Source organism: Cantharellus anzutake, assembly GCF_015039405.1.
Source record: "Cantharellus anzutake strain C23 chromosome Unknown EI90scaffold_39, whole genome shotgun sequence".
Lineage (NCBI taxonomy): Eukaryota > Fungi > Basidiomycota > Agaricomycetes > Cantharellales > Hydnaceae > Cantharellus > Cantharellus anzutake.
Window position 1 is genome coordinate 90190 of NW_024066989.1, and position 71072 is coordinate 161261.

The window sequence follows — 71072 nt, forward strand, 5'->3', positions numbered from 1 at the left end:
CTCATAAGATAACTCGCTATCGTCACCAGAGTCACAGTCAACTGGATACCCATCTGGAAGGTGCGAATGGCATGTGGTAGATGTAGTGCAGCTTGGAGCGAAATCTGCTCCAGTGAAGACATTGTGTGAGGGTGGCCACAACCCAGTTTTTCAAAATGCATTCTTGATTATATCAGGCTGCATTGTGGATGATCATGCTTGAAGGTATATCGGAATGAAAGACTTCTTTGTCATACCTTGAAGTGTCAGTCCAACATGCTCATCTACAAGATTAGCAAAACTTTTTTGAAGCACGCCAAAGACTCCAACATCTAGGGGCTGGAGTTTGTGTGTTGTATGAGCTGGAAGCCAAAAAACCAATACACCAGCCCTGTTGGCCTCAATGACAAGGGTTTCCTGACAGTGCGAGCCATGTCCATCACAGATAAGTTCCCTGAGATGTTTCGTGCCTGAGCTTGGGGGATGAATGTATTTTTGAGCCAAACCTTACAATGCTCATTATTGATCCACCCATTCTCAGAACATGCCAACCTACAAAAATATTAACAATCTCCTAGATTTGAACTAACTGGATGAGAAACTCACGTATGTGCACCCTCAACATTGCATGCTGTGAACCAGCTCTTCATTATCCTCTTCCCTTTAAAAATAATGTATGGCTTCATGGCAAAACCATCAGCTGTGACACATTCAACAATTGTTACACTTTCAAGGTTGGCATCCCATATTTTGTACTGAATTTTCGAGTTCTTGTCAAAAAAAATTTGCGCTGAAGGAGAGAACGAAGGGAGGTCAGTTGGGAGGTTCAAACGAGACCACCACCAAGCTGTTCCCTGGTTCTTTAGTTAAGATGGGGAAGTGTACTAGTAATATTTGTTGTAATTATAGTACCAATCCGAGCGTTTTGGCTAATTCTATTTTATGGGTTAGTCTAAAAGTTTCTGAGAATTGACTTACAGATAATTAAAAGCCCTGCGGAGCTGTTCCTTTATTGTAATTTCTCAATTTGTCTGGGTGTAATTCTGTGTAGGATTGTTTAATTTGGATTTTAACTTGAATTAAATCTTCTACTTGGTGCAGTTTCAAAGATTCTACTCAGTTAATGATTTAGATTGTGTCTGGAGTGTCCCTTGAGTTTGTTTTATTTTTGTCTTATTTTATTGCTTGTTTTAACAATAGCAAAATAACTGTTTTGTGTTTACACTTTGAAATCTGGAGTGTTAACCAACTCTCCTGTTGAAATATCTACTTAATATTTCTCTCCTTAATTGCTGCCTTTTACTACAGTGGCAATCTTAACTGTATATCACTTTTTCACACTGGAGTGACAACCAGAAATGCTTGAGAAAAATAATACTCTATTTTCTTACTTCTCTGAGGGGGCGAAAGGTCGCAGAAAGGGTCTCCCTTTTATACTCCTTGGGTCACCTTCCTTTTTCACGCTCTACCTTGTATTTACAGGATTTATTTACAGTGTATTCTCCTCAAACTGAATAAAAAATGAGATTTTCATGCTATAGTTCTACTGTGCTCTGCTGCGCTGAACTGCAGCTCTACTGCGGTCAGACTGCGCCTAGAACCCTTATTGTCCTTCCTCACCTAAGCTATTTTAATAGTTAATTAGAACTTGACTGCGCTGCATTTATCGCAGTTTTCTATTTCAAATTCCTCTTAAGTTTGCTATGACTCGGTCATTCTGAATTCAAACTTCGCATTACTATGCGTACGGCTGCGCTGAGATTATTCCATTTTTATCCAGTAACATTTAGTTGAAATGAGACTTGAAATGATAAATGAGTGAATTATTCAGGTTTAAAACCGAAAGAAAAAGTTGCTAGTAGTCAAGAATTGCTCAAACGAATGTATTATAGCTCTCCACTTCATTGGTATATCGTTCCCTAAAATTCCCACCATGGTCTGTCATAGTTTAGTGGTTTTCATGGATTTCATCCATCTACCCTGATTCCCCTTTGTATTATTGCATCCTAGTCCTCCATATGTATTGTTCGTTGCTATAGTAGGTCGTCCTCGTAGATATCATATTTTTATGTATTTTATTTGGGGCTCTGGACCTCTAGAAGCTGTCTTCCCACACACTTTCAGGTTTCTAACTTCATGTCCTTGTATCTCATTCATTTCTGAATGGTTTTTCACGTTCTCGGTATCATAAATTTCCATTTATTCCCACCTTTTCAATGGTACTAAAGTTGTGCTTTATTTCTTGGTATTTGTCGAGTTAGCAAAAGTTCGCATGCACATTCGGTAATCATGTGCATTGTTCCCATAGTCGTTCGTATGCGGGTGCCGTTTCTGTTTAATTGTTTGGGATTTATGGTATGCGCGGGTGTTTGTATCCTTTATACAGGCTTCTGTGATTTATTTCAGATTTTTCCCTCATGATCTAAAGTTGTTTTGTACTTTCCATGCTTTGTTTTGACCGGAGTCTTCCTTATTTGGATGGAAATTGGTCTTCGCGATCTGCCGAAGTGCGGATCTCGGTTCCGACGGCCAGTTCCCTTCGCATCACCACCCTCACATGTCTTTAAACATGATGCGGATTTCTTTGTTCCTGTTGTTGGTATAACTTCACAACGGCTGGAGCGTTTGGGCTGAAAATTTGCATAACTATAGTTTCCTATTTATCATAATTTCCGTGTAAATTTCGTTGTGTGTTTTAAATATGGATCCTTTGTAAACGTCGTCTTTTCCCTGAGCCCAGACTTTTGATGTCACTCTTCCCATTATTGGGTATCTCATTGATGCGTGATCCTTTTATTATGAAAATTTGGGTGGATTAAGATTAGATCCCTTCCTTTCTAATGGGCTATCAAGCTTGTCTCAGTCGTTACTTCTTGTTCTTCGCGCTTGGCTTTTAAACGTTGTCCTTGTTTCCCGAGAGTTTTGGTCATATCTCCGTTGTTTATGGGTAGTTTTCCCTGTAATTACTTTCATCAGGTCCATTTGGGAGACATCTATATTTCTTATCATAAACACGACTTTGAATTTTGCATTAGTTCCTAAGGAATCCTTGTTCTGTGGTACTTCCATCCTCGACTACGTGTGCAGGTGTGGGAAAGTAGTTTCTGTGGAGGTTCTCTGGTTGTTTTTATAGTCAAATCTTGGTCGATTGTCCTAATTCTTTGTTTAATATTTGCTATAAATTCCCCCGAGAATTCCGTCTTGTTGATGCTAAGCTTGAAGTATTTTTGCTAATTTCCTTTCTTCCAATTTATCATATGTAGTCGTAATAATTTGTAAAAATTTGTAAAAATTCAGGTTCTTCTATTTTCTCATATCAACTTGTCGTATGGGGTTTTGTGATTTATCTGGCATATTTCTATCATGGGTTTCCATAGTGTGACCGTTATTTCTCCTACAGCACTGCCTTCCTTTTCGGCCAGCACCAAGCTGGATGCCCTTTTCATCGCAGTTCCAAATATTCTCTGGAGGTATTTCCCATTTTGAAAGGAGGGCCTCCCACTGATCTTGGTGGTTGCTGACTGTAGTTGGATTGAATGCACGTGCACGCTTCATATCAAGAGATGAGGGTCGGCAATAGTGAATTTCGTGTCGATGTCGGTGGACAAATCGATGGAACCAGTTCTTCCCAGGATTGTGACCACAGATGGTCTTGACATAAGCAAGTACAGCATGGCGGTCCAGGGGTTGTGCCAGGCTGCTGAGGTGTTTCATTCAGTCTACAACGACTTGCTCCTATTTCAATTTTAATGAGCCATGATTGGGACAAAAAATATTATTTTCCACACACCTCAGATGGGGCAAGAAGTTGTAGGTGTGCATGAGAGGCACTTCTGGAGTGCATACCTTGAGATTGCCGGTTGTGCAAAGTGCTTTTTGGAATGTCATAGGTGCGTGCTGCCTCTCATAGACTCTGAATCTTCTTACTCTGCAAATCAGCTAGGGCACATGATATTCGCTCTTCAATGTCAGAGGAAGGTCCCATAGTGTCAAAGAAAGAAATGGACGGAAATTTTGGGGGAATCTGGCAAGGTTTATAACATCGCATTTTCAGGGTCACTCACTGTTGGTAATTCTGGTCCTGACAGCATTGGCAAGCGATAGAACTTTCCGAAAATGCGAAGAAAGATTTCTTGAGAGTTCTTAGAATCGACTCCAATCATTTTACAGAAGGGTGTAAGGTAGACTCGTGAGCTACAGGGGCAGGAGCATAGCAGAATGATGGTTTCAGAGACAATGGCCCGATAGTTATATGTCAAACACCACAACACTCATATAAAACTCCGGGATTTTTTTGGACAATTACATACATGTGATTCCTCTGCACATAATGGCAAAGAATGATCGGTGAAGAAGGAGATATGAGGCAGTTATGGGCATTTGTCCCATTTCTAGGTGTGTCCAATCCCGTGATATATTATAGTAGGTTCAGCTTATCCATGGATAAGTATGCAAGCTCGCCTTTTCTCAAAGGCGGGTCCGGGTGTCTTTTCTTATTCACCTGGATTGTTTGAGAGGCGCAATTGTGTATTATCACGTTGTGTGCTGCCATGAGGTTTTCCTTTGCCTTTTGGGTGAAGTTGTTTACTCCCGGGTAGTCCGAGGGTGGTTCTGTTAGGCACATCTTTGGCATGTGGCCATAGATTAATTCGAATGGGGCAAATCCTGTCGATGTGTTCAAGCTCGCATTGAACGCAAATTCCGCCATCGACAGCTTTGCTGCCCAGTTGCATTGATCTGGTCTGACCATCACACGTAGTATCTGTACTACTTTTTGTATCATTCTTTCCGCTTGGCCATTGCCTTGTGGGTGGAATGCAGTTGTGAATTTGTCAGGGACTCGTCCGGGGTCAAGGGGGCCCGGGTGTAGCGTCCGGGACTGAGAGCCTGGCGGGGGGCAGATCGGGCATGCATACTGACAGGCCCGATGTGGGACAGTGGTCCCTGGCCACTTGGACTGAAGTGGAAAGTTGAGAAGAAGGCTACTTCTTCGGTTCCCACTTCAGGTTCGTTTATATACATGCGGCTTAGATCACATGACGGGTGCCACGTCACCCTCGCATACAGCCGTAACCACCCAGGTATCTCCATGGGAGATCCCAAGGGCATCCGGTGCAGGTGCGCGTACTGGGCACAGTGGGAAGTCACCCAAGGTGCCTGGGCCAGGTACATGGTGGGCGCGCTGCAGATGGGTCAATGGTACATTGATAGAAAGTCGTCCATGTAGAATAAAGAGAGAATAAAGAAGAAGTAAGATAGGGAGAAAGTGAGGAGGGGAGAATGAGGGGGGAAGAAGGGAAAGGGGGAGGAGGTAAGGAAGGGTGGACCAGTGGGGTACCAGGTCAGGTTGGGCCGGGTGGAGCCGGGTCAGGTGGGTGTGCCCTGACAGAATTTCAACTGCACACCGAGTATTCGGTGTAGTTCACGCCAAAATTTTGATGTGAATTTTGAGTCTCAATCTGATATGATCAAGTGTGGTAGACTGTGAAGTCTTTGTCAGGGCACACCCCACCTGACCCCGCGCCGCACCGCCCTACTCCGCTCCCCCACTATTACTCCCTGTTTCTTCTTTTCCCTTTCCTTCTTTCTTTCTATTTCCGTTCCACGGTCGACTTTCCCTTCTCTATGTATCACTACACACCTAACCCTGCTCCCCAATCGCTGCGCCCGCCACACGCATTCCCGCTCACAGAGCGGGACACCTCCGGGATCTCCCATGGAGATACCCAGGGAAGTGCGGCTGTGTGCAGAGATGACATGGCTCCTCCCACGTGACCCCAACCGCATGTATATAATAGTGCCTGGGGTGGGAACAGAAGAAGCAGCCTTCTTCTCAACTTCCCACTTCAGGTAAGTACTGTAGCTTCTCCCCTTTAATGATAATTCAACTTCCCACTTCAGACTAAGTGGTTGGGGATGCTCACCCCGCAACGGGACTGCTGCTACGCATAGCCAACATCTGTCCCATCAAGTCCCTCGCACTGGGACCTCACCGCTTTCGGAGCTGTCCCTGACAGTCTTACAACTTTGTGAAGGAATACGAACGCTAGTTCTAATACATTTTGTTGTTGTTTTTATTGGAATTAGGTGGACATTGGACGTCAACCTGCAGATGATTACCCAGAGGTAATCATATCCCAAGCTTGTTGGGAATGGACCTGTGAAGTCCATGGCTATTGACGACCACGGTGTCTCTGGGGTCGGGAGTGGGTGAAGCAGTCTGGGATTTCTCCTGGTGCTTTTCTTTGTTGTTTGACAAGTTCCGCAAGACCTACAGAACTTGTGGGTATCCTTCCTCATCGACTTCCACCAGAAGTATCGACAGAGGGTTTCCACTGTTTTCTTGGATCCTAAGTGTCCAAGTGTTTCATGGATGTTCTTGAGGATTATTCCTCAAATGGACTTTTTTGAAATTCCCCGGGTTCTCTATGATTTCCTGGTGGATCTGGCTTTGCAAGTATCCAGATTTTATTGCCTCAATGAGGTCTTTTCCTTTGAATTGTTTTCAAAGGTTCTCTTCTGGAATTATGACTTCTTCCAGGTTTTGGGCGCTCCCCCCTAGAGCTTCCTCTAGGGTATTTCTCATGTGTATTGCTGCGAGTCTCTTTTTCTCTGAGTTTTTACTCAGGGTACTGCTTAGCAGCAGTTCTTCATATTCCTCGATTCTGTCGGGGATAGTATCTTCTGCATTTTTGTCCAGATGGATGTCCGTGTCATATCTGTGCATACCCGACCCCGACCCGACTTCCAGACCTCCACCCTCTTCACCTCCGGAGTCATAACCTACCGCTGCCTTTCCGATACTCACCTTCGGTCTTGGCAACACACCCCTCCTCTTACCTCTCCGACCCCTTCTCCGTCCGTTCCGATACTCATCTCGGACCGAACATCGCCCTACTCGCCACCCTTCCTACAACTCCGCTCCCCCCTCACCACACCTCCACCCTCCCGTCATCCCCTACGCTTTCTCCGTCCGTTCCGATATCCACCTTCGGACCTGACTACTCTTCCTTACCTGTCCCCTCTCTCCTTCCTCCGTCACTCCTCCGCCACCCTTCCGCCAAGTTACGACCATCCACCGCTGTTCCGTACTTCACACTCGGACACCGTTCGTACCTTACTCCGAGCCTCGGTCTTAGTCCATTGCATTGGTGACCTCATACTACGTAAACACCATTGCCAATATTCCTTGGACTTCCAACCCCGCCTCCATAACCTCCGTAAGCTCCGCAACCCCCGAGCTTCGCGGACCGCCTCCGGCACTCTCGCCGTTTGTAATGTATTTCTCACAATTCCCCCTCATCCCTATTTGGACTACTGCTTCCTTCTATTCTAGCCAGTTAGTCATCACCCCCACTTCCCCTCATCCTCCTGCCCCTCTGGGCCTCGCCCACTCTACCTCCTTTCGGATGTATCACAGGTCTTGCCCTATGACCTTCGGTACCGCTCCGCTCCCTCTAACCCTTTGTTCCCGTTCGGACGTCTTCGTTCCGATTCGGTCGCCCTTTGTTTCTCCTTGTGCTTTTGCCCCTTCCTTATATATATATCGGCGCTTGTACATACTCGTCTGGTTTCAGTCCGAAATCGACCTGAAATGCCCCCAAGAGACTTCCTGCTCACCTACTGTGAAATTAAGGACCAAATGGACAAACAGCAATGGCACAGCGCTCCGCTTGAGTCGCTGAGGCCAAGGTCCCTCCACGCTAAGTCTCCGATTCCACTCCGGAGTCGTCCGTTTCCGCCCATCTCTAACAGTCCGCCAACACGTAGTCGTCGAAATGCAGATCCTCGTCAGTTGATGAGTCGTAGTACCATGAAAGTGCATCTGCCACTTTGTTCTTGTGGCCTTCCATGTATTTTATTTCGCAATTAAAGCTTGCGAAGAAGGCTTGCCATCTCAGGTGTCTACCTGAGTTGTGGTTTTTCGCTTTGAAATATTCCAAAGCTTTGTGGTCCGTGATTACTGTGAATTCACAGCCTCCCATGAGATCGTCTTGCCATCTCATGAGTGCTTCGAGGACGCCCAGTGCCTCAAGCTCATAGGCGAAGTAGGCGAAGTACCTACATTGTGTGTTGGTGAACTTTTTGGACATGAATGTGGCCGGGCGGCAAGTCTGCCACTTTTCGCCTTGTCCAATTAGTGCACCCATGCCCGCTGGGCATGCGTCTGTTATGACCCAGACATGGAGTTTGCTCCTCTCTTCTTCTGAGAGGCTTTCCAGTGGATTCCACTGGACAAGCTTCAGGATCGGAGCCCTGCATGCTAGACGTTTGATCTCGTCAAAGCATTTCTGGTGGAGTGGTGTCCACCTGAATGTCTGCTTGTTTGAGCAGATTGTTTGCAGTGGGCCTGTGTAGCCACTGATGTTTGGCATGAATATTGATAGATATTCTACCATTCCCAGGAATCTTAGGACTCCTGTGTGGTCTACTGGCTCTCGCCAGTTGCGGATTTTTTCCATTTTATCCGCTTGAGCGTGGATGCCTTGTTCATCCACATGGCTTCCTAGAACATCTAGGATTGGGGCAAATGGCTGGAATTTTTTCCAGCTTATGTAGAACTTCGCCCCCTTGAGGCGAGTGAACAACCACAATAATGCTTTATTGTGGTTCTCCACCGAGCTTGTGCTGGTGAATATATCGTTGAACCAGATGTGTAGGTGTCTGCTTACTTCTCCTCGTAGTTCCCAGGTCAGCATGCACTGGAAAGTACAGGGAGCATTGCAGTCTCCTTGCTGCATCGTGTTCGAGTTGTACGTCCTGTGGGGCGTAGAGAATGTCATCCTATGGACATCGTCTGGATCCACATTGTTCATACATGTCCGACATATCGATGTTGGATCGGTATGTTGCTCTGGCAACTGATTCTTGGATCAGTCGCATGTCTGGCATTGGTGTGACGTCGAGGATCATGTTTGAGTTACAATTCCTGACGTCTATTACCGTGCGCAAAGATCCATCTGCTTTGCGGATACACAATAGCAGGCATGCTCGCTTGCTGTTCGTGGGATACCACCATCCTGCTTTTACATAGCGATCTATTTTGGCTGCTAGTGCTTCCTGCAGTACTGCAGGACATCTTGGGGTGTTTTCCCGAAATTTTTTGTTCGGATCCTTTAACGGGATTCGATGGTTCACCTCCCTCAAGGGAGGCATTTCTAATGGTGCTGGTGCCATTACAGTTTCGAATTTCTCTCTCCACCACTCCCTGAGTATTTCGAACTCGGGGTTGTTCATGGAGAGACCTTCCAGATGTGGTACATCTGGAAGTTCTAGTCCTTCTGGACTAGGATTGGGCCAACCTTCAGGGTACTTTCTTTCGATTACCCTGAGGTGTGTTTCAATCCCGCCTCCCTGTCAGGGGGGCTTCTTTTTTGGTTGTTCTCGAGCTCTTGCTCGAGTTTTCCGTCCATGTGATCTCATCACATGGTCTTCGCTGACTCCAAGGGTATCTATGTTGCCCTTGTTCACTGCTCTCACCTTGTGGGACCGGAAGTCTAAGCTTACCTGGTTTTTGTTTAACCAGGGGGTGCCGAATATGGTGTTGTATCTATCGATGTTAATTACATCGAAGTAGTGTTTTTCTACATGGCCGTTGATTTCAATGTCCACATTTGTTCCAAACAGGATCTGTGATCTTGTTCCTTTCATCCCCATTTGGAGGACGACTGGGTTCTCCAATTGGAGAATTGGGATATGGACTGTGCAGACGAAGTCCAGTGATATAGCGTCCGTTTTGGCTCCACTGTCAAATAGCATGTAGGCTTTTATGCCTGCTATTTTTGTGTGGGCCATCAGCGTTCTCTTTGTTGAGAGTGGTCTGTTTGTGGGGTATTTTCCTGTGTCTTTCGAGATGCGGAATTTCGCATCAAACAAGGGGGTCCGGGTTTTGATGGACTTTTGGTCCTTCTTCCCTTTCTCCTTGTTTTCCTTGGGTACTTTGGTGTATTTCCCCAAGGCATCTTTTCTTGGTGCTTCCACCAAGGCTTTGGCAACTTTCTCGTCTGCTGTGTTTTCTAACTGGCACGCTACAGCCAGTTTGATTTTATAATTTATGTCGTCGTAATCAACAACTGACATTGGGCCCATCCTTATGGTCCTGACGTTGACTTCCTCACCCTCTGAGTCGGGTGAGTATTGAGGTCCTTCGTATGGGTCCTCTACTTCAAAGCTTGATGCTCCGGAGTTACCAGAGTTGTTCTCTGGTTTTCCATCTGATGAGTCTTCCGACTCTTCTTCTGATGTGTTCACGATCTCCATGGCAGCTATGCGCCTTGGTTTTTCATTGCTCATTGCATTGTGTCTTGGGCAATCTTTTGTTTGCCCTGCATTTGCCGCAAATTAGAACTGACTTTTGGTCAGTTTTCCTCGAGTTTTTCGAGGATGTATCATCTTTCCATCTGGATTTCACCTCTTCAGCCTTCTTTCCTGATAGGAGGGCTCTACCGCAGCTCATGGTTGCCGTGGTAGTTGTTCGGGTATAATATCCCAATTTGTAGGCTGAAGACATCTTCAGCCCGTCAATTATCTTGTCTACATGAGATATTGCTTTTAACATCTCCTCATTTGAGGAGAAGTCCGCTCTGATTCTGTCATGAGCGATCATTTCCCTCTTCCATTCAAGGGGAATGTAGTTTAAGAACCTGGCATTGAAGGATGCCTGGTCTGGCGGCATCACCATCTGGGATGCTGCTTTAGACAGTTCTAAGTAGAACTGTTTTAGGCTTTTTTCCACTTCGTATTTAATGTTGTGGTACTGTCAGGGCACACACCCTGACTAGCCCAGACCCGGACCCGCGTCCAGACCTGCTTCCACCCACCATGCTTCCTGCATGCGTGCACACTCTGCACGCCGCATGCTCCGGGCCCGGTTCCTACCCCTTCATGTGACTTCCGGGATACCCGGAAGTTTTCCTGATATGGTGGCCACTGTGGGAAGATGAGAAGTTAGCTTCCTTCTCATCTTCTTACCCACAGTAGGATTGTGCCCTGGATAGGGCTGGCCAGACCTGAGGCTGTGGGCCATAGGGAGGGTCATGGGGACCCAGGAGTCGTCCCCTGACAGGTACTTCTTGGTCGCATTCAATGCGGCAGAGGCTTTAATGAAGGTTCTCATCAATATGTTGAGGACTTTGAGGAACATGCCCTCGTCTCCTCTGAGGAGAGTTTCGTCTCGGAGTCTTATTCCGAGGTCGAATGCAGGTCCCCCTAATCCACGAATCAAGCAGTCCAGATGGACTTTGTTGAATTGGGGACCTTTGCATCCTTGCGAGGCGAGGAATCCCAGTAGTTCTGTGAACCACTGCCAGAATGATTCCATGTTGTTCTCTCCTGACCATTTCTTGTCAGGAAAAGCCGGCCCATTTTTTAGAGCTTCAGGCTTCACTCCCTTGGGTAGGGAGTGAGTATTCTCACTTCGGCCATTCTTATGGCCTTTTCATACCATTTCTCTAGGTACTCCTCTTGCTCCCCTGCCTTTGTGGGGTCGCTATCCAATGGAGATCTCTCCTTTGGGGGGGTTTTCGCTGGGGGGAATCTTCCTCGCAGCGTTTCTTTGGTTTCAGGTGAATTCGCCTGAAGTTGTATTTGGATTCTCTCATTGTTTTGAGAGAGTGTGGTTGAGTTACCTCTCTGTTCGAGAGGTTCATTGAAGGTGGATGTTTGGCCAAACCTTTGGTACGTGCCGATTCTCCTCCTAATTTCTGAACGATGCCTTCTTTCGGCATTGTCTTCTCCTATCCTTGGAGAAGGATCTCCTTAGCATCTCTGTTGAGTCACTGATGATACTCCAGTGTGCTTTCACTGGTGGTCCTTTTCGTGAATTTTTCACGAGTTCTGTTTTTGTCCTGGCCTGTGGCCCAGGGGTATTTTTTTGTTTCCTCACTATTTTGGGAGAAGTTTATCTCCTTCAGCAAGTCCGTCTGCTCTCTGATTTTTTCAGTCAACATGTTGTAGGCAGGATAACCTACTATACCCTACACCGCCAGTATTTTTGCAGTTTTACATTCCTTAAGGATTTCCCATATGCGATGATCACCTACCAATGCCAATGGTGCATAAGAACATTTTATTTCATTTAATATGGGGTACAATTGTGCATAATGCACTGGTACTGAATTGGTTCAGCCCAAAAACTACGCTTGGCGCTACTGGCCGCCAGAAGACGATCAAGGGCTCAGAAAATAGAGAAAAATCATAACTATGGATTCCCCGAATTTCGTCCAGATCGACCCAGCCATTGTGGAACAATGGTGGTGACGATTTCTCATCTTACCGCGAGGTTCCGCACTGTCATATCCATCCCTGGCCATCGACTTCCGATCCCTCCGATCCCTCCGTTCCACTTCCGCTCCTTCCTCACTAACCTCAGAGCTCCCATATTCCGCAATCCCCTCAGTACCCCTCGATGGTCACCACCCCCTCCTTTCAATTTATTACCTACGCCTCCCTAAGTACGGAGCCCCGAAGGCTTCCAGACAGCTCCGACGTCCGCTAGCACACTCCCGCCTCCGCTGGGCAATACACTGCTTGCCCTGCAAGCTCACCTTCAGGCCTATCCCTCCTTTCCGTTTCTGGGTTATTGCCTGCCTTTCCGCTAACCCCGTAACCTGACTCGTCGGTAATATTCAATTGGCTAATGTCTAAACCCCGTTAGCTCCGCTCCACTCGGCTCTGCCATTTGCGGACCCACCCTCGCTGTAACTATATATACTACACTTGTACATAGGTTACACTCCAGTAATAAAATCGACTAGAGTTTACCCTCTTCAGTTCTGGTGGCCAGTTAGTAAGTTAGGGCACGGACGTGTTTACTAGGCACAGCGCTCCTGGCATAAGTCGCTGAGGCCAAAGCCCTCCATCATGGAGACACTCCTTCGTCTTGACCCGGTCTCTGACAGTATTTTATTACTCCCTGACTAGTACACGTCTTGTATGGCACCAAAAGCCCCTCGCACTCGTTCGCAACTACGCACATTAGTTCCCAACTCTGCCTCACCGTCCCCAGAACCCTCACAGCCTGGTCCTAGTCGATTGGCAAGAAACCCAGTTGAGTTTCGAAGCTTTTCTAATCTTGAAACCCCTCTCCCATCGACCCCGATCATGCGCCCCATGAGGAATCGATCACCAGTTGCAGATTCCGACTTCGGAGACACCACGGAACAACCCATAGACCCCGTCCACTTCTTTGGACTCGGTTCCGAGGTCCCCAACTTCGTCGACCCTCCTCCTGCTGATCCTCCCATCCCCACTGTCCCAACCACCAATGATGCCGAACCCATCCCCAACGTGGCTATTGCACAATTAGCCCAAGCCATTGCCAGCTTGGCTCGTCACACCCACCATCCTCTGCTCTCCGGACCAAGGTCCGTGAGCCCGAACAGTTCGACGGGAAAGATCCCCGAGAACTCCGAGTATTTCTGGTCCAATGCGAACTCAATTTCCAGGACCATCCCCTCGCTTTTGCTAGCGACCGCACTAAGGTCATCTTTGCACAGTCCTACCTCAAGGGAATGGCCCTCGATTGGTTTGAGCCGGATCTATTATTCGATCAGAATTCTACGCTTCATCCGCGATGGATGAATGATTATCAAGAGTTCATTAATGAACTTCAAACTAACTTCGGCCCTCACGATCCTGTGGGCGACGCCGAGGTTCAACTGATGACCCTGGACATGAAAGACGGGCACCACATCAATAAATACGTCGTCGAGTTCAACCGACATGCCTCTCAACTTCACGGTTACGGAGAAGCCGTGCTTCGTCGTTTCTTCTATAACGGATTGCCGGAACGTATCAAGGACGATATTGCCAGAGTAGGTAAACCTTCTACTCTTTCGGAACTTTGCACCTTGTCACAAACCCTCGATGCGCGCTATTGGAGCGTAAATCTGAAGTTACATGTCATGCGAAACCTTCCTCCTCTAACGTTTTCGACAAGTCCAATGCCACTTCTTGTTCCGACCCCATCCCTTCTTCCTCCTCTTTCAACTCCGCTTCTGGTAGCAAGCCTCCGAAGGACAACAAGAAGTCCGAGGCCAGCTCCGCTAAACCGGACCTTTCGTCTAAACTCGGAGACAACAGCAAGCTCACACTACAAGAGCATAAGCGTCGTCTTGACGAGAAACTTTGTATGTTCTGCAGTCAGTCTGGCCATATGGTCAAGGATTGCCCCAAGTCTTCTTCTCGCGCGTCTAAGGCCCATTCAGCCCAGACCAAGGAGCAAGGATCCGCTTCCACAGAAGCAAAAAATTAGTCCACACCCCGTGGACTCCGCACAGACCGGGGGTTGCAATCCTTCCTTCCGTGCGCTCAAAGAAGTGCGTTTAAACACATCTTCCATCTCCGACTTATCCTCCCTCCATATTCCCATTTCTTTTTCTCTTTCAAATGGTCTATTTTCCCCTCTCAATGTTGACCCTCCGGTTAATGTTCTACCCATTGTAGATAGTGTTGCTGATGTACCACTCTCTCCTCTGCCTCCTCCAACTACTTCCGTAGATCGATCCACCTCTCTCCGTTTCTCCTCTTTCTCTTCTCCTGTTCCTTCTCCTCTGTCCAATAATAGGACACAAAATAAAATTTTTCGCTCCTATGAGAACGTACCCACACTCATAGACTCTGGGTCTTCAGACTGCTTCATCGACGACACATTCATAAAGAAGTTGGCCTTGAAGACATACCAGATTAAACCCCTACAACTATGCCTATTTGACGGTAGCACCAACTCAATCATAACCCACACCGTTGATATTCCCCTCCACTTCGCTTCCGGAAACATCACCCCCACGACTTTCTTTGTCACATCGCTGGATGGATCTTGTTCCTTAGTCCTAGGACACAACTGGCTTACCCGCTACAATCCGTTGATTGACTGGGTCTCAAGCAGTATTACGTTCTGAACTTCCGAACCTACCAAGACAGTTACTCCGAGCTCTCCCCCGTCGTCTCCAGTACTATTGCCATTGCCCGACATCCAACCATCTGACGTTTCGCCAGCACCTCAGTCACAGGCTCCCACTCCTCCGTTACCATCTATCGAGTTCATCAGCCATTCCGCATTCACGAAAGCTTGTCAACTTGAAGGATCGGTATCCTTCAGCCTAACCATCCCTTCCGAGGAAAGCCGCTTGAGGGCTGCCTCATCCCACACCGATTCCATCGACCTCTCGGCCATTCCGAAGGAGTATCACGAGTTTGCAGATGTGTTCAGTAAGAGCAAAGCCTCGACGCTGGCACCGCACCATGAGTACAACCTGAAGATCGACCTTGAGGAAGGCACTTCACCACCCTTGGGTACTATGTACTCTCTCTACTTCGGAACTCGAGGCCCTCTGGGCGTTCTTAGATGAACACCTGGCCTCCGGGTTCATTTGTCCTGCCACTTCAGCTCATGCGGCACCGGTCCTCTTCGTCCGCAAGAAGGACGGATCCCTCCGTCTTTGCGTTGACTTCTGAGGGCTGAACAAGATCACCAAAAAGGATCGCTACCCACTCCCCCGCATCTCCGACCTCCTTGACGCACCTAGCCGTGCCACGGTCTACCCCAGACTCGACCTCCGGCATGCTTACCACCTGGTTCACATTGCAGCAGGCGACGAATGGAAGACCTCCTTCTGCACATGCTATGGTTCCTATGAGTGGCTTGTCATGCCATTCGGTCTCACAAATGCACCCACGGCCTTCCAGCGATTCGTCAACACGATCTTTGCCGACCTCTTGGACGTTTCTGTGGTAGTCTACCTAGACGACATCCTTACCTACTCAGAAGACATGGCTTCACATCAGGAGCATGTCCGAGAAGTTCTTAGGAGACTCCGCAAACATGGCCTATACGCCAATCCGAAGAAATGCGAGTTTCATACGGACACTACGGAATATCTCGGATACTGCCTCTCTCCCTCCGGACTCACCATGTCCATCGAGAAGGTCAAAGCCATCCAAGATTGGCCCGAGCCCCATAAAGTCAAGGATGTCCAATCCTTCCTTGGCTTCGCTAACTTCTATCGGTGTTTTATCCACCAATACTCCGACATTGTGGTCCCCTTGACGCACCTCATGCGTAAAGGAGCCCCCTGGTTATTCTCTGACGATTGTCGCTCTGCTTTCAACACCTTGAAAGAAGCCTTCACTTCTGCTCCTATCCTCACACATTGGCTACCCGACACCCCCCTCATTGTGGAAACCGATGCTTCCGACTATGCAATCTCTGGAATCCTGTCCATCCGCTGTGATGACGGAGAGATTCGCCCCATCGCTTCCACTCTAGAACACTCTCGGCGCCGGAGCTCAATTATGACACCCATGATAAGGAACTGCTCGCCATTCATGATGCATTCTGATCGTGGCGTCATTACCTTGAAGGTTCAGGAACCCCAATCAACATTGTCACCGACCACAGGAACCTCGAGTATTTTTCCACCACCAAACTCTTGACCCAGCGGCAATCCCGCTGGTCGGAGTTCCTCTCCCAGTTCCACATGACTGTCCGATTCCGCCCCAGAAGACTCGGAGTAAAACCGGATGCGTTGACTAGACACTGGGACGTCTATCCCAAAGAAGGGGATATGGACTACGCTCGCGTCAATCTGCAGAACTTCCAACCGGTCTTCACTTCGGAGCAGCTCACTGTGTCCTTACGAGCTACGTTCCTAGCTGCCACAGTAATCCGAGCAGCCGTACTCGTCGACACAGAGGCTCTTCATCGAGACATTCTAGCCTCCCTCTCCTCCGACACCACAATCTCTTCTCATCTCGCTTCCCCCAACCTCCCCAATTCCCGCTGGTCCGTTGATGCCGAAGGCCTGTTGAGGCTGGACAACCGCATTTACGTTCCGGATTCTAACGACCTCCGTCTCCGCGTTTTGCGAGACAAACACGACCACCAACTTTCCGGACACTTTGGTCAAAACCGGACTCTGGATCTAGTGCATCGTGAGTATACCTGGCCGGGCATCCGTAACTTCGTCAAGAGTTACGTATCCTCCTGCACCTCTTGTGCCCGTGCCAAAGTCCCCTGTCATAAGCCTTTATGGCTTGCTCAAACAACTCCCCATCCCAAACGTCCTTGGAACTCCATCTCCATGGATTTCATCGAACAGCTACCCTCCTCTTCCGGATTCACTTCCATCTTGGTTGTCGTGGACTGCCTGTCCAAACAGTGCATTTTCATTCCTACCCACGACACCATCACCTCTCCAGAACTGGCCAAGCTCTTCCTCCATGTGTTCTCCAAGCATGGAGTTCCTTCCCACATTACCTCCGACAGGGGTCTGGAGTTTGTCTCTCATTTTTTCCGTTCACTTGGTAAGGCCCTCAACATCCGCCTCCACTTCACCTCTGGTTATCATCCGGAAGGAGACGGTCAGACCGAACGGATGAACCAGACGCTCGAGCAGTACCTGCGTATCTACAGTAACTACCAGCAGGACAATTGGTCCGAACTCCTGCCTCTTGCGGAGTTCGCATACAACAACGCTCCGAATGCCACCACAGGCATCTCCCCGTTCTTCGCCAACAAAGGCTACCATCCGAACATCACCGTTCACCCGGAGTGAGACCTGACGTCAGTACATGCCCAAGAGTACTCCGTAGATCTCGACTCCCTCCATCACTTCCTTCGCGAGGAAATGCATCTCGCTCAGATCTGTTATCAGGGCCCCACAGACTCCGTCGGAGTCCTGCCCCAGCTTTCGAAGTAGGAACCTTGGTCTACGTAAAGGCCAAGTATTTCCGCTCTACCCGACCTTCCAAAAAGCTCTCCAAGAAGAACCTCGGCCCATTCAAGATCATTGCCCGCGTTGGAACTCGCTCCCTCACCCTCCGCCTGCCGGAAAACATGCGAGCCATTCACCCGGTTTCCATGTCTCGCAGATCAAACCCTCCGTCCCGAACACCATTCCGAACCGCCACCAGCCACCTCCACCTCCCATAGAAATCGAAGGCAAAATGGAGTACGAGATCGAGGAGATACTCGACTCCAAGATTGACCGACGTAGACGCAACAAGTTGCTCTACCTGGTCAAGTGGCTAGGTTATGAAGGGACCGATGAGGAGACACAATGGCTCCTTGCCGGGGAACTCGATCACGCCTCCAACCTCGTCGAAGCGTTCCACTCTCGGTACCCAGATAAGCCTGGACCCGAAGCCCCTTAGGAACCCCAACTCCTCTCCCATCTCTCCTTTCTCTCCACTCCTCACTTCCGTTTTTCTTTTTTTTCTTTTCTGTAAGTACAGCTCCCCTCACCTTACTAATTCTGGGCCTTCAAGGGTTCAGGCCTAAGAAGGGGATACTGTCATATCCATCCCTGGCCATCAACTTCCGATCCCTCCGATCCCTCCGTTCCACTTCCGCTCCTTCCTCACTAACCTCGGAGCTCCCATATTCCGCAATCCCCTCGGTACCCCTCGATGGTCACCACCCCCTCCTTTCAATTTATTACCTACGCCTCCCTAAGTACGGAGCCCCGAAGGCTTCCAGACAGCTCCGACGTCCGCTAGCGCACTCCCGCCTCCGCTGGGCAATACACTTGCTTGCCCTGCAAGCTCACCTTCGGGCCTATCCCTCCTTTCCGTTTCTGGGTTATTGCCTGCCTTTCCGCTAACCCCGTAACCCGACTCGTCGGTAATATTCAATCAGCTAATGTCTAAACCCTGTTAGCTCTGCTCTGCTCGGCTCCACCATTTGCGGACCCGCCCTCACTGTAACTATATATACTACACTTGTACATAGGTTACACTCCAGTAATAAAATCGACTAGAGTTTACCCTCTTCAGTTCTGGTGGCCAGTTAGTAAGTTAGGGCACAGATGTGTTTACTAGGCACAGCGCTCCTGGCATAAGTCGCTGAGGCCAAAGCCCTCTGTCACGGAGACACTCCTTCGTCTCGACCCGGTCTCTGACATGCACAATTCGAAAGGCACGTGAGGGTGGTGGTGTTGAAAGTCCCATACAGCGGAGCCGAGATCCATACTTTGAGAGATCGCGAAAACTGGTTTTCAGCCCAATATGGAAATCACAAGCCGTACCGAAGCAAACAAACAGCCAAAATGCACTCCGGAGTGCTCATAAAACTCAGAAAAATCACAAAGGATGTGTATGAAGATCCAATTGACATGGGGACTCTCGCAAACACTTTTCGGGACGTCTAACCCTGTGCACAGGCCAATTTTACGATTCTCATGCCCACCACTCAGTCAAATCTCAACCATTTGGGACAAATTTAGTATCAAGAGAAAGTGTCATATCCATCCCCGGCCATCGACTTCCACTCCCTCCGATCCCTCCGGTCTACCTCTGCTCCTTCTTCACTAACCTCGGAGCTCCCGTATTCCGTAAATCACCTCGGTACCTCTCGATGGTCACCACCCCCTCTTTTCAATTTATTACCTACGCCTCCCTAAGTACAGAGCCCTGAAGGCTTCCGGACAGCTCCGATGTTCGCTAGCGCACTCCCGCCTCCGCTGGGCAATACACTCACTTGCCCTGCAAGCCTACCTTTGGGCCTATCCCTCCTTTCCGTTTCTGGGTTATCGCCTACCATTCCGCTAACCCCGTAACCCGACTCGTCGGTAATATTCAATCGGCTAATGTCTAACCCCGTTAGCTCCGCTCCGCTCGGCTCCGCCATTTGCGGGCCCGCTCTCGTTGTAACCATATATATACTCCACTTGTACATAGGTCACACCTCAGTAATAAAATCGACTAGAGTTTACCCCTTTCAGTTCTGGTTGCCAGTTTAGTAAGTTAGGGCATGGACATGTACCTGGTCTCTGACAGAAAGCTGCAAACCCGGGGAATCGAATGGAGAGGTCAGGAAAGGATGCTATGGGTAGGAAGAGATGGATGAGTGTAGTGTGATGGTGGAAATTGGTGGAGAATGGCAATTATTAGTGGATATGGCCCACTTATCACTCCTGTTTCTTTTTATTGAACTTCCATGTCAGCCGTTGGACTTATCAGCCATACTTAACGGTCCACATGGTGCCCGTAACAACAATCCTTCATTTTATATTTTTCCTTTCATTTGTTTTTCCACATGATTGCCGTTCCATGTGTTTAAAAGCTTGTACATGTAGGAATGGAAAAGAGACCTCCCTTTTTGACTACAAGAGACTGTAGTGCTGAGAGATCCAAGAAAAAGAGAGAAATTCTAAGCTTGACTCTTTGAGTATTATAAGGAAATCCCTGACGATTGTCCAAGATGGACCAGGGGTATGTAATTCTCAGCGAGTTTTGTGATTGTTTTTGTTTTGTTAGGACCCGGACCAAACCTAGGACGAGCTTAGGATAATCCCAGACTTCCTCCCCACGAATTTGCTCGCATTTAGGGGGGTTAGATCTCTAGCCCGCTTGCAGTGTCCTAGTGCCACTTGGCCCGTCCTGCCCGCTATCATCATCATCCGTCCACCCATCACCCTCATCTGCACTTCCTCCCCTGCGCACGTACCTTCCAACCCAGGTTGCCCGCTTCATTGTTGTCCACCAGCCAGCCGGATGGCTTGCTAGATGGCCGGATGGCCTTTTCTCTTTTGTTCACTTGCGGACTATTGTTCCTCCTTTTGTTTCTTGCTTGCCTTTTGTTGACCAAGTTTGCCGATATTAACTAGTTGTCTCTTTCTTCATTCATTAATATCGCGCTATTTAGTTACTTGTGTTTATAATGCATGTAGGTTACACCGGATGTACCTCAGTTCGTATATCGACTTGGATTCCCCCTCTAGTCTCTTCTCCTCATTGTAAGGCTCCTGTCTGAAATTGGGACAACAACATAAGAACGAAGCACAGCGCTCCACCCAAGTCGCTGAAGCTGAAGTCCCACCCCTCCGACCTTACAAGCCCAGACGACTTCGCGCACCCTGCAGATCATCCGGATATGCGTCCGACATGTTCCTGACAGCACAGCGCTCCTCTCCAAGTCGCTGAGGCCATGGTCCTTCCACCCATTCTCTACCTCCAGCCTCCCTTCTGGGGAAAGGTCCAGGGACACTGCCCCTCCTCACCATGTCTCTGACAGGTCATGGGGACCCAGGAGTTGTCCCCTGGCACCTCCCAGGTCAGGGGGAGGGGATACAGTGCTGGGCCTCATGAGGCATGACCCCATGTGGGGACTAGCACACCAAGGGGTGGGGCACTGACTATCCCACCACCCTGTGGGCAGGCGACCCTGTCCAGGTTGCATAAGGGCCCACCCTCAGGAGGGCAAACCCATGTCGAGAGGAAGAGGGAGAGCAGTAGGCAACTGATGGCAGACCCCCAAGCGGGGGCCACTGCCAGAGGTGGCAGGCCGCTGAGTACCTCAGCACCCTATGGGCAAGCTACCCTGCAGGGAAGTGTCCACATGTTATATGAGACCACCGAACTTAATGAGTTCAGCAAAGTTGAAGCTCCTGTCGACGTAACAATCAACCCCAACTTCCCCATGAGGAGAACAGCAGGGTCAGAAGTGGTGCATGATGCTGCATATGCTTGGTGGACAAGTGTGAGTGGAAAAGCATTCATACAATGGTATGAACAGGCCGAAGCTGCCTTTAAAAGTGGCAAGGTACACAAAGTCCTTCACAAAAAAGCGAAGGAAACCAAGAAATATTCCTTGGAACTCCCGAGTATCACAAAACTTGCGGAGGATTACAACTCCCCAGAGAACAGGGGGAAAATCTCCTGGGAAAGTCTAGGCAAAGCTGCCTATGTGAAGTCCCAGTTCAAACGACTCAGGACTCCTGAGGAACGCACCGCAAAAGCCATGGGTGTTAGACACTGGTCCAGGGTCGGCACTGAAGGTCGCCGTTGCAGGCTGCTATAGGCCGCGATGGCCGTGATGCCGTGAACAAGGCCCGAGGGTAGGGCATTTGGCCTCAGCAACTCTAAAGGAGCGCTGTGCCCCCTAGCTGTCTCTTGGCCCTCATTTCAGACTTACTGGGGTTGCCTTGCTGGGGTCAGGACTTGAGAGGTCATGGTCATATCGATATTAGAGGTAAGGTACAATAAAGTATCATACAGGATATATATAGGAGGAAAGAATGAATGGAAGCAGACCCGGGCCGAAGGCCGAAGCAAACATGAATAAGGAGCGGGGTTGGCCGCATAGCAGCCGGCAATGACCGAGGGTCAAAACAAACAATAACAGATAAATAAAGGAAGGAGCGTAGGGCCGCGATAGCAGCAATGGTATTGTAGCGGTGCTGGACTCAGAGTTGGGCCGGAGTTGGGCGTGGGAATGGTAGTGGCCCTGTAGGGGCCAAGTGGGCAGGGTAGAGGAGTCACGCTCGGTGCGGTGCCGGAGGCGGACTCAGGGCAGGAAGGTTGGTGTGGCTGTGGGGGAGTCGGCCAGGTGCAGGGGAGCCTAGGGGCAAGCAGGGAAGTGAGCAGGGAGTCCTCATGGAGGATAGGGCTGAGGTCAGGGCTTGCGCTCATGCTCGCATAGCGGGAATGGGCTCAGGCAGCATCAGGATGGGCGGCTAACAGGCCAGAATGCATGGCCATGACAATGGGGCAGGAAGCGAAAGCTTCCAAATACTGGGAGAGAGACACAAGTCTCCATGCTGGACAGACAAGCCAGCGACCATCCTTCCCCATGGGAAGAATGGTAAACTTACCATACTCTACACCTGAGCCAAGTGGCTCAGGAACACAACAACCTGCTCCCACCCAGGAAGCGCCCATTTCATCAAGTCTACAGCTCAACAATGTAGCCCAGGCTACGTTGCAAGTGGGGAGAATGGCTAGACCACAGTCAAGGGTTGTGTCGCCACTCTCACAGCTGCTCCCTCACCAAAGGGAAAGAAGAAGGGGGGGGTGGAAAGGGCACCTAGGGTTTCGGACTCACTGTGACCCTGGTCCCGACTAACTCAGCCACAAAATCAACACACTAGGTGGACCTCCCTGGAAGACAAGCTAGCAGTACTGCCTGCAAAGCACCATCCCCAAGACTACAAGCACTCAGACACCACCCCAGGCACACGGACCTAGTACTTAGCAGAGCAGAGAATCTCTGTATCATACTAGATACATGTTGTATATAAACCATGGTCATCCGAACTAAAGTCCGAGCAATCCAACGGTGTTAGGGATGGACAGAAGCGGATGGAACAACACAGAACAAAGAAAACAACAGAAAACATGAAAAATATATAGGAACGGCCACACAATCGATAAATTCCGACGATCTCCACAACGGCGGCACCAAATCTCCCGATACTGGACTCGTTCTACTCGTCTTGATGATAGCTTTCCAACGATACCAAGTGCGTCCGGATCGGAGAAGAACCGGGGGAGATATGGCGAAATTACTGGGAAAGCGGCCCAGTAACATGTCCGGGTGGGCCATAACCTGGTCTGAAAAAATATCAAAAAATACAACAATGATAGGGGAGGTTCAACGAGCTTTGGGGGACTGGGGTACTGTGTGTCAGGCACTAGGTAATGTCTGTAGGCCATGATATAGCGGTGTCAGGGTACTACCGGCTTTTCCCTCCTTCAACATCATTGCATCCAATGCAGCAATTGGATGTCCAGATGAACAACCCAGAGGAAAACCCTCCTCCAGGGCAATAACTCTACCCTCAAAGAAAGGGAAAGTGACATGGTAATATGCCATTGAGGTGCCCATGAAAACACCCTCCCCCAACTCGAGGCCCTGCACACAATATTGTATGCAAGTAACAATTGTGGAAACTTCTACTCCATATAACCCACATCCACCACCACCCATGTGTAAACACCACTTACACATGACTGCTCACAGAACAAGTGAGGAGGAATACCAGAGATATAATCTTTGGGTTGAAATCTATTTTCAAAACTTCCATTTTTTTCCTCTCTTTCCCGTGATATCTGTGTATTGCTGTTTACTTTAAAGTAACAGCCCCACACCCCTTCAATTTTTTCCTTCTTCCTCCTCATTTCCCATCCTTCCTAAATGTACACATCACCTGTAAGGAGTGGTAACCCCACCCTTTACTTTCTTATCTTATTGTTCATTTGTCTTGCATTAAACATGTACAAACAATGTAATTACAATAATGTGGGAATTTGGGAAAAGGCAACTAAGCTTTTTTCCTCCCCATCGTTGAATAATCATAGCTCTATACAGCTTAATATTCGACGAACTGAGGACTGAGGCTAACTGGGGTTGGAACCTACACCAACCCCTTACATCACCCACTTTAAAGTGGCAATAATAAACTTTCTTTAAAAACAATATTTTTCACTTTGAATTCATTTATTCCTTCTTTAAAAAAACCCATGTATGTGTCACATATGCAATGCAAAGGGGGAGAATGTCAGGGCAATAGCCCTGAACCCCAAGTCTGATATAACAATGGTGTACATAGAGTCACATGGCTAAGCAGCAACTTCCGGTCATCGCTTAACACCATCGTAATATTACACACCATTGTATCACTTACAGTCTGGTGTGCTGAGCAACCCCCCTGAGACCTCACAGCTTGGTAGTTCCAAATGGGCAAAGGCCATTACTTCAACCCCCTTATTCTTGGGTGTGGCACCTGTGCTCTGCAATTATGTCAAAGCTGTAAGTCTTCATGAAGCATGCCCAGTGTAAGGGATTAACCTTACTTCACTATAATTCCAATTATAGTGACACTGTTACTTCTTTATTTATTTGTGCTGAGATATGTAATTTACATATATATACCTCGGAGTAGTTGTAAAGGCCCAGTAGCCTTTTACCTCTACCCCTGTCATATCCATCCCCAGCCATCGACTTCCGGTTCCTCCGATCCCTCCGTTCCAACTCCACTCCTCCCTCACTAACCTCGGAGCCCCCGTATTCCGCAATCCTCTCGGTACCCCTCGATGGTCACCACCCCCTCATTTCAATTTATTACCTACGCCTCCCTAAGTACGGAGCCCCGAAGACTTCCGGACAGCTCCGACATCCGCTAGCGCACCTCCGCCTCCGCTGGGCAATACACTCACCTGCCCTGCAGAGCCCACCTTCAGGCCTATCCCTCCTTTCTGTTTCTGGGTTAACGCCTGCCTTTCCGCTAACCCCGCGAACCGACTCGTTGGTAATATTCAGTCGGCTAATGGTTAAACCCCGTTAGCTCCGCTCCGTTTGGCTCCGCCAATTGCGGACCCGTCCCCGCTGTAACCATATATATATCCCACTTGTACATAGGTTACACCCGAGTAGTAAAATCAACCAGAGTTACCCCCCCCTAGGTTCTAATTGCCAGTCAGTAAGTTAGGGCACGGACGTGTCACTAGGCACAGCGCTCTTGGCAGAAGTCGCTGAGGCCGAAGCCCTCCGTTACAGAGACACTCCTTCATCTCGACCCTGGTCTCTGACAACCCCGTTGAATATACAGCACATTAAAGCTTATATTTAGACAGAATATCTGAGGCCTGAGGCGAACAGGGGAACAGAACGTTACCATCCCCAAACAAGTAAGCAAAACCTTTCACCCAGGAAGGACATGGCCAAAGACTACACAAGAAAAATGACAATCTCAGTACACACTTTACCACCAAACTTAATATCAACCTCTCAGCTGTCATACCACCCCCAATGTCTGCCATATTTACTGCTACCATTTGTACATTGCTCAGGCTCTGCACTTATCAACATATCAATATTCAGATTTATCACTCCTTCAACACACTTGACACCCTCAATGTTCTTGGCCTTCCCACCAACCTTCCCTGCTTAGCACTGATGGCTGAATGTGTCCACTATTTATTGATGCCCATCAACATACTCATCACCACTGACATTCTTGACCAATTCCTCCTTCCCACTGATCTTCCCTCAGCATCCACTCACCTCCAATGTTCTCCTCTTTTCCTTGGTTCATCACTGAGCGATGGCCATGTATAAATCCCTCTCCCTCCAAACTGTGAGGCAAGAATTCATGCACTCATCAGTGTCAACATTCATGTAATTGTAGCTAATTTGTATTTGGGTGGGACATGTACATAGGATGCACTTGGGTGTGATCTGGGTCTGTCACAGTGCAGATCGACTCTGTTATTTTGATCAAAACCGCGCGCTTGATTTCAGAATTTAACTTGGAAAAATCCCCCCCCCCCGCATCAATTCATGAAATAACTTTAAAAATTTCACTGCTCCTGGTACCTTCAGCTGGTTTTGAAACAAATTTCTCATTCTCCAAATCTTTTTTTTCTAGCACATGACCTCCTGCTTCAACCACTGGGTGGTGTAGTTAGGTTTACTGTGTGTGAATTTCGGAGGCAAATGACTGTATAGCAAGAGATTCAGTTGGTGTGACACACAACACTCATACAGTGATACCCTCCAACACAAACATCAAAACATCTACATTCGACCCATCTTCTGCCAACACTCTCATTCCATCCAAATCCCTAAAGCATCTGTCAATGTGCTCAGCTGCTCCAGAGAGATGGGCGACCTTACAGCATGCAGCATGCAATGCAAGATATTTAGGTGAAGGGAGGGGAAGACACTGTGGGTCAGGCGTTGTCAAGGTAACTATTGTATCCTTGTCGACCATCAGCCTGGACCACAGGGTCCTCAGGCGATACTCATTTGCATTGGCATTCTAACAAGTGTGATCATATTCTAACACAACTAGATGAACATCAAGTGCACTGACCGTGGCTTCGAACCAAAACTTGAGCTGATCAAATGCAGAATGGATGTCATGAGAAAGCGTGAGCACATTCTCCAATCGATGTATATTATCCCCATTCAGTTCGTCTAAAACTCGAACATTACCAAAATGCTCCATGACTGCCCAAACAGACGCTGCCCAATCATTCTAAAAACCAGTGGGTTCGGGAGTCGAATTGTGGGTTGTTGGTTGGACCCACCTTTGCGGCACCCTCATTCCCTCCTGCAATATTTCGATTGATCGACGATGGAAATATGAGAGCAGCCTCCGTCATACAGCATGGCGCATCAGGTGGGATTTTGAACTCCAGAGAAGATGCGTCAGATTGAGCCGTTAGAAGATCATATTTGCCCGTTGCAACACAACGACCACCATCTCTCCGTATAGCCTGAAACCATATACATCTACCGTCGGATGAGTAATGTCATAGTAATGCCACACCTTATGCTTTGCCATCTGATGGGAAGAAGGCGGCTCCATAAGTTTGTAGGAAAGTTCAACAACATTGCCTTCGAAAGAGATGTGACTAGGATGAAGCGAGGGGTCCGGCGTTGGCCCTTTTGCGGACCTGACTTGTTATCAGACTCATCATTCGAGTGAAGCCGAATGAATGAGAGATGGAGAACATACAACAACGGATGAAGGCAGCAATATAAAGTTTTGCCAACAAACAAAGGGTCTCATCGCCACGAACAACACTGTCATCTGTTTTATTGCCAGAATCATCCACTGGATCAGGATTGATCTCAGATGCCAGGTATCGCCGACCCTCTTCTTCAGGAGCAAGCAAAAGAAGATATCCCAGCACCCTGGCCTCCATGGCTAAGGTCTTTTCCAGCTCCCGGCATCTGCTGTACGCTCTAGCAACTGACTCGTCTTGGAATGATGGGTGGGGAGGCAATGGGCTTGCATCCATCAGGTTACAACTGCTCGTTGTTGTTGTTGTTTATTCTGGATATTTATCCTGCAAACTTTATTGGAATAAATACACGAAAATAAAGTGAGAAAATAATAATCTAAGTCCGATTCGAGTGCTCTCATGCGTTCTGACGAGGTTAACTCCGAATGCTGCTCCGCTTTTGAGTTGTCGCGTTGTGCTGGCCGATTTTGGGTGACGGTGTCGAAAAATGGGATGGGTTTCGCCGTACAGCGGTGTCATAACTCGGTTCGTGTCGGTTTCTCCTATTATGTCTCTCTTTGTTTCTCATATGCTCCGCTCGCCGCCAGAAATCCTGCAATTCTTCCATTCTTTTCTCTCCCCCCCCCCCCAGGAGGTCGTCCAGGATCAGTTGTCTGGTAGCAGGCTTCGGTAGTGGTCGCATATTTCGGGCACTCGAGGAGTATGTGTTTTCTCGTTTCTTCCCCGCAGGTGCAACTGGGGTCCTCTGTCGGGCGGAAGCGGTTGTAATATTGTCCGATGAATGCGTGGCCTGTGCGTAGGCGGCTAAAGGCCTTGCGAGAGCGAGCTTTGAAGCGCTTCGTTGGTCGGAGGTGCGGTTCTATGCAGTTGCAGCTGCGGTATTCTGACGCTTTCTGCTGTATAGGATCTGTGTTCCAGCGGAAGATCCAGTCGCCCCCGTATTGTCTTTTGTATTGATTGCGCATGAATGCTGCTGAGGTGTGTAGAGGGATGGCAGGCTGGATCCTTCTTTGGCCAATGTGTCTGCGCGTTCGTTCCCTTTGATGTCTTCATGGCCTGGCACTCAACTGATTATTATGTTGCAGAGGGGCCGTTCCGCTAGGAGGTTGGATATGTTTTTGCGGAAGCGTAACGATTGTTCGATGTCCAGTCCCGGGGATGTGGCCATGATGCGTTGGAGGGGCCAGGGTGGCAGTTATCGGTGCATCAAGCGGTGTCTTCATGCGTCTCGTTGCAGAACTTGATCCTTACCGCGTGCGCTGGTGGAACGCTTGACTGAGGATTCCGTCATTGTCGCTCGAGGTAATATCAGTGGGGCCCATCATCGGGAGACTTTACGTACAGCATTGCTCTGCGTCTCAAATCGTAATGGCAGATGAAGTGATTATGCACCGGTCTGACATCGCCGTGAATGATGTCCTTCGAGTGAAGGTAGGCTAGTCCTGCAACATCAACTCAAGCAAGAAATGGGGCTCCTCCATCCAATTCAGCGACAGCTTCAACCCCACCAATCCATGTCCATCCGCAGTTAGATAGCGGTGAAGGTACATCACACCACTCTGAAATCAAGCCCGCACGAATGACATCGCCAACATCCACTCATGAACTCGACAATGTCCAGATGACTTGAATTGCAACAAAGAGTCATTTCGTGCTTGATTCGCAAAAATACTGCAGACGATTCATATACACAGGATATCCTATACTCGGAGGCCCTGACGCAGACGTCCTTATGTGAGGCTACGACACCGCAAATCACGTCAGAGTTCTATTGGGCGGTTGTCAATGCAGCCAACACGATAATTAAATGCCCATGAATAGATAGATAAGAAGTAGGGCTCGTCCATTTGTCTTGTCGAGTGGGCATGTTTGAACCTGCGGGAAAAGGTAGCTTGATCTTTAGGTTCTCAAGAATGAGTCTGGGGGAAATTGCTCACATCTTGGAAGCGCCTGCTAGACAACTGCTAGCCGCTCCAGCACTACTGAGATGAAACACGAACGCGTCGAGCGCTTCGATTGACGCGGCTTCCGGATGCCGATGACCTAGGCGGGCTCAGTGCATTCGCACACGCAGTAATTTTTGCTAGGGTCACAACGTGCCGACTCCACCAGATCCTGAGACCAACTTAGTTGCACAAGCTCGACGCGCACCACACCCAATCGGAATATAGGCAATTTTCATAGGGTTTATTCGAGCACGCCGTGATGGCCGCGACCGGATAACAAAGCCCGGTTGCCCCATCCGAGCTGCGCCATGTTTGGTTGTTGAGAACCGTGATCTTAGCACCGCAAACCGAGGTGGTCATTCCAGGTCCAAGTTGTACGCCCTGACCCCAGTACGAGCTCGTTGCACCAACGCAACCATCTATTGGGAATGAATCGGTTAAGCAGGAGCAAATTTGATTATAGGCCTCGGCTCACCCTGGTTCGACGGGATGATGACCCCAAACTCGGCTTCCTGAGCCGCGGTATTTGGGAGGGACAGGGTGCAACGGGCTGAGCCAACGTGAAAATCAGCTGCAGCTCTGGGAAGCACATGGATTGTGAAGGCGAGGACGTTCCAGAATCGCATTGCGACTTTTGGAGAACTGCTGCTATTGGCAAGTAGTTATAACTAGCTATGAACATAGCATGAGGCGATGAACACCGACCTTGGTCTCGAGTGCACGCGCTTGGAGGACTGGGGAGAAACGGAAGGGAAGGGAAACCCAGCCCTCAGAAATTACATGAACATAAAAAACCTGTGTCTTCTTGATCTGATTGCGGCCTTAGTTACAGAAGTGAGCGTCGGGAAGAAGACCCCGATCACCGCACTGCTAACGGTGTGTGCAGCCGGCCCAAGAATCTTCAACCGTCAAATGGTCATCAAGTAGCAGACTCGAACCCAGCCGTCTCCGCTTCGTGAACGCGCAACTGCACAATGTTAGAAGTCCCCTTTGTATTACAATTCAAAAATCACGTTCTCCGAACAAATCCGCAATCAAACCGACTTGCTCTTGGGCTGTTCAAGTGCGGAGTTTACCCTGCGTATAGCCTTGGTGCACTATTTCTCCGACACTCGCAATGACAAGCGCCAGTGTATGCATGTATTGCTATATAGTACCATGCCACATGAATATATTATGATTCACTATTAAAACAGGCGGGGTACCTGTCAGACTGCGCATATCTGATAGGAAGTCCCGGCACTCGAAATCTGATGGTTGGCCCCGTCAAATAGTAATGGGGCTACCTAGCAGGGCCGGTACCGGGGCAACCCTATACCATCTACCGACTGTGATTTGCTGCGTCATACATATCTTCCTAGGATCTTGGTCATCAATACCATGTACGTACATACAATTCATCATTTTCTTCACTTCACTGGTTCTTGAAGGCCATCAAAAAACGGCTTTAAATTTTCAAACGCCTGCAAACACTCCTCGTCTCCTGCCCGAGGAAAGTCCTCAACAATAGTCTGAGCCGAGAGGATAGACTGGTACTGTGACTCAACAGCCGATGGAATCGCCGCAAAAGTCTCCGATATGCAACCGTGAGCGACAATTTCATAGTGATGGTCCAGACTCGAACCCAGCCGTCTCCGCTCCGTGGACGCGCAAAATGTTAGAAAATAATGAAGTCTCCTTTGTATTACGATTCAAAAGTCACGTTCTAAGTCATGTTCTCTGGACAAATCCGCACCGCATTAATCAATAAATAATATTGTCAATACAAATAACAAGTCACATGTAACGGGGTTAAAGCATTCATCTCCGATCATCTACTCCGAAAACCAGCACCGCGACACTTCGCTACGACGACTGGCACACTATGGCAGTGGCGATGCTCTCCGGCAAAACCCGAAACAACTCTTGGATCTCAAAAAGGAATCTCTTAGAAGCGCCGAACCCCCCCCCCCTACTCCTTCACCATCTTCCACACCATGGACTCGCCCGCAATGAATGCTGGGACACCATCCGCTGAACATATAAGGATTAAAAGTGAAGTAGCTTGGAACCGACGTGCTTGCTGGTTCCAAGCTGAGATCACAGAGTTTCTGCTTCGCAAGCCAAAGCAGAATTTAGTATCAACAGCAGCAACAGGGACAGGGAAAACCTACACCTTTTTCCTCCCAGCCCTCTTTGAAAAACATAATCGGGGAGTTTCTTTCATCATTGTACCACTGAGAAAACTGGCGGATCAGCATGTACAATGTGCCAAGGACTTAGGGCTCACTGCAATAGCACTGGAAGCAATGACGATAAACAAAGAAACCATTAAGGCATGTACTTACCAATAAGTGCTTGATGATGTTTATGTTATTTATCAAGCAGGAGATCGGAAAAGGAGAATATCGGTTTGTCATTCTAGGACCTGACTTGCTGCGAGGGAATCTGCTCAGACCCCTGTGGATAAATGATGAGTTCATAGAGAAAATTAACCGGATTATCGTGGATGAGGCACACTGTGCAGTCCAGTGGCTCTCATTCCGAGCAGCATATAAAAACTTAGCTTGGCTTTATTCCTACCTCCGGAACAGATGCCAATGGTATCTAACTTCTGCCACATTGGACGCTTGCATGTGCAGGAGATTATTGTCAGAAATTGGCTTGGACCCTTTTTACAGCACTTACGGCGGCAACACAACCAAATGGATGCGTCGCTCCAACGACCGTCCAAACCTCCATTACTGTGTCCACCAAATGAAATACAGCAAAGACTCATGTAATGACCTCGGATTCCTTATCCCACTTGGCCTAAAAGAATCCGATCCCCCTCCGATCCCATTTCTGGTGTACTGTGAATCCCGGGGCGACGCGGAGCGCAGTGCCAACTTCCTGAGGTCACGAGTTTGTGCATCCCTCCAACAGAAAGTTGTGTGGGTTCATTCTGGGATGTCTGATGGACATAAGTTGAAGGTAGTCAACTTGTTTAAAGAAGGGAAACTCATTGGACTTACGAGCACAGAATCATTGGGACTGGTTTGAATTATTGTTGCATCTCTCGTGTTGTATATCTAATTGAGATCAAACAGGGCCATGATCTAGCGAATGTGACCCGTTTGGTTCAGTTTGGTCCACCAGATAACTTGAACACGTTGACTCAGCGCTTTGGGAGAGCCGCTCGGAACCCGGACATTTCAGCCATCGTGGTTCTTCTCGTGCCAAAAGACTATTTTGAGCCAACACGTCGCCAGCGAGAGGAGAGGGCTCTGAGGTCAGCAGAGAGCCGGAAGCGGAAGAGCAATCCTGCAGCGGCTGAGCAGAGACAAAGGGACAAGCGCCACAAGAAGCTCCCGACAGAAAGCCAAGTTGATGTTGCCGCTCCCACCGAAAACCAAGAGTTTGATGATCAGTTACTTAAACTGCATCATCCAGATCCAGCATTGCCACCGAGGATTGACGTATGGCCTACTAGTGACATTGGCCCTGATGAAATCGGCGTCAATGACAAGGAGGAAGAACTTCCCAACCCTGGGAGGGAGCGGGAAGAGTGGGGTGACTTGATGTTGGCTGATCTTGAAGCACTAATTGATGACGCTGAGAAAGATGTTGATGGGTTGGGGTGGATGTGGGAGGGTGACGATAGTTTCGAAGCCGTGGCAAGTGGACAAGTGAGTAAGTGACCCGCACCAAAAACTAGATGTCAATACTAACCTCAATGGCCACGGGTCAAAGCAGCTAGGCATGGTGATCTGCCCCAAGATCTACACATTGATACTCGCCTCAGCACGAAGTTGCTTGGCACGACACCACATTTGAAGGCACCCAAGGAAAAGAAGACTCGCAGAAGAAATCCAGGGGACCGTGAGAACGTTGACCCTGGATTGGATGCCTTCATCAATGCCCAATGGCTTCCGAAAGACGACCCTCGCCATGGATGCCGCAGGAAAGTGCTTGAGGTACACTTCGGTAATGACCGCATCTGTATGTATTGAGGTTATGTCATTTGCATGTGCCAACTCAGAACTCAGTTCTTATGTCAGCGAAACCGCGTTCGTGTTGTAAACGCTGTGATTTGCACAAGCCCGTGACTTGTTGCGATCTCCATACCCCTAGTCTTGCCGCCCCCATGTTCCACCAGGAACTCGCAGAGCCGCCCTCCAAGTGGCACCCTCAGCATGTGAAACCTGACTACATAAAGGATGTCAAGCGCTCTGCTCAGCTCGGCCGTGCCCTTAAGGACTGGAGAAAAGCTGAGTTTTCTCACCGTTATCCCGGACATCAAGACAACTTGTGGATAGGCGATTGGGCAGTACTTGGGGACTCAATCATTGATGATATTGTGTACCATGCGAACTTCAACCGGCTGTCAACTCTCCGAGACTTTACACAACTCATTGACTGGGAGGAGCGAGGGCGCTATGCCTCTGTGTTGTTACCCATAATTCTTAGAGTTTTTCCCCTTCCCGCATCACCACCTGCTCAGCCTCAACCACCCACTTGGCCTTCCACCTTAACGGAAACTGGGACTGTACTTCCCCTTCGCACGAAAAAGTGTGGTAACTGTGGCAACCACAGCCACAATGGTGAGAATCCTTAACTACTCTGACATGTTTAACACTCATTGTTTCTCTGCTAGCTTGTACTTGCCCTGAGCGGTGCAAGGCTTGTAACCAGCCAGGTCATCCCAGTAAGTAATACATGCTCCTATATACAAACACGATATATACTCGTTGTTTTAGAGAAGCGCTGTCCAAATAAGGAAAACTCCGCCACTCGCTCCGACATGACTGTCCCACATCGTCAAACTGCCAAGTCATCTGCCTCAATTTCGTAAGTCTCATAGGTCTCATCCATTGATTCCAGTTGATTCATGTTGCTTGACCCCCGCGTTGTGCCACGTTGGAATAGTTCAAGACCCTTCTGAATGTGGTCTTCTATTAAAGTACGTGAGGCGCGTCCCTTTACATATTTGTGAGGTCGAAGGTTACGAAGTTCATGTTGAATAGCGACCAATCTGGATTCTATGTCAGGAGTTGCATGGCGAAGGGTCTTGTCAGGTATGTGGTAATCTTCCTCAACATCTTCAATGCACGTCCGATAAGCCTGAATTATTGATGATTGACTAACGATGTATTCTATTGTTTTTCCAGATCCTGTGCCTGAGTAGACAACCTAGATGCATGTACCACGATAAGTAGATCCAAATCATCATTCATTTCACTCGCACCTTCGTGTAAAGATTCATCAATTCCACTTGCCAGTCGATTGCCCGAAATCCCCCCCTTTTCCCCGAGGGGTTACACAGCCAGCACCTCTTAACAGCTTCTTGGAGTGGTTGTGGGTAATGTCGCAGTCTGGAAAGAAACCTTGAAAGGTATGTTGCATATTTATGTTTTCCGCTTGCTTGGAAGAGTGGAACCCAGAATGCAAGGACATCGATTATTACGTCAACCATTCCATAGTTCATTGCATGCACGAGGATGCGGTAGTACATCGCATCTCGGTTGAATGTGAGTTGGTTCTCCCTTCTTTGATCTCGATCTTCCTGATTCATAACGTTATTTCGTTTGGATCCAAAGTGCGCCCTTGTGATTTCCTCCGCATGTTGGTTGATCTTTTCCAAGGTCGGCTCGGAAGTCACAAATCCTTTGATGTCGCCTCCCAAACTCTCTGCCCACGCATCAAGAATCATACACTGTGTAACATAGTGTAATCCGTCATTCAGCATCCGAAAAGGTGGGACTGGTTTGTTCAATTTGGAAAGGTCATTTGGGAAAAGCAAGCATAGGTGCTTGTAAAGCCCATTCGGGTCACTTCGTAAGCCATCCCCTGTTGCATAAATCCTATTTATTGCATCGACACATGCCATTCTGACATGAAAGAGTCCTGGTATAGGTAGAAGATAGTGCATTCGTTCGAACACATCTTCTTCAATCTGCCGCGAGTTCAAGATCGCCTCGATCTTCTCCATCGTCCCAAGATCCCCATGAATAAGGACGACATATTTCTCAAACACTCCTTTCGCAATACCGCTTTGATCAAGAAGCGATGTTATTGCCTCGATGTTCCCATCAATGGTGGATGCTTTCGCATACACAGCTTCTGCTGTTGAGAACTCCGTTTTACGTGGTGGCAAACTGAATGTCGATGGTGGGTCGATAAGATGTGATCGCATTTCTGGGAAGTACTGTTCAATTAATACCGATGCAATATGCCACTGAAAATGCTCTGCCAACTTGAATGAGGCTTCACTCATCAGTATTGCGTCGGTGGGGTTGATGGTGGGTGCGATGTTTATGGCCATCGGGTTGTTTGGGTGAGTATCCCATAACCATTGGGCATATTCTAAGTGCTGAGGCAGCACTTCCTTGGGCGGCGCAAAAAACAGCCCCGTCGTGATACTCTCAAATGTCCGATCTTTGAGGTCCGTTGGCTGGCCGACACTAAACTTGAAGTCGCAGTTGTCATACGCGATGTTGGTGACGCAGGTGGGTCCAAGTCTTTTATTCAAGGCCTTCTGATTGATTATCAGAGATATCCGAAGCCTCTCACTGGCCGAAAGGGAGACTGCAAGTCCGCAGTGGGCAGCCCATGCACACACTGATTTTGATGCATTTGAAGCGGCCAAATAGAAGGAATTTTTGACTTGCAAAGCGTTGCAATGACCATTGCAACTATTCGTGATAATCGACATGATTACCACACCTTTCTGATTCCACAGTCAGTGATCAATCATACTTATTGAGAATCTTTCGACTTACGATTTGGAGTGGAGCATAATGTCTCTCTGAGTAATTATAACTCCCCTTCAACTGCCTTCCCGCACTAATATGATCTCCATCATTGTCCCCATTTTTCCTACTGCCCATCTCAGCGCTTGGAGGTGCCGGCTTTGCCCATCGCCTTGCCCGTGTTTTGCTTTCCACAGTAAGTAAGTGGTTGATCAGGGCCCAAGTTGCTGGTGCCTTAGATTCGAATAATGACTTCAGTGTGCTAATTTTTCCGTCTTCAAGCTGTGCCGGGTGAAGGTGGGCAGCATTCATGTGAAGCCCGCTCTCCTTTTCCATAAGTACTTGTATTTCTTCCATGTAAATCGCTTCAGCGCTTGTAAGGATCCAGTCTCTGACAATCGCTGTGCCTGGCTCAGGCTTAGGATTGAGAATCTGGACCTGAATTTCTCGTAATTTATCACCAAAGCCCCGGGAGGTCAAGATTGTTGACAGAAAAGACATAAGGGTGAACCCATTAGTTAACATGCAACTAATTACATTCATTGCATGATCTGCGGGCGAGTCCATGGTGTGGAAGATGGTGAAGGAGTAGGGGGGGGGGTTCGGCGCTTCTAAGAGATTCCTTTTTGAGATCCAAGAGTTGTTTCGGGTTTTGCCGGAGAGCATCGCCACTGCCATAGTGTGCCAGTCGTCGTAGCGAAGTGTCGCGGTGCTGGTTTTCGGAGTAGATGATCGGAGATGAATGCTTTAACCCCGTTACATGTGACTTGTTATTTGTATTGACAATATTATTTATTGATTAATGCGGTGCGGATTTGTCCAGAGAACGTGACTTAGAACGTGACTTTTGAATCGTAATACAAAGGAGACTTCATTATTTTCTAACATTTTGCGCGTCCACGGAGCGGAGACGGCTGGGTTCGAGTCTGGTGATGGTCGTCCCTGTGTAATTTGCTGGCAGAGCTGCAAGCGTCGTGAGGTATGTCTTTAGTAACGGTCACAAGTCCAGGCTCTCCTATCTTCCTGGCTCCAAACTCGAAAATCATGGATATTACTGCCACCTTTTCATCTGGAACAGTGATCTGGCGAGGTACGCGGCAATATTTGGCCTCTTTCCGGTTCCTGAATTGCAAGTTAATCGCTGATGTCGATGCCGGCGAGATAGACTCGGTTGGGTCGCCCATATGAACAGGGATAACGGCATCGATCGACTCCTGATGATCTTTGGCTTGCAGAGCCATGCCACGCAGTAGAGCTACCGCCAAGTTTCGAGCAGAGAGCATCTCAGAATTTTTGGCCAGAGCGAAATGGGAAAAAAAGATGTAAGCATTCGCAAATGCTGTTTCCAAATTAGGGATACCCTCCCTGGCCGTCACCGAGTTGGCCTTCAATATCACAGTTTCGAATTGCTTCGCAAACAGAGCCCTGAGAAAGTCGAGGACATGGACAGGTCGATGGAAATGTGGGTCAGGTGAGTAAAGATCTGGCAAAGAGTACTTTTGTCGGACGGCGATATCGTGTGCAATGGTCACAAGAAGTCGACCGCAGATTTGCCCACGCTCTCCCTTCGCAACAAGTCCCTTCGTGCAAGCCTGAGCTAGAATTTCTGGGCCTTGAATTTCTATTCCGTTGCCATCTGAAGGGCCATTCAGACGCCTCGCTGCTGCCTCAGCCAGTATAGGCTCAGAGGGCGATCCGGCATGCGTAAACTCACGATGCTCGGGGATGGCATAAACAACACGCATGTGCGATTCGACGAGTTCTGATTCCATGGTCTTCGAGGCTTGAGCTGTAATGTCGAAGGCTATCCCGATGCGAACCCCCAGAGCAGCGATGAAAGAGTGGAATACTCGCGCTTTGTTCCCTTGCGCGAACAGTTTCTCTCCAGCGAACGATATAACGGGAAATCCTTGATGGTCCAACCAGGCTTTGTGGTGGACATACCATCTATTACGAATTTAGTCGAATTTGCCACAGATATAGTGGGCACCTACAGGGCCCGTCCGAATCCTGCCATCACACTCGTTTGGCCCACGTTTTCAAGGCTGAAATTTTTCCCTTGGCTTTTCAAAGTTTCGAATACTTCGCCCACAAAGATGTCGAACGGCAGCTCGGTGAAAGGAGGGAAATGGCGGAGGCCCTGAGCAATGCGAACTGAGGGATGGCTGGCAGGCGAGGGAGCGAATTTCTGGAGATGAGAACTTGTAGATAAGAAAATGAAGAAAACGGGGAAATTGATTAGCTCAGATAGCACTATGCCAAGGTTGTGATAGGGTGAGCGACTCCTTGCGTCGGTCTTCCTTCCCGGTGGGACGGGTTCGGTAAGCTGGTGAGCTTCGTCAAAATAAACGATGCATTTGACTTCTTTTGCTCTCCCTTCGTAACTAGAGATGGCCTTGACAAACTTGCGGCACGAGTCCTGCATTCGGTTTATGGAGTCGTCCAGTTTCGTTTGGGCTGTTTTTTGATCTTGCTGTAGAAGGCCTAGCTCCACTAATTGAAGCTTCCCAAGAAAACTCAGCATGTGGCGGCAATTATTAAGGCCTCAAGACGTCACCTGGTATGCCCGATTCGCCACAGAATCCAGAAACTCGTTCCTATTCGTACCAGCTTCGATATCAGTCTGTCCATCATCGAGATAATCAGCCCATTGGCTCGCTAGCGCCGCTCCTGTTTCATGTTTGAAAATGGGTTTCTCAAGGAGTTCGGCAGCCTTTGTGAACAGCACGCTCAATAGAATTGCATACTCTGCCTGCAGCCGAATATCGCTTTTTACGTCGTGTCCGTGAAAATAGTCGCGAAACTGCCTGTCCGGAGGGGGATAGGCTAGCGGTAAAAATTATCATCATCGATCGCAAATATGGGATTCACGATGGATTATTGCGCACTTTTGAGATTAGGGCCCAGCTCCTCACGAATATTGATTGGAATCGTAAATACGGAGAGCGCGGCTTCATTGACCATTCTGGATTTCCCCATAACCGAAGACTGGATGACTGATAGAGACCAATTGTATGGTCTCTGACTTGGTTCGATCCCGACGCTCGACTGCCAATACTTGTTCAATACCTTGATAAGCAGTTTGTGCGCCTTTCCTCGGTAGGGTTCTTGAAATGCTGACTGAAGACCTGATGCAACTTGTCAGGCAGATGAGGAGCTCAAGATGAAGAGGCGCTTACCACGAACACTACGATTGGTTGGAAGCCCGCCACTCTGATGACGGTTAAGACCCATTAGAGGCCGCATATCAACTAGTAATGAAATCATGTACACGATAATACCACCACAGAGCGAACATAACCTACCATCATACAACAACTCGAAGAAAGAGTTGTCGCGGTATGCTTCGGCAAGCTTGGACGATAAACTTGGGGTAACCCAAATATATTTACCACATGCCTCCTCATCAGGAACGTTGGTACCAGTGGGTAGAAAAGTTGAAAGCAATATTTGTAGCAATTTGGGTAGTGCCTGAACTCCTTCGAAAGCTTGAGTGCCGTAGTCATCGATCGCCTGGATGACACGACTATTGAACGTTTGCGGATCGTCTGTGGCAGCCCCGCCTTTCGGGTCAACGTCCATTGGAGTACTCATGAGGAATCGATGGATATGGATGGAGTCTATCGCAGTCGGAGGAACCAACTACAGTTGCAGATGTCAGAAATTCCCGTATAAATATTATTTTGGTTTGGACGACTGAATGGTGGAAGGAGTTGGCGACCCAATTGAATGGGCACGGAATGCGGGACCCGGCTGGTTTCGCCGCCTTCGCCGTTCAGTTTCGATCAGTGGTCCATTTCGGTTCCGACGAAAAATAAGACGTAAATTTAATTAACTTACGTACAAACTGCCACCACGCACCCCACATAATTTCTCCGAGGTCTAGCCAACTCAAGTACGTTGCCTCCGAAAACCTCGGAGAAATCATGTGGGTCACTGAAAACCATGAAACCGACTTCTTCTTATCACCTGGCTGTACTATCCTAGGAAGCGTGGCGCTTCGATGAATGAAGACGCATCACATTTCAAACTCGCTGCACCGCACTCGAGACACGTAACGCTCGTTCATTACGCGGGCGTCACGTCATCGACCCTATGAGCTCACTCGCCACTCCTCACCCTAAACAAGTAACAAGCTAAGCCGTGTTAGCGAAAGTACTCGTCAGCGGTCCTTCCCCGCTACATATCAAGTAGGCAAGTTACTAGCCTCTATTGGAATAGAGCTATCAAGTCATCTTTACGTCTGATTGTAATTCCCGCTACTCTGTAGCGGGTCTTGTGGGCTTAGACTTCTGCCGCGTCAGGCGGCGTCCACCAGTTATATACTACGTATACGTATATGTATATACTCGTCGTTGTGTGCACAATCCCACCGCCGCGCTCCTTCACTCCCCATTCCCTTCTTAACATAGGGCATATCAGGCTTCTGGCCTCTCCCGGCTACACAGCAATGGCTACAACCGTGTATACATCACCATCTCATCTTTGACTTACCTCTCCCCGTAAATAAAACATTTCCACTTTCAACAAGTCCATCCATTCCTCTCCTATCTCATTTCGCCATCGGAGAGCTCTTACTTATTCCATTCTTATCCCTATACAACCAGCATCAAGACAGAATAACGTGGACGTGGACAATCAGTGAGAGAGTCTCATCAAGGAGGACATCGATCGACTCGGAACGATCATCTCTGTATTCTCCTTCTCTCCTTCTCGTCCTCTGACGCCTCATATATACTCGCGCTACACACCATCCACATCCACATCTTCCCCAGCATCTTCATCTCTCATGTCTGCTCCTACCACCCAGTTTGAACGGCCCCGGCGCGTGGATGTATGGGGGGACGGCTTCGCCTAGAATTGCATTGCCCACTTACTTGCTCCCTGATTCCGCCTCTCCTTTCACTACTACCTCCCATGACGAAGAAGAGACTATACTAGGGCACCACTGTTCATCTCATCCATCGGCTACTACTGCTGTAATAGGCGATCTTCATTATTTAGTCATGATAGGCGGACGTCAATGGATCCGTCTCGCCCGGCAGAACTTGGGTCCTTGATCTCAATGAGGAGGGGAATGCGATGTGTTTGGGAGCGATGTTGAACAGCAGACACAGCAGGTGTAAGTTATCATTTCTTTTATTTTTATTTGTTTTATTATACGTGATATTCTGCTTCGCCTCTCCTTACTTCGTAATCACTTAAATCGACATATTCAAACCATCTACTTTTGATTTTGGATCGAGCTGTGCAGAGTCTGCACGGATCTGTTTTCCGTGCGAGTTCATTTGGGTGTTTTCCACGCGAAGAAACGACTTCCCAATCTACAGCAGGGCGGTTCTTCTGTGTCATCGTCATCAACTTCTATTGCATCTCCGACGATACCTAGCTCGAATCCGGCAGGGTTGCGGTCTCCCAAGTTGACACCTAGTTTTAATGTTCTCCAGCCAAGTTGCTTCATTTCTAGAAGGGAGATCTCGTAAAGCTGCCTATCATACCCTGCGAACTGACTTCAAGGATGTTGACGACTAATCGCGTCGTATCTTATCGATTTTCGATGGGATATCGTATCCATCCATCTTTGACTTTTCGACCCTCAATCCCTTATCTCTTTTTTTTCTTTCCATGGAGGTATGGCATGGATTTTATGCGATCTCTCGCGCTGAAGTCCTTCATATATTGCATCACGACACCGCACCCACGAAGCAAGAGCATGAACATTACGACAAGCACGAACGGCATTGTATTATCAAGCTCAAAATTTCCTAAATTACTGTATCACTAGCAGATGAGCTCGTCCTTCGTTCTCCGGTTGCGTGTCCACTGCGCAACATCTGCACTGTATCATTTTAATGTTCCTCCGCAACAGACTTGCGGAAGGAAAACCCTCATCACTTTCCCCTCGCGTTTCCCTTCCACTCGTCAGAGACACGGGTATTATCCATCCGAGGATCCTTCCTCTCGCTTTATATTCGAGTTCGTCTTACAACTCGACTCTATTGTATCTTCCATCCCATAGGTTCGTGCGTCTATCATGACTTCTCTAAAGTGGTTTCCTTCCCGTCACACTTGATGGCGTCATTCTATGCTTCCGACCTAGTTGCCCTACTCTCCCTTTTCTCCGTATTTGTTAATCTGTTCGAGTTGTTCACTGGTGTGTGGGTCACTCGAAATTGTTTTTCCTTGACGAGTCGAGTGTATACCCACCGCCGATGGTTTTAGTTTATTTGGATTGGAATGCTCAATGCAATCTACTTTGGATACCCCAACGATTAGTCGCTTTTGTCTAACTGATCACGATGAGAGAGACGCAGAAGTCATGCACACTCACTTGGATATGAATGATAAGGAGGTTGTATTCAGAGGGAGCCCGGGTGTGAGTGTGGTGACTCTGAGAATGGTTTGTGGGTATGCGGGGATGTGGGGGAGACATTAGGATGAACAGGCAATATGCCTGCGCACGACATCAGAGGACCAGGGATAGCGCGTGAGATCCAAGACGATAGGGTGACGATGTCAGTCCCTAATCGTGATGTGGTGGGGCAAGCGGCGGAGCAGCGCTGCCGCTCGGTCCTATGATGACATCCGTGACGCAATCAATGTCAGGAACGTTAAAGTGTATTAAGTGCGCCCCGCTCTCTCTCGGCCATACCGTTAAGTGGAGTGAAGATGGTGAATGTCAGACGGAGCAATTAGCGCGCCTGCGAGCGGACGTCACTGGAACCAGATTAATAGCGGCCAGGATTGTTTCGAATCATGAAACGTCGATCGCGAATGTGATATGTCTGGTGTTGACCTGAGCAGGCAGATGCAGACTTCGGAGACCAGACAAAGATGGCTTTGATGGATGAGATTCCCTCTGAAGCAGACATCGCAACGGCCAGATGGATCCCCCCAGCTATCATTCCGCGATTTCTATGTGCCTCTTTGTCATCGTACTTGGGTATTGTCAGAAGCTAGCATGAATATGTGAGGAAGATCGAGAGACGATCTTTGGCAGGAGTCTGTGCACAAAGTTCTGTCATATCGCAGCCAGGGTGACATTCAAAACCACAGTCGGTCCCTGAACCCAAGTCACAGAGTACGAGATTGTATTTTACACATGTATTGGCTCCTCATTTAGACCGTCGGGGTGGGCGCCTGTGTGGATGCGAAGAACTTCCTGTTTAGTGTCGTGCACGAGGTTGCAACGTGTTGATTTTTCGTGTCATTGTCAATCGTCCTTATAGTCTGTCCAACATGCGAAAGTCCCTCAAAAAATTCAAGGGGAAATTCTCGACGAAGGGAGCTCCATCGTCGCCGGTTCTAGATGCTAAACCCGCACCACGGCCTTCCTCTGTTGAGTCAATAGTGACACCCGCACCTGCACCCGCAGTGGTAGCCGAACCTGAAGTGGCAGCGGCACCCTCAAGTAATGCGGGTTTCAGTACCGTTTGGAACGGTGTTCTGGGCGTGCTGCGTATTGCCCAAGCAAGTCTAGATAGTGTCCCTGTTCCTGGGCTCGAGAGCGCGATCGGAGGCTTCCTTGAAATAGTTCGCCAGTTGGACGTAGGTTCTGTAGCCGCCGCGGCGGGGACGTAACGCTAATAGTTTCCCTCACAGACAGTCGGCGCAAATGTGGATGCGATTCGTCAGCTTGAGGACACCGTCAGATTCTTCAACCAGTCAGTATCGAAGCCGCTTGAAAAATACGGGGGGAAACCCTCTGTTCCTTCGGAGCTAAGCGAAGCCATCGACGCTTTATCGGGGTATGTTCAGATATCCTAAGTGTTTCTCAGAGTCAGAGTATTCTGACTGTCCCTTTCAGTGAATTCGTGTCGGCCACTTCGCCTTTGGAATCGTACAAGGACAAGAACGGTGTCTACCGATGGGCGAATCATCAACAAATCACAGCTGAGGTGGGGAAGGCTGGGGGAAGGATACGCGATGCTGTAGCGGCCTTTAATGTAGATATCCTTCCGCTACTTTATGTATCACACTGGAAGCGCTAATCTATGGACATAGGTTGCACAAGGGGTCCGACATTACTTACAGATTGAGGTACGGTACAGCTTGCACTGGCTTTCTCAGAGTACCAAACTGACCAATACCCTAGCAACTTCGCGAGGGGATCGAGGAGATTAAGGTAGTTTTTCGGCCCCAGTGTACGCATCATAGGTGCTGACTATTTCCAGGCGCACAAACGCGACGAAGCCTCGGCTGAAGAAGCGAAGCAGTTAGAGTCTCTTCTCAACAGGCTTCCATATACTTCCAAGGCTGGCTATGACACCAACCGGCCTGGTGCTCCGTCTAAGTGTTTTCCCGGAACGCGAAAGAAAATCATTAAGGAGGTTAATCAATGGTTGCACCACTCTATCAGTGATACAACAAAGCCAGTGTTGTGGTTGAATGGTCTAGCTGGGATCGGCAAGTCGACTATTGCGCGCACCATTGCGGAGTATGAGTCTGACCTCCTTGGATCAACCTTCTTCTTTGTCCGTCAAGAGGACGAGTTGTCCAACGCGAAGCGCTTCCTTGGGACGATCGTGCGGGACTTTGCCAAGAAACTTCCGAAATTCGGTGCCGCTGTCGCAGAGGCATTGAAGAAGGATGACAAGCTTTATGATGCCTCCCTTGCCACCCAATATTCCTCGCTCCTCTTTACCCCCCTGAAAGACCTCAAACTCTCCGAACCCCTCTTCCTGATAATTGATGCCCTAGATGAGTGTGAACGAGATGGAGCAAAAGAGTTGCTCCACCACATCCTTGGCTGCTCTGGCTGCCCTTTCATCACTGGCTGCTCTGGCACCCCTGGCTGCTCTGGCACTGGTCTCCGCATCCTCATCACAAGCCGACCAGAATCCCATATCACTACGGATCTTGACCATGTTGACAAGATTGTGATTCATGAAGCTGATAGTTCACATGACATTGAGTTGTATCTTCGGGATGGACTCCAGTCTATTTGTAAACGATTTGGGAATCTTCCAGATGGGTGGCCTTTTCCAGGTATGATCTCAGCTCTTGTGGGGAAAGCTGGCCAGCTTTTCATCTGGGCTGCCACTGCCATCAAGTTCATAAATGATGATGATGAGGGTCCTGTTTATCAACTGGACTCCATCTTGAAAGGCAGTCAGGAAGCCGATGTGGGTCCCCATGCTGAGCTTGATAGGCTATATGAAACTGTTTTGTCTGCCTGTGTTGCCAAAATCCTCAACACAGGCAGACAAGACAGGCTTGTGGAGCTCCATTGTCTTCTACAGACCATTGTCCTGCTCAAGGATCCATTGACCCTGAAAGGGCTGGGTGCTTTCACTGAGGTCTCCAATCCCAAGTCACTGCTTACACGCATCCAATCCATTGTGCCACTACCACCACATGTAGAAGACAGAGTTGAAGTCTACCACCCTTCCTTTCCTGATTTTGTCTTGCAGCGATGCAAGAATCCTCAGCTCAGGGGTGATGTGGAGAAGCATGAGCGGTGGATGGCTCTTCGTTGCCTGAACCTTCTCATTGCTGAACTAGGACCAGGGAGTTCACTCAAGGTGGACATGAAGGATCTAAGTGTCAGGCCCACTTCAGTAGTTAAGGAGGAAGTGCAGTATGCATGCTGCTTTTGGACATCCCATCTATGCAAGCTGCAGTCAGTTGATGAAGAAGTCAGGGATACACTGGAGAAGTTCACTGGTCAAGGTGGTGGAGTTGAAGGGGGAGTTTTACTGCAATGGATGAAAGTCCTACAGGTGATTGGGAAAGTGGATCATATTGTTCAAGGATCAAAGGAAACTCTTCTCTTCATGGTAAATGATCATGCTGTTTACATCAGGTTCTTAACATTAACCTTTAAGATAGGAAGCTAGCTGCTTAGCCCACATTCAGCCTGTTGTGCATGATGCCTATTCAAGGCTTTCCTGGCTTAGTGACATCCAGTGGTGGCAGCGGCTGTGGCAGCAGAGGCAGCGGCTGTGGCAGTGGCAGTGGCAGCGGCAGTGGCAGCAGCAGCTGCAGCAGCTGCTGCTGCAGCAGTGGCAGCGGCAGCAGCAGCGGCAGCGGCAGTGGCAGAGGCAGTGGCAGCAGCAGCAGCTGCAGCAGTTGCTGCAGCAGTTGCAACGGCAGCCACAGCTGGTGGAGCGGCAGCCACAGCTGGTGGGCCAGCTGCAGCTGCTGGTGGAGCAGGAGGAGCTAGAAATGGATCAGGAGGAGCTGAAAAGAGGAGTACAGGAGTGGTGTGATGAGCTACAGCAAGTGTGGTGGCAGGACATGGAACAGCACAGCTACACTTTGCCTAAATAACACTGATCCGAATTTTCCTCACATATGTATTCATGACCAATCTGCATGTTCAATTGGCAAATGATGTTGAGGATGGAGTGAGAGCATGAGTGGAGTAGCCTTGGCCTCAGTGACTCAGAGCAGAGCACTGTGCCAACATTCAGTATGCTGGTGTGTGGCTCTTAACTTACTGTCAAAGAACACAAGTCTGTATGTGTGAGGTCTCAGTGGGTAGCTCAGTGTTAGAACTGGGCAAGGGCAGACAATTCCAGAGGGGAACCGGAGATTTAGCAAGGAGGGACCTTGGCCTCAGCGACTCAAGTGGAGTGCTGTGCCATTGCTGTTTGTCCATTTGGTCCTTAATTTCATAGGCAGCAAGCAGGAAGTCTCTAGGGGGCATTTCAGGTCAATTTTAGACTAAGGCCTAAAATGAGTATGTACAAGTGCTGATATATATAATGGAGAGGGTGAAAGCACAAGGAAACAAAGGGGATCCGAATCGGAACGATGACATCTGAATGGGAACAAAGGGATGACAGAAGCGGAGCGGTACCGAAGGTCATAGGGCTGAACCTGTGGTACATCTAAAAGGAGGTAAGGGGGGCGAAGCCCAGAGGGGCAGGAGGATGAGGGGAAGTGGGGATGATGACTAACTGGCTAGAATGGGAAGAAGCAGCAGTCCAAATAGGGATGAGGGGGAAACGTGAAAGATACATTCACTGCGTTCAGAGCCAAATTATCCTGTGTACTATTCTGCACTGTAATAATGCACAAGCTGTGTTATCCTGTGCTATTCCCTGAAAAATCCCAAGCCTCTGAGCAGGCACTGGTTTAACTTACAAGATGTGCAAAATCACGCCTGGGTATTTGCCAGGAATATAGCAGGGCTGAGCACATGCCTGCACTATCCTCTGTCCTATTCCTTGTTTCTGCAAAATCCATGTTCTATCCTGCATCAAGCACTAGCTCAGGCCTATTCACTATTAATATTTGTTTTAATGATGTTTGGTTTTGTGGTGAAAATCTTACTCTGAAGGTCTTTCTTGTCCATGTCCACAGCTGATGCTTGCTCCAGATTGATGAGGATAATCGACTCCATCTCATCCTTACTTGCACCAACCTTACCCTCTAACCCTTTATGCCTCCTGGTGGCTTTCTAGCACAGAGAACCTTAATCAATATTACCAATCATCAGGCAATGCACTGCTCTCAATTGCACCATAATTGCACTTTGCACTTGCATATTTTTTTAGGAATTGTCGAACTGTGATCTGGTCCACTTGGCTTTGAGCAAGGTGAAGTACTGCTCCGCGGCGTCACGGATGTTGTTCTCATCAATCATTCCTTTTTTGATGTGGATCTTAATTGTTTGTGCCAGGAATCAGCAGTTTTGCAAAGGTGTGTCCACTTTCACGTACCAGTGTTCCTAAGCTAATTCTCACCACCTCACTGCCTCACTAACCACTTATTGGCGCCTTGAACCCCAACCACCAGTTTGGGGTAAGGGCAGGCTCTCCATCTGCTCTGAGTTGCATTGGAGCATCATCTGGCAAAGGCGATGGTAGAGGGTTTTCACATCAATGCTTTCTATGTCGAGTCCTGGGCATTCAACGCTAGATCAGTAAGCCTGACCCACATTACATGTTATGGGGCATGCGACTCACACATGCATTGGCAGGCCACTTGTTCTTTGTCTTACCTCTCACACCGTTTCTGCTGTTCAGGTGAGTGTCTGCGGTACTATTAGTGGATTTTAGCTGCACTTATTGAGTCATCTGCCCTATGGGAAGACTATTGCTACTTTGGCCAGTGGAGTAGTGTTCCATTGCTTCAAGTCTGATGTTGTGGGTGTGCTGAGAACGCTGGTTCTGATTGCGTTACCGCGGAGATCTAGCTGAGGACCAGATGGAGTTTTGCACATCAGCGAGGTGGACAGCATATCGCCTTCAGGACCTTGAAGTCCATTGGGTGTATTTATTGTTCTTACAGCACTACTATCTGAATTTGCTCTAAAAGTATGAAGCACAAAGAGGATGTGGAAAATGAGTGGAAAATGAGCAGTACTGAATATTGTCGGATTTAAGAGTCGTTTGTATGTGCATGCAACGGACCTCTATTTCATGTGCAATATTCTGTGAAATTGTCAGAGACGGGCCAGACCAGGACCACACTGGAGCCTCTTTGCCAAAAGGCTGACGTTGACTGACCACTCAGTCAACTTGGATCCTGGTATTTATACAGGTGCTAAGATGCCACTTTTGCACTACTGTCACGACCATGCATCCCGGCCCGTTAGCCACCCGTCCCGATGCTGCCCGAGCCTATTCCCGCTGTGCAAGCACGAGCGTGAGCCCCGACCTGAGCCCTATCCTCCCTGAGGGCCCCCTGCTCACTCCCCCACTTGCCCTAGGCTCCCCTACACTTGGCCGACTCCCCCACAGCCACACCGACCTCCCTGCCCCGAGTCTGCCTCTGGCACCAACCTAGCGTGACTCCGTGACATCGCCTACTCCGCTACGATACCATCGCTGCTATCGCGGCCCTACACCCCTTCGTTTATTTATCTGTTATTGTTTGTTTTGACCCTCGGTCATTGCCGGCCGCTGTGCGGCCAACCCCGCTCTTTGTTCCTATCTGCTTCCGGACCCTTCAGCCTTCGGCCCGGGTCCGCTTCTATTCATTCTACCTTCATATATATATCCTGTATACTACATTATAGTACCTTAGCTCTAATATCGATGTGACCACGACCCCTAAAGTCCTGACCCCAACAAGGCAACCCCAGTGAGTCCGAAATGAGGGCCAAGAGACAGCTAGGGGGCACAGCACTCCCTTTAGAGTTGCTGAGGCCAAATGCCCTACCCCTGGGCCTTGTTCGTGGCATCACGGCCATCGTGGCCTATAGCGGCCCGCATAGGCGACCTTCGGTGCCGACCCCGGACCAGTGTCTAACAGAAATATTCAGTAATGGATACTGCCAGGACCTAGCTGGTGCCCCGCAAATCCGGTCAGCGAAATCCCTGTGCTATTCTCTGTCCCAGTGTGCGGGAGTTCTGAACTATTCCTGACATATCCTGCGATCATTCTAGTGTGCAATATAACAGAGAATATCACAGATATCCCTGTACTATTTGGCTATGGATAATCTTTCTCTAAACAGAGTGATTACAAGCAGCGAAAGTGCTGAAGATGATCCATGGAGCTCGGAGGTTGCAGAGCTTACGGAGGTTACGGAGGTGGGGTTGAAAGTCCGAGGAATATTGGCAATGGTGTTTACGTAGTATGAGGTCACCAATGCAATGGACTAAAGCCAAGGTGGAGTCAAAGTCTGAGGTAGGAACTATGACGGAGACTCGGAGCGAAGGTACGAGCGGTGCCCAAGTACAAGGTATGGGACAGTGGCAGAAGGTCATAACTTGGTGGGAGGTCAGCAGAAGAGGGCCAGAGGGAAGAGAGAGGAAAGAGGAAAGAGGAAAGGCATGGAGGAGAGGAAAGGTGTCAGGTCCGAAGGTGAGTATTGGAGCGGATGGACGAAGGGTAGGAGAATGATGGAAGGGTGGAGGTGTTGTGAGGAGGAAGCGGAGGAGTGGGAGGAGGAGTAGGAGGAGGGTGGCAAGAGGAGTGGTGTTCAGTCTGAGGTGAGTATCAGAGCGGACAGAGATAGGACAGGAGAAGGACAGAGGAGTGGAGGTGGCATGAGGGGTGAGAGGAGGTGTGGTGTCAGGACTGAAGGTGAATATCGGAACAGACAGTGGTAGGGCAGGACTCCGGAGGTGGTGAAGAAGGAGGTCCGGGAGTTGGGTCGGGATCGGGTATGCATGGATATGACACCTAGCAGGTCAGGGGTTGTTGTCATATCCGTACAATCCCAACCTCTGCTCCAGGCTCCCGGAACTCCGAAACCGACTCCAGAGCCCTACTTCCCTTCCATCACCTTCTCCTTGCCGACTCCCAAGAGGTTATCCCACCTCCGGCTCCAACACCACCTTCGGTCCGACTCCAGAACATTCCGGGTCCGACCCCAACCTCGACACCTTCCAGACGAGTACGCAACACCTATGCTCCCGACTCCGGACCTCTGCTCTGGAATCCTGTTTGTGTCTCTGTCTCCGGAACCTCCGGTCTTAGCTCCGACCTCGGACTTTGACCCCACCTCCGCTTATACCCATTGTATTGGTTAGCTCATTCCATTTAATTACGTTTGCCAATATTCCGGAGTTTAACCTCCAAGTTCGGACTTTCCAGACTTACTCCAGACCTTGCAACTATTGCATTGTCCATTTCAATTCCGCTATTCTCCCTCATTCCTATTTGGGCTGCTGCTTCCTTCTATTCAGTCAGCTAGCCATTCCTGACTCCCATCCTCCTTCCTTCCTCCTTGGGCCTTGGCCCTTCATTCCTCCTTTGGGAAACACCATTGAGTCAAACACTTGACCCTCGGTGTTGTTCCTCTTTCCATCTCCCTTTGTCTCCTTTCGTCCTACCCTTGTTCCTTTTGATTCCGGACCCCTCCTTATATACAATGTACCTAGTAACTTGTAACCTCAGTCCGAAATCAACTTGAATGCCCCCAAGAGACTTTCCCTCTGCTAGATCCGAAATTAGGGACCCCCAGGACAACCAGCAATGGCACAGCGCTCTGCCTGAGTCGCTGAGGCCAAGGTCCTTCCATGCTAAGTCTCTGATTCCACTCCGGAGTCGTCCGAATCCGCCTGGTTCTAACAGTTGTGAATTAATTGGTGGTGATGTGGATGAAAATAACTTCCCAATTAGTCTCCATGTCTCATCAAAACAAACAAACACTGGTGCATGTGATGCTAACCTTTTGTCCACCTGCTGCCTGACTAGCTATTCATTGGACAGGGACAACCTCATGAGGCCAGGGTGGTTAGGTTTACACAGAGAAAAACTCTGCCTTATGTTTTCTGGATTTTTTCTTTCATTTCATGTCCATTTGACCTCAAACTCGGTGTACTGGTAGTCCTAGCAACTATACATATACATACCAAAACTCACTCCTAAAAGTGAAGAAATGAGAGTGTTGTGTTGTGATTAATCATTGTTGGGTAAATCTCATTGAGGGGTGAAAACCTGCATAGAATAGCATGGCCAGACTGTCAGGGACTCATCCGGGGTCAAGGAGGCCCAGGTGTAGCGTCCAGCGCTGAGAGCCTGGCAGGGGGCAGATCGGGCGTGCATACTGACAGGCCTGATGTGGGACAATGGTCCCTGGCCACTTAGACTGAAGTGGAAAGATTATTAAAAGGGGGATGCTATACTACTTAAGTGGAAAGATGAGAAGAAGGCTACTTCTTTGGTTCCCACTTCAGGTATGTTTATATACATGCAGCTTGGGTCACATGACAGATGCCACATCACCCTCGCACACAGCCGTAACCACCCAGGTGTCTCCATGGGAGATCCTGAGGGCATCCAGTGCAAGCATGTGTGCTGGGCACAGCAGGAAGCCACCCAAGGTGCCCAGGCCAGGTGTGTCATGGGTGTGCTGTGAATGGGTCAATGGTACATTGGTACAAAGAGAGGTCATCCATGTAGAATAAAGAGAAAATAAAGAGGAGGTAAAATAGGAAGAAAGTGAGGAAGCAGGAATGAGGAGAGGGAAAGGAAAAGAGGGAGGAGGTGAGGAGGGGTGGACAGTGGGGTACCGGGTCAGGTGGGGCTGGGTGGAGCCGGGTCAGGTGGGTGTGCCCTGACACAGACGAGCTTTCGCACAGCCTGTCATATCCCGGAATCCCAACCCCGTAATCTCCCACCTCATCACACCTTCCTAACAACCTCATCATCCCCTACACCATAACTCCCCACTTCCCAAGTCACCTTCCTTCCCAACTGTCTCAGCTCCGGCCTGGTTTGTGGCACACGTTACCATGGCCACTCCCATCCCGGAAGCTCGGTCCCGAGTCGGAACATTCGGAGACTCTGGATTTGCTCCGACCTCCTGACGGATCTCTGACATCCTGTGACATACCTCTAAACCATTCCCCCTCCCATTTCATTTATTGGAGTCACCCAACATCCTTCGGATACGTAACTCCGCCTTCGGAGCTACCCGCATCTCCGGTGATCCCACTCACATCATCACAAACTAGTCACCTTCCATTTATAGTATGACTGTTTGTCAGGGGACAAACCCGGGTCCCCATGACCCCTCTCTCTATAACCCAGAGCCTGACCCATAACAGCCCATCTCAGGGCACAATGCTACTGTGGGTAAGAAAGTGTATAGATAAATAGAAAGTAGGCTACACTTGCCTACTGTGGGTAAGAAAGTGAGAAGAAGGTTAACTTCTCACTTTCCCACAGTGGCCCCAATATGGCGAAAACTTCCGAGGATACCCGGAAGTCACATGAGGTGGGATCTGGGGTCGGATCATGCGGCGTGCGGAGTGTGCGGTGCAGGAAGTGCGTGGGAAGTGGAGCGGGTCCGGACGCGGGTCCGGGTCCGGGCTAAGTCAGGGTATGTGCCCTGACACTGTTGTCTTCTTTCCATTCAGTCGGCTAACTTCCTCTTACCCATTTCTTGTTCCCATTCATCCTCCGGCCTTTACTCTGCCCTTCTTGACCTGACACCTCAGTTCCCTGTTAAGGATATCGTTTGGGACCTTTCAGTACCTTTCGGTATCATTTGGCACCTTTCGGTGTTTTCCATTATCACTCGGACTTTGACTAAAGTCCTTCTCCTTCCTCCATATATAAATACTTGTAGATTAGAACCCATTGTACCTGTCAGGGATGCGTCTGGGGTCGAGGCGGTCCGGGCATAGCGTCCGGTGCTAAGGACCTCACAGGGGGTAGATCAGGCATGCGTACTGGCAGGCCCGATGTGGGACAGCGATCCCTGGCCACTTAGACTGAAGTGGGAATGTTGAGTTATTATTAAAAAGGGGAACTATGCTACTTACCTGAAGTGGGAATGTTGAGAAGAAGGTTACTTCTTCGGTTCCCACCCCAGGTGTGTTTATATACATGCGGCTTGGGTCACATGAGGTCCGCCACGTCACCCCGCATACAGCCGCGGTCACCCGGGTGTCCCTGTGGGGGATCCCGAGGGCATATGCTGCATGCTGTAATGGGTCTATTGATCTAGACTCGCAACTCAGGTCTGGGGGGGGTAGGTATCTCTCTCTATTGTCAGGTAGATGTGGGTCCTTTGGGTACGGTGCTGATAACTCTCTCTAACTAACTATACAGCAGGTCACGGAAGAGTCCGATACAAATAGAAAAGGAAAGTCACATGCGTGAATGAATGAAAATAGTAAAGATAATAAAGAAAATGTCATATCTCCTCAACAACCCAACCAAATCCAACGATCTTAGACTCGTCAGAACCACCTCTACAACCTCTACAACTCCTACTATTACCCCGACTCACCAATCCTAATCCCTGATGCAGTAAAGGGTGAAGTGTGCAATGAGGCTCGTTTTAACCCGCACGGACTTGTCCCCACAACAACATGCATGCACTGGGTTGCGCCCTAGAGCCATCCGGGGTCGTCTGGGGCTAGGCATGTTGTGTGCGCGTCACGGGCGGGTCAATAATACATAGATATAAGGGAAAGGTCATCCGTGTGAAATAGAAATAGAAATAGGAATAGAAATAGAAGTGGGAGAGGGATAGAGGGGGAAGGGATATGAAGGAAGGGTGCAGGGTGGGAGAAGGGGTACTGGGTGAGGTGGGCCCGGGTGGAGGCGGGTCAAGGGGGTGTGCCCTGACATCACCCCCTCCTTAAGTCACTTCGCCTCGAAGCGGCCAGGGGGTTTTCCCTCTCTCTCTCTGGGGCTTGGGGGTGCACCTGGTGGAACTCTTCGATTCGGTCGGGAGCGTGTGTCAGCCAGTCTCGGGGGAGCCACTTGTTTTCGGAGTTCAGCCAGCCAGAGAACTTTACCAAATACCAGAGTTTCCAGCATAACCACTTAGAGTTTAATATTTTCTCCACCTCATATTCCTCCTCTCCATCTATGAGTTCTGGGCCCGGGTGGGGGTCAGGGGGTCATTCTGAAATTTCGTCCGGGCGGTGGGGCCTTACGTTCGTCACGGACACGACTGGGTGTATCCCCTTCTGTCGGGCGGTGAGCTGGAGCTTGACAGCAGCTGGGGAGACAACTTTGACGATTTTGAAGGGGCCTAGCCATTTATGGTCCAGCTTTTTGGTCGGGCGGTCTGTCGTGTAGTTCTGGGCGCTGAGCCAGACCTGGTCGCCTTCTTGGTACTTAGGGGCTGCTTCGCGACCCCGGTCGTAGTAGTGGACCATCTCGTCCACTGCATGTTCCAGTGCTGCTTTCACCTCCTCTTGCATCTTCATCATCCTAGATGAGAAGGCGTCAGCGGCTTCCACCTCGGACATGCGCGTGGGCTCTGTCCCCATCCTGGGGTGCTGTCCAGTGTCGAGTTCGAAGGGAGTCCGGCAGGTGGAGGAGTGGACTCGGTTGTTGTAAGCGAACTCTGCTAGCGGGAGCCAATCTGCCCAGTCATCTTGGCGGTGGTTGACGAATACCCGGAGATAGGCTTCAATCTCTTGGTTGACCTGCTCTGTTTGTCCATCCATCTGGGGGTGGTAGGGTGTGGAAGGGGTTAGCTTGACTCCCAGGAGATCTGCGAGTTCTTTCGAGAAGCGCGAGACAAAGGTGCTTCCCCTGTCACTGAGGATCTCTTCAGGGAGCCCATGGTGTCTCCAGACGTGCTCCAGGAAGAGCCAGGCGATCCCAGCCGAGTCTACGGACATCACAGTGGGGACCGCGTGGATATGTTTTGACAGGTGGTCCACTATGACCAGGATGGCATTGTAGCCTTTTGAGTCTGGGAGCTCTCCCACCATGTCCACTGAGATCACCTGCCAGCGATGGGTGGGGACTTTGTTTGGGGTAAGTTTTCCAACTTTCCGTGTGGGGAAGGACTTGACATGGTTACAGGTGTCGCAACCACGTACGTACCACCTGACGTACTCTGCCATCCAAGGCCACCAGTAGTCATGGGAGATGAGTTCCAGGGTTTTCCATCATCCCAGGTGCCCTGTCACCTGCACGTCATGGTGGAGCCGTACCAGATCATGGCGGAGTTGCGGGTCTTTCGGAACGTACACCCTTCCCTGGTAGAGGACTAATTCTCCTTGTCTCTCCCACTTGTCCGACCTCAGTGTCCCCTCCCCTAGTTCCCTCATGGCTTTCACCACCCGCTTGTCATGATCCTTCACTTCTCCTATCCTCCTCAGAATATCCGCCTCCTTGCCCTCTACTGAGACTGCCTCTGTTGCACGGGCCTCGAACCAGGCTGGTTGGAGGAGTGTTGCCCCTCATTGTCATCTCTTCCCTTCAGGTGGTCAGGACGGTGGGAGAGTGCATTGTCAGGGACACATCCGGGGTAGAGGAGGCCCGGGTGAGATGCCCGACACTAGAAGTCTCGTGGGGTGTGGAGTGGGCGTGCGGACTGGCAGGCCCGGCTCAGGAGACAGTCCCTGGCCACTTAGACTGAAGTGGAAAAGGGTGTTATTATTATTAAAAGGGGATACTATGTTACTTACCTGAAGTGGAAAAGGGTGAGAAGAAGGCTACTTCTTCGGTTCCCACTTCAGGTATGTTTATATACATGCGGCTTGGGTCACATGACGGGTGCCACGTCATCCTCGCATACAGCCATAGTCACCCAGGTGTCCCCATGGGGGATCCCAAGGGCGTCTGCTGTGAACATGCAAGCTGGACATAGCGGGGGTCGCCCGAGGCGCCTGGGCTGGGCATGTTGTGAGCACGCTGTGGTTGGGTCAATGGTACATTGATACAGGGAAAGGTCATCTGTGTAGAACAAAGAGAAAATAAAGAGAAAGTGAAATAAATGAAGAGGAAGTGAAATGGAGAAAGAAAGAAAGAGGAAGGGGGGAGGAGGTAAGAGAAGACTGGGTGGTGGGGTACCAGGTGAAGTGGGGCCGGGTGGGGCCAGGTCAGGCGGGTGTGCCCTGACATCACCCCCTCCTTAAGCCGCTTCGCCTCGAAGCGGCCAGATGGTTCTCTGTTATGGATACGGAGTCTCCAACGACCATATCCGTCGCATGGTCAAAGACTTCCCCTCTCTATTGTTCCTCCCCTTTTTCTCTCTTCCGCCCTCTATCCCGATACCCTATCCTCCTTACCCATTCTACCCATTTCCCCCCCTCGTGCAAAGCTTTCCCCATTGGGGTTTTGGTGCTGGCCGAGGTTATTTGTGTTTCGCGGGATTTCCTGTGACCTTACCATTTGTAGATAGTCACACGTCTTGTACGGAAACCGCTGAAGGCGGTTCCCGCTAACTAACAACTGCTCTACAATTGTCTCGTGTACCATCTTCTGTAACAACCCTCCCTGTGACTCGACTGAACCTGTGTGACTGTACAACTCTCAATATGTCTTATAAGTCTGGTTATATTGAGTCCTCTAACGGCCCTCGCCGCAAGAACTCGAGGTCGAGAGTCGAAGACTCTTGACATGTGTATCGTCCTATCGAATCTGTACCCTATGGGTCCTCGTCACTCCGCTCTCCCCCCAGCACTCAACATACGACGTCACCTCACGATCATGGAGATCGTGAATACTATGAGGCCCACCTTCCCGTCATGCCGGCATGTTCGCTACGCGAACGCCAAGTCGCTGCCCATCCACCGTCTGTTCCCTCCTTCGCCAGTCATCATGTTTCCCCGCCAACAGTACGTTCCCTTTGGGAATGCCAAGTCACCGAAGGCCCTTCTAGTCAGTCCTCATTGCGCGCTTATGACATCAACCCGCTACCAGTACGTTCGCACTGCGAACGCCAAGTACCCGATGGCAACTATACAAAGTTCTCACCCATCTCACAAGTCGCGACCTCGCACACGGTACGCTCCATTGAGGAGCGCCAAGTACCCGTGGTTGACCCGTCCGTCCTGGCATCTCCGACTACCTACCACCAATCCTTTAATAGCTCACTACATCACCAATCACGATCTATGGGAATACGATCGTCCACCCCCAGGCAAGACTGGGATCACTCATCGATTACATATCCTGTTATGGTACAGACCAGATATGACCTCACTCATCCCACTATAAGAACGGATCAAGGAATGGGGAATTTCCCCCATCCCCGTAACATTCTCCCTCTCTCTTCCCGGGGCCTGGGGGTGCGTCCTGTGGAATTCCTCGATCTGGTTGGGGGTGTGGACTAAGTGGTCCTGCTGGAGCCATTGGTTCTCTGAGTTTGGCCAGCCAGCAAACTTCACCAGATACCAGAGTTTCCGGCATAGCCACTTAGAGTCTAGTACTTTCTCAACTTCATATTCTTCATCTCCATCTACGAGCTCTGGGCCCAGGCGCGGGTCAGTGGGTCGTTCTGTGATGTCGTCTGGGTGGTATGGTCTGATGTTTGTCACGGATATGACTGGGTGGACTCCTTTCTGTTGTGCAGTAAGTTGAAGTTTGATGGCAGCCGGGGAGATGACTTTGACGATCTTGAAGGGGCCAAGCCACTTGTGGTCCAACTTTTTGGTCGGGCGGTTGGTCATGTAGTTTTGCGCGTTGAGCCAGACTTGGTCACCTTCTTGATACTTTGGGGCCGTCTCGCGATCTCGGTCGTAGTAGTGGGCCATTTCGTCTGCTGTGTGTTCCAGTGCTGCTTTCGCCTCCTCCTGCATTTTCATCATCCTTGATGAGAATGCATCAGCAGCTTCCACCTCGGACATGCGTGTGGGTTCTGTCCCCATCCTGGGGTGTTGGCCGGTGTCGAGTTCGAAAGGGGTTCAGTGGGTGGAGGAGTGGATGTGGTTATTATAAGAGAATTCCACTAAGGGGAGCCAATCCACCCAGTCATCCTGACGATGGTTGACAAACACCCGGAGGTAGGCCTTGATCTCTTGATTGACCCGCTCCGTCTGTCCATCTGTCTGGGGGTGGTAGGGCACTGAGGGGGTGAGCTTGACACCTAGGAGGTCTGTGAGCTCCTTTGAGAAGCGGGAGACGAAAGCACTCCCTCTATTGCTGAGGATCTCCTCAGGGAGCCTGTGGTGCCTCCAGACATGCTCTAGGAAGAGCTGTGCGATACCCTCTGAGTCTACGGTCGTCACCGTGGGGACTGCGTGGATGCATTTGGATAGGCGGTCCACCACTACAAGGATGGCATTGTATCCCTTTGACTCTGGGAGCTCCCCTACCATATCCACTGAGATCACCTGCCAATAATGGGTGGGGACTTTGTTTGGGGTGAGCTTCCCAACCTTTCATGAGGGGAACGACTTAACATGGTTGCAGGTATCACACCTGTGTACATATTGCCCGACGTACTCTGCCATCCGGGGCCACCAGTAGTCACAGGAGACGAGTTCCAGGGTTTTCCATCGCCCTGGATGCCCTGTTGCCCGTGTGTCGTGGTGTAGCCATACCAGATCGTGACGGAGTTGGGGGTCTTTTGGAACGTATACTCTCCCCCGGTATAGGACTAGGTCTCCCTGCTCCTCCCACTCGTCCGATCTTAGCGTCCCTTCCCTCAGCTCTCGTATAGCCTTTACCACCCTCTCATCGTGGTCTTTTGCCCCATGTATTCTCTCCAGGATGCCTGCTTCCTCCCCTTCTACTGAGACCACCTCCGTCGTGCGGGCTTCGAACCAGGCTGGTTGGAGGAGGGTCAGCCCTTTGTTGTCGTCCTTCCCTTTCGGGTGGTCAGCTCGACAGGAGAGTGCATCTGGCTTCCCCATGAGTTTCCCTGGGCGGTGGACGAGGGTGAAGTAGAAGCGGGAAAGGAAGAGGGTCCACCGGGCCTGGCACCAGTTTAACCTCTGGGCCATCCGGAAGTAGCTCAGGTTATGGTGGTCGGTGTAGATTTCGACCTTCTCCCCGGCACCTTCTAAGAAGTGTTGCCACTCTTCCAAGGCTCGGACGATTGCGAGCATCTCCTTGTCATATATCTCGTAGTTACGCTCCACATCTGTGAAACTCTTGGACATGAATGCTACTGGGTGGAACTCCCTGTCCGCCTGGAGCTGGGAGAGGACTGCACTGGTTGCGAAGTTAGAGGCGTCACACTCGAGCCTGAAGCGGCCAGTGTCTGTAGGGAAGGAGAGGACGGGGGCGGTGGTGACAGCCTCTTTGAGGGCACGGAAGGCATAGTCCTCGTCTGGGCCCCAGTTCCAGGTTTGGGTCTTCAGGTTAGCACGTTGTTGTGGGGACAAGTCCGTGTGGGTTAAAACAAGCCTCATTGCACACTTCACCCTTTACTGCATCAGGGAGTAGGATTGGTGAGTCGGGGTAATAGTAGGAGTTGTAGAGGTTGTAGAGGTGGTTTTGACGAGTCTAAGATCGTTGGATTTGGATGGGTTGCTGAGGAGATATGACATTTTCTTTATTATCTTTACTATTTTCATTCATCCATGCATGTGACTTTCCTTTTCTATTTGTATCGGACTCTTCCGTGACACAGACAGTTAGTGAGAGGTATCAGCACCGTACTCGCAGGACCCACATCTACCTGACAATAGAGAGAGATACCTACCCCCCCCCAGACCTGAGTTGCGAGTCTAGATTGATAGACCCGTTACAACGTGGAGGGGGCATTGTCAGGGATCAGCAATGACCCTGGACCCTATGCTGGCTGTGCGTATGCATGTGGGAAGTATGCCGGTAATTCCCGTCTACTCCGCTTACCTAAGCCCCGGTGACCCGGATCATCTCCGGCATTGTTCTGGAACATTCTATGATCACGTGATTCTATCGGCAGTCCATTTGGTTTCCTTATTGCCGGACTCTACATGTATATAGCTGACCCTAAGATGGGGACATCCCTTTCCCCCGGCTTTAATCACAACTAGGTTATCGGAGCATTTTGCATGAGCACATGCATCCCCTGACAGGTGTGCTTTCTCAGAGAAGTCTTTGATGAAGTGACGGTAAAAGTTCACGAACCCTAGGAAGGACTGCACTTCTTTCACCTTAGTTGGGGTCGGCCAGTCAAGGACTCCACGGATCTTCACAGGGTCCATCGTGATGCTGCCCTCTGAGATGACCAGGCCCAGGTAGTCGATCTGTGTCCATTCAAATTTACACTTCTCCGGCTTCAGGAAGAGCCTTCTCTTCCATAGCGTCTCTAGGACTTCTCGGACTACCCTCCAGTGCTCCTCTAGGGTGGCCATGAAGATGAGAATGTCGTCCATGTAACAAATGACGACCTCCCAATCAATGAAATCCCGAAGGATGTTGTTCATCATGGTCTGGAAGGTTGCGGGTGAGTTACATAGGCCGAAGAACATTACCATGGGCTCAAACAGCCCTCGATTGGTTGCAAATGCCGCTTTCCACTCGTCGCCATCCTTAATCTGGACGTTGTTAAACCCCCATCGTAAGTCCAGAGCCAAGAAGTACTTGGCATTGCGGAGGCGGGCAAGAACGTCTGAGATGAGTGGAAGCGGGTACGAGTTCTTTACCGTGATCTCGTTCAATTTCCGGTAGTCCTGGACTAGATGTAGCGACCCGTCCTTCTTCTTGATGAAGAAGACTGGAGCCCCCATTGGGGACTTGGAGGGTTGTATGCACCTGTTCTGCAAGTTCTTGTGCAGGAACTTGTCCAACTCTTTCTGCTCCAGCTGTGAGAGGGGGAAAGTCTTCCCCCTGGGTAGTTTGGCGTCCGGGACTAAGTCTATAGCGTGGTCCTAGGGCTTCCGGGGGGGTAGCTGGTCGAAGGCTTCTTTCGAGAACACATCCCGGAAGTCTTGGTAATGCTCTGGCACCAACGCTTCAAATGGCATGGGTTCTGCTTCCAGGTCACGGGCTTCCTGGGCCATCTGCTGGGAGGGTGTCATAGTCGCTCTCAGGTCATGCCCCCACCCCAGGGGGATGATCGTGGCATAGATCCCATCCCCGGGTTCCAGGGTGAGGTTCGGGTCGCCTCATGCCTGTAGCAGCTTGCAGGAGGATGGGCAGCGGGACATGGTGACTTTCTGTCGTGCCCAATCCACCTCTGGGTTGTGGTGCAACAGCCACAAATGTCCTATGATGAGGGACTGTTGCCTGAGGTTTGCAACTGCGAACCGGGCTTGCTCTGTGTGTTGTCCGAATGTCAGGAGGGCCTCCAGTTCCTCAGTTATGGCTCCATTCTCGTTGGGGGTTCCATCAATGTTGCGGACCGGGATGGGCTGAGGGAGCCAGGTGGTCTCAAGGTTGTGCTTCCAGATGAACTCAGGGCTTACGAAGTTCCCGGTGGCTCCTGAGTCTAGGAGCGCTGACACGGATACAGAGGCGAGGGAGGTCAGGGCAGTCAGCTTCACAGTGAGGCTGAGCGACCTGGGGGACTGTTTAGAGAGGATGTAGATAGCGGGTGGGGACACTGCTACTTCGGGTGTTACCCCTGGGGTTCTTTCACTCTCTCATGCTGGAGATGCGCTTTTTCTCCTCTTTTTTGCGATAACTCGGTGAAGCTTTGGCATTTCTGGCTTACGTGCACTGCGGTATTTACACAAGTTATCCTCTACGGGTGCCCAGGACGCATCCCTCACCGGCCGCCTTCCTGAAAATCCTCCTGAGGCCCTGCCTCTGGCTCTTCCCCCTCTCCCTCTGGTTCCTCAGTCAGCTGCCTCTTCAACCCCTCCATCAGTGCTCGAAGGTCTTCCGGGTGGAGGCATCGGACCCGGTGGACCTTAGGTTGTGGGCAGTCTCATGTGATATGCCCTGGGGCATTACAGTTGTAACACAGCCCATTCCTCCTCTGGTCAGTCCTCGAGCGGTCGAGGTCCATGGGTTGCAGGCCCATCCCTGTAGGGGGGTGGGCTGCAGGAGTTGAAGGCGGGGCTGTGCAGGCCCAGGTTGTGGGGCTGCGGGTGTGGGACGTGCGTGAGGGGGGTTTGCGGTTGGCGGGGGTCGCATCAGGGTAAACGGAGGCCTGGGCAGGGGCACACGTGGTTGTGTTGCCTGGAAGCGTCACCACTGGTTGTCCAGGAGAGTGGCTTCACATTTCCACTCGGCCCAGGTGGTAGGCATGGGGCAGAGGCGATATATACTTTCGCGGAGCCGGGCGTTGATTGCTTGCTCAAAACGGTCAACAAGCCCAACGTTGCCTAGCCGCGAGGCGGGTCCCAGTATCTCGAACTCCTGGATGACTTTGTCCACAGAGTCACTCCCCTGTCGGATGCCTGCCAACTTCTGCCAGGCAGTGGCTTCCCAGTTGGGGTTCTGGAACATGGCATCAAGTTCCGTGTTGAACTTGTCCATGGTGAGGGTGGGAGAGTTTGCTGTTAACAGTGCGATGGTACGCTGGGTCGCCCACGCTCCTGCAGTCCCCCCCTTCATGTAGGACAACACGAAGAGGATCTGGGGGTGGGGAACTCGGCTGCACGGACGTGGAAATAGATGCCGCATTCAGCCTTGAAACAGTCAAGGTCCTTGCTGGCTCCTGAGAAGGCGGTGGGGGGGGCAACCTTAGGCCCCTTGGGTCTGGGCGCAGGTGCAGGTGCAGGGGTGGGTGCAGGTGCAGGGGTGGGTGTAGGTGCAGGCATGGGGGTGGGTGCCGGCTGGTTCAAGACCTGGTTTTTGATGATGGCCTGTAGTTCTTGGAACTGAGCCAGCAGGTCGTCATACTGCTCTTCGGTTACCATGGCAGGGGAGGGAGGAGGGATAGGGGAGACGAGGTTGAAGCCTTCTTCTGCTGTCAGGGACACATCCAGGGTAGAGGAGGCCCGGGTGAGATGCCCGACACTAGAAGTCTTGCAGGGTGTGGAGCGGGCGTGCATACTGGCAGGCCTGGCTCAGGAGACAGTCCCTGGCCACTTAGACTGAAGTGGAAAAGGGTGAGAAGAAGGCTACTTCTTCGGTTCCCACTTCAGGTATGTTTATATACATGTGGCTTGGGTCACATGATGGGTGCCATGTCATCCTCGCATACAGCCGTAGTCACCTGGGTGTCCCCGTGGGGGATCCCGAGGGCATCCACTGTGAATGCATGAGCTGGACATAGCAGGGGTCACCTGAGGTGCCCGGGCTGGGCATGTCGTGAGCGCACTGCAAGTGGGTCAATGGTACATTGATACAAGGAAAGGTTGTCTGTGTAGAATAAAGAGAAAATAAAGAGAAAGTGAAATAAATGAAGAGGAAGTGAAATGGAGAAAGAAGGAAAGAGGAAGGGGGGAGGAGGTAAGAGAAGACTGGGTGGCAGGGTACCGGGTGAAGTGGGACCAGGTGGGGCCGGGTCAGGCGGGTGTGCCCTGACACATGGCCTCAGCGACTCAGAGAGGAGCACTGTGCCTACGTTCAGTAACACTTAGGAGTCTGGTCCTTAACTTCAGAACAAGAGGGCACGAACTCTGGGGGGGGTAATAGTCGTCGATTTTGCACTGAGGTGCCATCAACTACAGTACAGGACTTATATACATAATAGATGTCACGACTGACAAATCCCGGGGCTCTGACAGTGGCGAACCAATGCCGATAGGCGAATCTGCCGATCCGAAACCCATCCTAACCAGCCCCCAACCCAATGTCTGCCCCCCTGCCTTATTGCATGAGACTTGGCCAATAATCAGAACCTAGGCACTCCCAGCATTCAGTCCCTCCAGTTCCTATGCCTGCCTTGTCTCCATCTGAACCACACTCATTGCTTCCTGCTATGTGGTCACAGCCATGCCCCGCTTCCGTGCATTCCGCACCCTCTGCCCACTTCCATGCCCACTGCCACTCCTGATTGACCTCCACACCCTGTGTCAGGGCCCAGCCTTGGACTCGGAGGCTCCCTGACCTCAACCCCCATCTAACCTGTCCTCACACTATGCGGGGCATGTTGCTATATAAAGGAATGGGTCACATGCCCACAACTATACAGCTCCTAGAGTTGTGTAGTGTGACCCGGAGGGAACATCCAGGTGGCAGTGCCCAGTAAGCATGGGAACGTTCTGGGCAAGTTGCTCACCCAGAACTGTGGCTGTGACCTGTGGGAACATTCTGGGCAAGCTGCTTGCTCAGAAAGTTCCCACGCTATCCCGTGTGCGCGGATACACAACACAGAAAGGCAACAACAAGGCAACAATGAAGGAATGGAAGGAAGGGATTGGTTGGGGAGTCTGGGGCACCCTAGGGCAGGGTGCTGAACCCTGACACCCTGTAGTCAGGTCAACACTCCCCTCCGTACCTTTGCTGGCCATCAACCACCCTCTGTTGCGGACTTATCAGCTCCACGCTGATTCCTGCATCCCATTTTGCGGACTTGTGTCAGTGCCGCACACCGACCCCACATTTCCTTTGGCCTTTTGCCACTTGGCAGCTTATCATTCATTCCTTGCCGAGTGCCTATTATGTTCACCCATTTCATTTGCTTAACTTGCCAATATTGGCATTTGATCCATGTGCTATTGCACTTTCCTATTCATTCATTTAATCTGTCAATATTGGTACTTGATCCACTTTGACTTTATTCATTTCTTGCCTCCCATTTCCCGGGTTCTCATCCTTGGTTTAGTTTGACAAGTCCCCGCTCATTTCCGCTTATTTCTGCACCAGACCGACCGGTCCCTCTTTTGATTTCTCTTACCTACTTATACCTTGTAAATACTTTCAGGGACCTCAGTCTGAAATCAACTAGAGTACCCCCCCTGTCTGGTCTGAGTCCCTCCTTCTGCAAAGGGGCTTCCCCCCTTCTGAGTCCATGCTCACGGAGTCTGCACTCCTCCTACAGGTCCACTCCACCCACAAGTCTTGTTTGAAGTCCGCTGTAAGTGTCAGTTTGTAAATATGGGATCTCCCCCAAACGTCAAGCTCAGGGCACAGCGCTCCACTTGAGTCGCTGAGGCCATGATCCCACTCTGCTAACCTTGAACAGCGCTTCTGGACGCGCCGCATATTTCCACCTGCACATCCGCGCATGCGCTCCAACAGACCTCTGCCACAATCTCCAACCCCAACTCAGACAGAAACCCGTCTGTCTCTGACAGTCTGTCCGACTCCGACAATATTCCAGACTCTGACAATAGAATACAAATGGGAACAAAGGGGAAAACCCAAGGGGGACTTACCCACTTGCTGGGTCAGTGAGCTTGTGAGAGAATCGCCTTATCGAGTGTTGTGGAGTGGGTAGGTGAAGGGTGGAATTAGCGACAGCTACTGGAGAGTGGGAAAACCTTTGCAGAGTGGGTGGAGGTCCTAGGAGGTCCATAGTAATATTGGGTAAGTAGAAATATATAGGGTGAGGATAAGAGGTACTGGAGAAGGTACCAGAGATTGGAGGTGGAGGGTATGGCGGAGGTGTGGGGGGAGGACAGACCAGAGGTAGACTGGAGGTGTGGTGGAGTAGAGTGGAGGTGAGGTGGAGTTGGTATGGATGTGACAGTATGAGTATATGTACATAGCGATTGATATTGAAACAGAGATTCCCCCCCCTCCTGCTACTTTTGAAGTCCATGTACTTGGGTGTTGTGAGAGGCCACACAATTGGTAAAGGACTATTGTGACCTTTAGGGAAATCCACCATGGAAAGAAGATAAGCAAGAGTTACCAGAGTTATATTTTCCCAAAAATTCCCCCCCTCCCTGTTGAATATACAGACCTGTTCTACTGCAACACCCTTTCAGTCCCCTTTCTCTTTCTTCCCTAGCTCTTAGGGAGTGAGTTGGAGTGCTACCTTATGTATAGATACAGAGGGAGTCTAGGTGGCAGGCCCATAAGTGGCAGGGGCCAGGCTGTGAGGTCTCTGGGGGGTTGCTCAGCACACCAGACCGTAAGTGATACAATTGTCATATCCATACAATCCCAACCTCCGCTCTGGGCTCCTGGAACTCCGAAACTGACTCTGGAGCCCTACTTCCCTTCCGTCACCTTCTCCTTGCCGACTCCCAAGAGGTTATCCCACCTCCAGCTCCGACACCACCTTCGGTCCGACTCCGGAACATTCCGGGTCCGACCTCAACCTCAACACCTTCCAGATGAGCACGCAACACCTATGCTCCTGACTCCGGACCTCCACTCCAGAACCCCATTCGCATCTCCATCTCCAGAACCTCCGGTCTTAGCTCCAACCTCGGACTTTGACCCCACCTCCACTTATATTGGTTAGCTCATTCCATTTAATTATGTTTGCCAATATTCCAGAGTTTAACTTCCGAGTTCGGACTTTCCGGACTTACATCGGACCTTGCAACTATTGCATTGCTCCATTCAATTCCGCTATTCTCCCTCATTCCTATTTGGGCTGCTGCTTCCTTTCTATTCAGTCAGCTGGCCATTCCCCACTCCCATCCTCTGTTAGAACGGGCAGATTCGGATGACTCCGGAATGGAATCGGAGACTTAGCATGGAAGGACCTCGGCCTCAGCGACTCAGGCGGAGTGCTGTGCTATTGCTGGTTGTCCTGGGGGTCCCTAATTTCGGATCTAGCAGAGGGAAAGTCTCTTGGGGGGAATTCAGGTCGATTTCGGACTGAGGTTACAAGTTACTATGTACATTGTATATAAGGAGGGGTCCGGAATCAAAAGGAGCGAGGGTACTCCGAAAGGAGACAAAGGGAGCTGAAAGGGGGGACAACACTGAGGGTCAAGGGTTTGACTCAATGGTGTTTCCCAAAGGAGGAGTGAAGGGCCAAGGCCCAAGGAGGAAGGAAGGAGGTTGGGAGTGGGGAATGGCTAGCTGACTGAATAGAAAGGAAGCAGTAGCCCAAATAGGAATGAGGGAGAATAGCGGAACTGAATGGATGTCAGGGCACACCCACCTGACCTGGGTCCACCCGGACCCACCCGGCCACACCACACCCGCTCCCCACTGTCCATCCCTCTCCCTCCTCCTTCCTCCCTCTCTCCCCCTTTCTTTTCCCTCTTTCTTCTCCTTTCTTTATTTCATTCTTCTCATCTTCCTCTTCCTGTTTATTTCCTTCTATCTACATGGACCACCTTCCTTGTATCAATGTACTATTGACCTGTCTGGTCCATACACGCCGGACGGCTTCCCACTGTGCCAAGCACGCACACATGCAGCGGATGCTCTCGGGATCCCCCACAGGGACACCTGGATGCCCATGGCTGTCTCCGAGGATGATGTGGCACTCGTCATGTGACTCAAGCCACATGTACATAAATGTACCTGAAGTGGGAACCGAAGAAGTAACCTTCTTCTCACATTCTCCACTTCAGTCTAAGTGGCCAGGGACTGCTGTCCCTTCCCGGACCTGCCAGCATGCATGCTCGGTTCACACCCTGCGAGGGCCCTTCTGCTGGGCGATACATCCAGACCCCCTCTACCCCGGATGCATCCCTGACAGCAGAAGAAGGTTTCAACCTCATCTCCCCTGCCTCCCCAGCCATGGTGTCAGAAGAGCAGTATGAAGAACTGCTGGCTCGCTTCCAAGAGCTCCAAGCCATCATGGAGAGCCAGGCCTGCAACCACCCCCCACCCGCACCTGCACCCAGACCCAAACCACCTAAGGTCGCCCCCCCCCACTCCCTTCTCAGGAGCTAGTGAGGACCTCGACCGTTTCAAGGCCGAGTGCGGGATTTATTTCCACATTGTAATGGGTCTATTGCCTAGACTCTGTCAGAGACCAGATTCGAGACGAAGGAATGTCTCCGTAACGGAGGGCTTCGGCCTCAGCGACTTCTGCCAAGAGCGCTGTGCCTAGTGACATGTCCGTGCCCTAACTTACTGACTGGCAATTAGAACCTAGGGGGGTAACTCTAGTTGATTTTTCTACTGGGGCGTAACCTATGTACAAGTGGGATATATATATGGTTACAGCGGAGACGGTTCCGCAATTGGCGGAGCCGAACGGAGCGGAGCTAACGGGGTTTAACCATTAGCCGACTGAATATTACCGACGAGTCGGTTCGCGGGGTTAGCGGAAAGGCAGGCGATAACCCAGAAACGGAAAGGAGGGATAAGCCTGAAGGTGGACTCTGCAGGGCAGGCAAGTGTATTGCCCAGTGGAGGCGGGGGTGCGCTAGCGGACGTCGGAGCTGTCCGGAAGTCTTCGGGGCTCCGTACTTAGGGAGGCGTAGGTAATAAATTGAAATGAGGGGGTGGTGACCATCGAGGGGTACCGAGAGGATTGCGGAATAACGGGGGCTCCGAGGTTAGTGAGGGAGGAGCGGAGTTGGAACGGAGGAATCGGAGGGACCGGAAGTCGATGGCTGGGGATGGATATGACAGACTCGAGACAGAGAGAAGGGGGAGGGTGGTAGTGTGCATGGGTGTGGTTCGTTGGGCCGGGTTTTGGTCCGTGGGTGCTACTGAGTCTGCAAAAACCTCAAACAAACACTCACCTACGTCTCTCTTGGACGTCAAGGCTGAGTATTATGATGTGAGGGGTCTTAGACGTGAACAACTAACTCAGAGGGGGCGTTAGGGTCGTGGATGGCATCTTTGCCACTTGGATGTAACTTCTGCTTGTCCCTTCACGGGTCTATTCAGTACTAACTTGTTATGTACAAGCTGTTATCTAGTTTATATATGTTTGAAATGGAATGAATGGCATGGGGGAATGTAAACGGGCCGTTAGGCAACCGTAAATGATGAATATCCAATTGGGAACAAAGAAACAATAAAAGAAATATGAATGAATGGGGAAAATGTGACAACGGGTCCGAAATGGCAATTGTGAAAATTAACTCCGCAACAGTTCGCCACAGCGCCCGCCTATCCTCCCGTCAGCAACCTCCTCGTCTCCAGCTTTCCAACGAGCCCCTATTCGTCCCATTTGGTGCGGTACTTCTTGAGATGTGGCCATTGACAGGTGCTGTCAAGACCACGTGAGAGTATACTCCGTGCTGAACCATCCGGGTATGGGGTTGCCATTCTGGGAAATGCTCCGGGGGTGAAGAAGGGTGGTAGAGCATCACTATCGGGTGGAAAGACGGCTGGGTTGTGAGTGTGGGTATGAGAGGGGGTGAAATTGGCAGCGTGGTTGGGCGTGGGAATTTTGCTTGGGGTTGTCGGGAATGATGGGGAAAATATGGAAAAATATGGAATGAGTGTAAGGAGTGTTGGATAGTGATAGAATGAGTATCAGGAGCGTCAGCAGATATGTACTGCGTGTTGGTGACCAAATTCCGCAGAATCCGACTTTTTGCGGTACACGGAGTTGTCCCCACAACAACGTTCGCACGGCTGAGTTCCCTCCCAGATCCTTTTCGTGTTGTCCTACATGAAAGGAGGACCCGCAGGGGCATGGGCCACGCAACGCACAATCATGCTGCTGACGACCAGCTCCCCCCCCTCACCATGGATGAGTTCAACACAGAACTCGATGCCATGTTCCAGGACCCAAACCAGGAGGCCACGGCCAGACAGAAGCTGGCAGCCATCCACCAGGGAAGCGACTCCGTGGATAAAGTGATCCAGGAGTTCGAGATATTGGGACTCGCCTCAAGGCTGGGTGACATAGGATTAGTCGACCACTTCAAGCAGGCGATCAACTCCTGCCTCCGGGAGAGCATATACTGGCTCCGTCCCATGCCCACTACTTGGGCCGAGTGGAAGCGCGACGCCACGCTCCTGGACAACCAGTGGCAACGATTCCAGGCTGTCAGGGATCGCTCATCAGTCCGAGTCGAATATTGCCTGAAAACCTAGTCGTAGACAAAGCTGAGGTTCCAACCCTCAGCGGCACATAGAGCTATATACACGAGTGACATCAATCAATCGGAAGAGATAGGATCAAAGGAACTAAACAATGATCCGATAGAAAACGAAGTGAATAGAGATGAAGGAACACTCGGATCAGGGGGCAGAGTCGGATCAGGAGAAGGTGAGGGATTTACAATATATGAGGGCCAAACATGCGGTGATATAGTCTTACGCGATATCGATAGGGTAACAGAGAACCGCTTATGCTATGTCCCCTGACACAGGCCACTCAACCATGTGCGTTCCCACCCAAACCCATGCTCCTGCCAACCCGACCCCCATTGATCATGACCCCACCTCAGGCACGACCCACGCCCGGGCCCCCACAACTTGCACCACTGCCTCCACCCTCCACCCCAGCAGCCCGCCCCATGACAGGGACAGGCCCCCAACCGATGGACCTCGACTGCTCGAGGACTGACCAGAGACGGTGCTACAACTGTAACACCCAGGGGCACATCCTGCAAGACTGCCCGCACCCCAGAGTCCGCCAGGTGCGACGTCTCCACCCTGAGGACCTTCGGGCGTTGATGGAAGGGCTGAAGAGGCAGCTGACTGAAGAGCCAGAGACGGAGGCTCAGGGGGATTTTCAGGAAGGCGACCAGTGAGGGATGCATCCCGGCCGCCCGTAGAAGATAGCTTGTGTAAATACTGCAGCGCGCATGAGTCAACGCCAATGCCAAAACTTCACCGAGTTATTGCAAAGAAGAGGAGAAAAAATGCATCCTCAACCCATGAGAGTAAGAGAACCATAGAAACGGCACCCAAAGTGGCAGTATCCCCACCAGCCATCTATGTCCTCTCCAAGCAATCCCCCAGATCCCTCAACCTTACGGTGAAACTAACCACCCTGACCTCCCTTGCATCAGTGTCGGTATCAGCCCTCCTAGATTCAGGAGCCACCGGGAACTTCGTGAGCCCTGAGTTCGTCCAGAAGCACAAGCTCGAGACAACCCCTCTCCCGCAACCCATCCCTGTCCGTAACGTTGACGGAACCCCAAACAAGAATGGGGCCATAACCGAAGAGCTGGAAGCCCTCCTGACATTCGGGCAGCACACAGAGCACGCCCGCTTCGCAGTTGCAAACCTGGGATGACAGTCCCTCATCATAGGGCACTTGTGGCTGCTACACCACAACCCAGAGGTAGACTGGACACAACAGAAAGTCATCATGTCCCGTTGCCCGTCTGCCTGTAAACAGCTGCGAGCACAAGACGACCAGGACCCTGCACTAGAGCCAGGAGATGGGATCTACACTGCAATCATCCCCCCCGGCTGGGGACACAACCTGAGGGCCACCACCACCCCCTCTCAGCGGATGGCCCAGGAGGCCCGTAAC

General features: G+C 50.2%; 5 protein-coding genes across 5 annotated transcripts; 2 read left to right on the forward strand and 3 right to left on the reverse strand.

Annotated features, from left to right (window-relative positions):
• Window positions 1–26234: 26234 nt before the first annotated feature.
• EI90DRAFT_3066603 (uncharacterized protein) lies at window positions 26235–27541 on the reverse strand (the record flags this gene model as incomplete). The annotated part of the gene is made up of 5 exons (XM_039060963.1): window positions 27222–27541; window positions 27033–27163; window positions 26791–26979; window positions 26574–26738; window positions 26235–26519 (listed from the first exon to the last, which is right to left on the reverse strand). The coding sequence occupies exons 1-5, from the start codon at window positions 27505–27507 to the stop codon at window positions 26238–26240; spliced, it is 1053 nt and encodes a 350-aa protein (XP_038913699.1). The 5' UTR covers window positions 27508–27541.
• Window positions 27542–31856: 4315 nt separating this feature from the next.
• Window positions 31857–32452, forward strand: EI90DRAFT_2834145 (P-loop containing nucleoside triphosphate hydrolase protein; the record flags this gene model as incomplete). The annotated part of the gene is made up of 2 exons (XM_039053640.1): window positions 31857–32192; window positions 32246–32452. Coding segments are annotated over 2 exons (543 nt in total), but the record flags the coding sequence as incomplete, so codon positions are not given.
• A 1504-nt stretch (window positions 32453–33956) lies between these two features.
• Window positions 33957–36388, reverse strand: EI90DRAFT_3126663 (uncharacterized protein; the record flags this gene model as incomplete). Its single annotated transcript, XM_039063939.1, has 4 exons — window positions 33957–34090; window positions 34145–34328; window positions 34384–35865; window positions 35918–36388. The coding sequence occupies 4 exons, from the start codon at window positions 36386–36388 to the stop codon at window positions 33957–33959; spliced, it is 2271 nt and encodes a 756-aa protein (XP_038913701.1).
• A 380-nt stretch (window positions 36389–36768) lies between these two features.
• EI90DRAFT_3017967 (uncharacterized protein) lies at window positions 36769–39481 on the reverse strand (the record flags this gene model as incomplete). The annotated part of the gene is made up of 6 exons (XM_039057169.1): window positions 36769–37834; window positions 37882–38390; window positions 38445–38713; window positions 38776–39015; window positions 39067–39138; window positions 39193–39481. The coding sequence occupies 6 exons, from the start codon at window positions 39479–39481 to the stop codon at window positions 36769–36771; spliced, it is 2445 nt and encodes an 814-aa protein (XP_038913702.1).
• Window positions 39482–41924: 2443 nt separating this feature from the next.
• On the forward strand, window positions 41925–42598 carry EI90DRAFT_3066643 (uncharacterized protein). The gene is given in 4 exon segments (XM_039060964.1): window positions 41925–42045; window positions 42084–42162; window positions 42237–42442; window positions 42456–42598. The coding sequence occupies 3 exon segments, from the start codon at window positions 41960–41962 to the stop codon at window positions 42321–42323; spliced, it is 252 nt and encodes an 83-aa protein (XP_038913703.1). The 5' UTR covers window positions 41925–41959; the 3' UTR covers window positions 42324–42442; window positions 42456–42598.
• Window positions 42599–71072: the final 28474 nt, after the last annotated feature.

Excerpts from the sequence above, each read along its gene's own strand:
- EI90DRAFT_3066643 (XM_039060964.1), top strand. The coding sequence starts at position 41,960 with ATGGCGTCATTCTATGCTTCCGACCTAGTTGCCCTACTCTCCCTTTTC. Across the intron at positions 42,046-42,083 it reads TTCGAGTTGTTCACTGGTGT|TGTATACCCACCGCCGATGG; the intron begins GTGGGTCACTCG and ends TGACGAGTCGAG. Across the intron at positions 42,163-42,236 it reads TTTGGATACCCCAACGATTA|GAGGTTGTATTCAGAGGGAG; the intron begins GTCGCTTTTGTC and ends ATGAATGATAAG.